The 70,911-nt window shown below is 48.7% G+C and overlaps 1 protein-coding gene across 2 annotated transcripts; it reads right to left on the bottom strand.

The window, feature by feature from the left end:
• Positions 1 to 11,348: 11,348 nt before the first annotated feature.
• Positions 11,349 to 52,312, bottom strand: ASCC2 (activating signal cointegrator 1 complex subunit 2). 2 transcript variants are annotated; one of them, XM_012644136.1, is made up of 20 exons: positions 52,178 to 52,302; positions 47,367 to 47,464; positions 42,267 to 42,425; positions 41,734 to 41,904; positions 40,177 to 40,306; positions 34,611 to 34,678; positions 33,575 to 33,685; positions 32,412 to 32,524; positions 28,156 to 28,230; positions 27,412 to 27,519; positions 27,106 to 27,174; positions 26,812 to 26,886; positions 25,302 to 25,494; positions 23,675 to 23,889; positions 22,628 to 22,747; positions 15,981 to 16,074; positions 15,764 to 15,894; positions 14,503 to 14,602; positions 13,188 to 13,267; positions 11,349 to 11,920 (listed from the first exon to the last, which is right to left on the bottom strand). In XM_012644136.1, exons 2-20 carry the CDS (start codon positions 47,445 to 47,447, stop codon positions 11,749 to 11,751), a joined length of 2,265 nt encoding a protein of 754 aa, XP_012499590.1. In that variant the 5' UTR covers positions 47,448 to 47,464; positions 52,178 to 52,302; the 3' UTR covers positions 11,349 to 11,748. The 2 variants fall into 2 exon arrangements, with proteins under 2 accessions (XP_012499590.1, XP_012499591.1); XM_012644137.1 differs by lacking the exon at positions 42,267 to 42,425 and having other exon boundaries at positions 52,178 to 52,312.
• Between the last annotated feature and the right edge of the window lie 18,599 nt (positions 52,313 to 70,911).

The raw sequence follows: 70,911 nt of genomic DNA, 5'->3' as shown, positions 1-70,911 counted from the left end.
AATATTTGTATAAGGTGGGGTAAATAAATTAAAATGGGGAGCCGGGCATGGTGGCGTGTGCCTGTAGTCCCAGCTACTCGGGAGGATGAGGTGGGAAGATTGCTTAAGGCCAGGAGTTCAAGACCAGTCTGGGCAACTTAGTGAAACTCTGTCTCATAAATGAATGAATGAATGAGTGAATGAATACAGGGGCTGCCCTAGGAGAGAGTGAACACAAAGAGCCTCTAGCCCTGGCTCCAGGCCTGGAAGCTGGCTGCTGCTTGGTGGCCCCGGGCTCTTCCTGAGATCCCAAGGACTTGTCCTTGGGTGGCACTGCCAATGAGCACTGGGTGTGCCCTGCAGGTGGGGAAAGTGAGGATTAGCACTCTCCCTCCTCAGACTGGCACCAAGAAGCTGTTTATTACTAGAAAAAAGGTCTCCTCCCTCTCAAGCTTCGCCTAAGGCATTTCCTGGAGTCGAGAGCCAGGACAATCTTCAGAGTTAGAAAGCCCCTAAGGACTTCCCACCTGCTCTCCTAGCACAGGTGTCAGGAAAAGCTAAATGCTTGGGCACCTCATAAAGCGGGTTCCAGAAGGTCTCTGCAATCCTCTCCTGAGAAACTGGCATCTGGTATATGTCTGAGCAAGCAGGATCAGTCTCTTGGCTAAAATTATTTGAGCTAATGTCTTATTCCCCTGGCTTCTATCCTGTGTTCAAAAATACCTCTCCAAATTTGTATAAACTATTCATCCATCCATCCATCTATCCATCCATCCATTGAACCAATATATCTTTGTTGAGTCCCTACTCTGCCCGGCCCTATAGTAGACCCTGAGCACACTGTGGTGAGCAGGAAAGATCCCTGCCTTTTTGGAGCTTACATTCTACTAGGGGAGACAGACAGTAAATGGGAAAATAAATCAGAACTTCAGCTTATGCTAGGGCTATGAAGAAAATAAAATGAAGTAATTTATAGGGAGTGACTCAGTTTGAAGAGCAACGTTAGATGCTCAAGCAGGTAGTCAGAAAAGACGTGAATTAAAAATAAAATCCTAAACCCTCTGCTAACTGAATGAACCCCTCTTGGCCAAGAGGACCCCAGAAACACCTTAAAACTGAGTTCCCAGCTGTGACGGGATGGGAGAGATAAAACACAATTACATGAGTATGATTTCCTTCCAGAAATATTCCTGACTCCTCCTGTAGCTTGTTGAATCTGTCTATCTGGCCACCCTGCTCAGTATAAAATCCTGTTCCCTTTTGTCTCTTCTTGGAAGCACGTGTGCCCGGCCACCTATGGGAATGGCCGCCCAGCAGGTTGCGCTCTTTTTCCAAAGTATAAACCTCGTTAATTTTTTTTTTTTAGTTAACAACTCCATGGAAATGACGTTTGAGCTGAGGTCTGAATGGAAATCTCAGCCAGGTAAAGTGAGAGCATGCTGGGCAAAGAGAAAAGCACGTGCAAAGGCCCTGGAGGTGGGAACTGAAGGAAACGAGAGAGTGTCAGAGAAGGTCGGATACAGTGTGTCTTGTAGACCATGTTAAAAGAGCTTGGATTTCCGCTTACTACGAACCAGGCATTGTACTAAGCGCTTTGCACTTGTGGGTCATTTAATTTGAACAATAATTCATGAGGCCATATTATTAGTCCCATTGAATAGCTCTAGTGAAGTGTAAAGAGCTTTAGACTTCAAGCCCCACCACTCACTGGCTGTGTAAACTCAGGCAAGTTATTTACCCTCTCTGAGCCAGTTTCCTTATCTGTAAAATAACCCTTGTGATATTGCACAATGGCCGATATGATTCTTTTGTTAGTTCTGGAGATATTGTCATCTGGGAGCGGTGTCAAGGGGAGTAAGTAAACTCCCCTATGGTAAATCTCCACCCAGCTGATGGCTTAAATAACCCAGCCAGAGGCTACCCTGGAAGCTTCTGGCACTCCAAGGCTGCCTGCCAAGTCTCAAACCATTTCAGCCCTGGGTTGTCCTGGCAGCTCAAAGAAAGAAGGGAGGCCCAGCTGTCAGAACACTCCAGGCTTGTACAGCCAGCACACTTTGAGCTTGTCCTAGGGGGACACAGGATGGGTTTCTCAGGAAGTGGACTCTGGGCTGGAGGTTAGTGTGCAGGAGGTTTATCAAGGATGCCCTCGGCTGGGCATGGCGGCTCATGTCTGTAATCCCAGCACTTTGGGAGGCCAATGCAAGAGGATCCCTTGAGGTCAGGAGTTTGAGACCAGCCTGCGTAAGAGCGAGACCCCCCCCCCCCCCGTCTCTACTAAAAATAGAAAAATTAGCCGGACATGGTGGCGCATACCTGTAGTCCCAGCTACTCAGGAGGCTGAGCAGGAGGATCACTTGAGCCTAGGAGTTTTTGAGGCTACAGTGAGCTATGACCGCACCACTGCACTTCAGCCTTGGCAGGGTGAGATCCTGTCTCTAAAAAAAAAAAAAGAGGGAATGCCCTTGGGGTGAATACCTGAAACCGAGCAAGTAAGGAAACAGGACCAGACAGGACGGCAGAAGGAGAAATCAGGCTAAATGCAAATGCAATCTCAGCAAAGACCTCTGCTGACCCTGGGCAGTTCTGACAATAGGATGCTTTCAGAGCTGTCTTGAGCTGGGGGAGCAGTCAGTCCTTTATAGCCCCTGTTGATCACTCTCTGGAGGCTGTAGCTTAGGAAGGGGGTGAAGGGGCAGATGGGGAGGGGCCAATCCCCTACAGAACTGACAGCTGCAGCTGGTCTGCCACCAGCCCCTCCAGCACCCTGAAGGGACTCTGGGCACCCCCCACACCGCCTCACCACCTCTGTATCTTTCTCAGGCCCATTTTCTACCTGCATTCGCTGCTCGAGGCTCTGCAAGAATGGATTTGCAAAACAAAATAACTGAGATATGTTTTTACTTCTTAAACTCACAAAGTTTTCATTATTATTATTATAATACCTAATGCAAGCAAGATATGGGAAATGATTGTCTCAAATCCTGCTGGTGGGAAGACCCATTCAACAACGTCAGTGAAAAAATTTAACCTAGCAATTCTATTTCTACAATTTTATCCTGAGAAAATAATCATGGGTGTGGACTAATATGTAGCCAGGAGGGTCTTCGTTGTGGTTTAATAGCAAATAATTAGAAACAACCTAAATGTACAACAACAGGGAATTGCCTGACGAAAGCCTGGTACAATAGAATACAAATAAGCCATTAACTATGCTGTGGATGAGAAATGGAAAATTGTTCACAATGTCTTATTAACTGAATAAACAGTCATAATAGCATGTGTGGTGTGATCCCATTTTTTTTTGTAGAAAACCATTGTGTATATTCCTTCTTCTAAAAAAAAAATGCTGGAAAGATAAGAACTAAAATCCTAACGGTGATTATTTCTGCACAGTGGGATTATCGCTGGTTTTTCTTTGCTTATTTGTCTGAACCATACAGAGCATGTCACTGCTTTTGTAAGTTATTAAAAAGAAATAGATTCCATCCTGGTATCTCAGTCAGGGCTTCGAAAAACAAGGAACAAGGACTGTCCTATAAATGAGTTTGAAGTCTTCCGAGGAAAGGACAGAAATCAATGAATTTAAAATGTCTGAGCAATGTGCAAAGTTGGAGGGAATACAAATTTCTTGGGCAAGACGGAGGCTGTGGCAGCTGCTTGACTGATAGCGAAGGACAAACACTGTGTCCCAGGGCAGGCCACCAGCACACGCAGATCACACATTCAGAAATAGCTGCCTTCTCCGGGCATCCACCCAGGGCCCGGACCAGGCCAGGTGCTGCAAATGCGCTCTGTCACTGGTTCCTCATTCGGAGGTGGGCAATGCTCTCTACTTCTTTTTACAGGTGGAAAATGAGGCTCAGAGAGGTTAAATGTCTTGCCCAGGGTAACACAGCTAGTGAGAGTGGAACAGAGATCCATGTGCAAGACAGTTGGCTATGATCACGTCTATTGCTCCACACTATGTAAAAATCATTTTTCTTTTTCTTTGGGGCCTTGGCCGGATATGCTTGGATTTATATATAAATCGAATGGCAAGGGCAGACTCCAGCCAGTACCAAGGACAAGGCAATGATGGAATGCAGAGAAAGTGTTGGCTGGGAGCTGCTCAGTCTACAGTCTTCGTGTACAGAGGTGCTGACCGCCTTCCTGCTGCTCCTGGCCCATCCCCACCCCTTGAAACTCCTGCACAGAACCTTCCCCAACTGCTCTGGACCCTTCTTTTCCATTGAACCCTTGTAAGGCTGCCAGACTAAGTCCCCTGCTCAAACACCTTCAATGGTTCCCCACTGCCTACAAGATCAAGTTCAAATTCCTTAGCCTGACATGTAAGGCCTGGGCTACTTCAAGCCTCACTCTGCAAACCTGCCAGATAGGATCCTTGCTGTGCTTTCTTTTGCTCGGTCATCTTGCGCCTAGGCATGGATTATGGAAACAGTGCAATCCTCAGTTTGAATCCTAGCTCTGCTAATCTCTGGCTGGGGAACCTTGAGCAGGTTGCTTACCCTCTCTGAACCTCAGTTTCCTCAGATGAAAAACGGAATAATGATAATAATACCTCACAGGGTGGTTGGGAGGATACGTGAGAGAGTGCTTGTGATGTGATTATTACAAGTCTATTAGGGGCGATTTTGTTACATTGTTACAGCGGGTAAATTAATGGGGCTCCCTGTACAGTCTTCCGGGACCAGGGTCTACTTAGCATATTTGATCCACAAAATGCAGGCTGAGAGCTTTGGCGATGACTGTGCAGCCGAACCAGCCAAGTGCCTCCCCCTCATTGTCCCGGCCGCTGTAAGACTGTGTTCCCGACATCCTTCCTGTTCCTCTGAGGCCTGATCGTGTTCTCATGTTCTCCTTTGTGTCCCTTGGCAATCTTGTTTTTCCATGTCTCTAACACTATTTTAAACCCCAGCAACCTTGTGTCTCCCTCGTGCAGCCCTTATCTCTTCCCCACACCTTTCGCCAAGAGCGGAGTCCCCCCTCTCAGCTTCCCTCTGTCCCTGATGTCCGAGCAGACTTGTCTCCCTCCTGTACAGGCCTCCAGCAGCGAGGGCCACCTCCTGCCCTGGGGCTGCGATGCCACGTGATGCCTTCCTAATGCAACCCCTCCTTCCAACTGGGCCCTCCAAGGCACATCCTTCCCCTCCAGGCAGGAGAGGCGACAGCAGGGCAGATTGGGGAAATGTGTCCTCCCTGCTTCCTACTCTCTTCTCTTTCCCCTGCCCCTCTGTCAATGCAATGACTTAAATTATGTTGTATCAGCAGAAGTATGGTATTTAGAACAAAGGAGGCGATAGGCCCTCTTTTCCGTGCTGAGCTAACTACATGTGGAGTATTGTGGTACCTGGTTCAAGTGCCAAAGCCATAAGGACGGACAGCCGGGGGCTAAGAGCACACCTTCGGAGGCTGGCAGACCTGAGTTTGAATTCTGCCACTTTGCAGCCGCGAACAAGTGCCTGAACTTCTAAATGAGGCTTATAATCACACCTACCACGTGGCTTTGCTTTAAGGATTCAGTGGGGTCATTTCCAGTCCCACGAGCCTGGGCGGGACACCTCCTCTGGGCTCCCAGGGCACTCACTGCACACTTACCAGGTCGGGCCGTGCCTGTCGTCTTCTCTGTCCAGCTCGTGTGCTCCAGGACATCTAGAGCCTGAAGGCTTCTGGGAGGACGGCCCTGGAGGTGTCAGGGCAGCTACACCAAGAGAGTGAGAGGTGGGATGCTTGGAGGGCCAGCTGGAGCTTTGGCGGGAGGCACCTGCCATCCCTCTTCCAGCCGGGTCCCTGTGAGCAAGGCCTTGCAAATCCACTAGCTTGTCACACGGCAGGCCGGAACTGTACACACTGTGTCCCAGCCACCCTGCCAACCTCTCCAGTTCACAGAGAAGACAGATGTGGCTCAGAGAGATGAGCCACATCTCAAAGTAACAGAACTCAGGAGTGGCTGAACCTAGCCCTTGCTCTGAATGGCAAAAAAAAAAAACAGGCCGCCAGCAATTCAGATGACCCAGGTCCCCCAAGGAAAAGGTCTGGTCCAGCCACCGCTTCTAACTCTGAGTTAACACCCTGTGGAGGAGAGAGGGCCACCTCCTGCCCGGGGGCTGCAATTCCATGCCTTTCTGTGCAGGCCCCTCCTGAGCAGGGGAGTGTGATTTTCCAGGGGTGACAGGCCACCTCTCCTTTGACAGATCATCAAGTTGGTTCTCATCTCATGCTGGGCCATTGGCTCTGTTGTGTGGCATCTGGGGAGACTGGCACAGGGATGGCGGCAGCCTCACTGGCTTCTCAACAAACTCCTATCCAAAGGGGTCTCAGCTAGACAGTCCTAGGCTACCGTAGAGGCAGGGACCTGGGGAGAGGCAGAGCTTGCCCATGGAGGCAAAAACCTGAGTTCAAGCTGTCCCGATTCTGTCCTGTCAGAACTACCAGCCAAAACGCAGGCGGAGGCAGTTCTAAACTGTTCATGTCCCTGGGACCCCAGAATTCCATGTTCGTAGACTGTACCCCATGGAAATGGAGGGGACTTGTGCAAAGAGGTTTCCGGCAGGGTTAAAGAGGGGAGAGGTGGAAACTGCTCCAAATGCAGAGTAGGCAGGGCTGCCAAGCACAGGAGTCTCCATCTGTCCCATTTGAGGGCTCACTGCTTTCAGAGCGCCCCCCACCCCCAGCCGTGATCGTGTGTGACCCTCACAATTACCCACGCCCATGAGGCAAGAGGGCAGGGGACAATGATCATCCCTATTTCTCAAAAGAAGAAACTGAGGTTGTCCAGAGAGGTCGAGTGACTGGCCCAAGGTCACACAGCTTGTTGACGTCTAAGGCCTCCTGACTTTTAATCCAGTGCTCTTTTTTCTACCCAGGCCACCTTTGTCAACAAATTAACAACGGAAAGGCCGGGCATGTTGAGGCCTGGAGTCTGTGTGTGACAGAACACTGAGTAAGCAGAGCAGACTACCAGATGGGAGATGAGGGAGGAGCCTGCGTGAAATCTGCAAAGAAAATTCCTAAATTTACAGGAATAATTGGTGCTTGTCCCACTGGGGACCCCCTTTTCTGCCTGGCTCTTCAGGGGAAAAGCACTTTAAAGAGGAGAAAACCATAATTACCTCCTTGGGATGGCAGAGCACTTCAGGGACATGCCAGAGTGCTGAGGCTGGGCCCCTGTGGCTAGAAAAAGCATAGTCAGTGTCATAATTTTGTATTTGGAAAACTAGAATTAAGTACCCGTCATTTTTGTATTTAGACCACAGCAAGCAAAGCCGGAGGAAACCTCTCTGGCTGGGAGGGACCCACAGAAGGCCAGTGAATTCTTAAGCAGGACGAAGCTCCCCACCCCCAGGGGAGGAGGGGGTATTTGAAATTCCAAAGCCTAAGACTGGGGCTGCTTGGGAGCATGTTGAGAAAATCTGCTCTAAATGCCCTTTAAAGTTCTCTGAATCCTGCCAGTGTGTGTAAAATTCTCTTGTTGATTATTGATCGCTGGAAGAGAATTTTCAGTATGATGTGAAGTGGGAATTTCATGCTCGTAAGGATCCCCCAGGCCCACCCCATACACACACAGGGCTAGGGATGGTAACCTTTAGACAGAACCAATTTTTTTTACCTTGGTTCAGGCTACAGAATTGCAACAGCAGCCTCTGGCCACGGGCGAGGCCCTTGCCTTTCTGCCTCACTACCCAGAGATCTAGATAAGACCAGATGCCAGGCTGACCTGGGGGCATCCACGTCCCTCCCCCCCCCACTGGGGACTGGCCCTTCCCCTGGTGGGTCCCCTGGCACCTCCCGGGCTATTTCTAGGCATCCCATAAACACCCCTCCTCATCTCTGAGCCCCATCTTCTTCCCCTTCAATGCCAACTTCTTTCCAAGAAGGACCCACTGTCCTGCCTTCTCCTCCTGCCGGCTGCCCCCCACTTCCTGGTATAGCCCAGGGAGCCCGTTGCCTGGCCTGGCTGACCGATGTCTGCTGCTGCCTGATGCTGCCACCTCCCTCTGCTTCAGGGAAGTCTCTTTGCTCTGGCCCCTTCCTGTTGATTTTGCCTATTTTCCTTCCTATTCATTTCTTCGCTTATTTATTAGGACGCAGCGCAATTATTCAACATTTTCCCAAAATGTCTTACTTAATATCCATATGGCCCTTGCACTGTCCCTCCAGGAGGGCAAGGCTGGGCCTTTCTCACATGTGCCTGACACCCGGCAGGTCTTTGGCAGAGTATGTGCTGAATAGATGCACTTGTCCTCCCCTTCCTGGGCCCCCGCAGCCGGGCTGACCGCCCATGCCCTGAGCCCCAAGAACAGGCAGCAAACAGTTGCTCTGGACCAATGACTACGCCATGGCCTGGTCTGCCCTGGTGGCCCTAACTCTGGGGCTCACTGCTCTCTTCTGCCCACTTTGTCCCCTCCCAGGCCTTTGTAGCTCTCCTCAGGTCTGCGGTCACCATCTGAGCCGAGAATGCCCTAACTCTCTCCCCTTTCCCCTGGAGAGGGGCTGAACACAAAAGTGAAGTGCGTGGGATGGCTCAGCAGACCGGACACGCAGAGAGAGGGAGAAATGAATATGAAAACAGAAAGAAGTGGAAAAAATGGAACAGAGCATCATCTGAGGTCTGTGGGACAATATCGAACGGTCCAATATACATGTAATCAGGGTCCCATCGGCCTGGCACGATGCAGTGGGGTTTCCCATCCTCTTGCACTGTAACTGTTTTACTTGTATTTTCTTCTTTCGTTGTGAGAACAGCGACACGGATGTGGGAATGGGGGAGAGAAAGGAATGGCAGGTAGTGGGCTTAGGGGTTAAGAGCAAGGCTTTAGGAGACAGTCCCAGGACTGAATCGCGCCCCCCAAACCCCGTGCTAACTGTGTGATCTCAAGCAAGTCACCTATCTTCCTGTACAGTGGTTTTCTCATCTGTACCTACCTTGTGAGGATTAAACAAGGGAATGCAAGGAAAGAGCCCAGCAGAAACTCTGGCCATGGTAAATGCTCAGTACGTGCTTTTATTCTCATTACAAACCGTTGTGGTCTCATGAGCATGATCACCCAATACTCTAGCATTTTCATTTATGCGCGTTCCCTTCCAAACCCGGTCTGTGTGCAAAAAATTTTTTAAAACATTTCACAATCATGGTGCACTACACTATCATGTATTCTTGCTTTTAAATGTATTCTCTTTAAAAAAAAATATTCTTGAATATTTAGTTTCCCACGTGGCTACCCAGTCTTTGTTGACATCTTTTTAGAGGGCTACACAATACTCCCCTGTGTTTGTGTGTTGGATTTTATTTGTTTTTGGTTTCCCTCCCTGTATTATTAATATTTACCCAAGCTCCTGGTGTGGCAGGACATGCAGGTTCTTGGCAATCATTCACTCTTCCAGACTGCACCTGGCTCTTTAAGGGGGCAACTCAGAGAGGATGTGCCTCCAGGCTCCGCTGCTAACTTGCCAGGGGCTTTGGGCAAGTTACTTGCCTGTCCCCACCACAGGCTCCTCCTCCCTTTTAATAAACAATGTTAGGCTCTGCCCCCACCTCTCAGAGGCACTGTTCAAACACACATGTCTGCCAGCATTGCCACCCACGGACTAGGAACAAAGACATTGAAGTTTTAAGTCCACTCAGAGACACAGGTCTTCAAAGCTTCCTGGGAAACGTCAGCGACAGTCGTGTTCTCTGTCCGGGCCCAGAGAAGGTACTTAGAAAATACCTGGGTAGGAGCAGCAGTCGGGGTGGTGGGACCCAGTGATGAGCAGGCAGGGGGTCAGAGCCCCCACCCCACTTCGCTTCTAACACTGCTGCAGCTGCCAATCTTAAACCTTGGGGACTCCTCCGATTTAATTGGCACCAAGTAGAAGCATTTCATCTGGTCCAATGGGCTCCTTCACAGATGGGAAAACTGAGGCCCTGAGAGGTGAAGGGGTGTGCCTATGAGCCCCTTGATGGCCCCTGAACTGTTTTTAAAGCACCCCCGAAAGAGTGCCCTCAAGATCCGAAAAGAGAAAGTAGTAGTTCCTCAAGGGAGACTGAGTTCGACCTGGCGCTACATTCTGAAAAATCTGAAAAACCGCCTGGCTTCTCAAACCCTTTAAAAGAGGATGTTCATGTGAAGCCTGAAGCCCTAATCCAGGTGGTTGGAGGCACAGATCACAAGTGAAGGCGAGGGGGGCTTTACGAACAGTAACAGGTAGGACCAGTGAAGCCTGACAGCTCCCTGATCCACCTCCACTTGCTCCATGGACCAGCGCTGGGTCTGAGGAGCTCAGGGAGGGATGAAAGAAAAGGCCCTGCCACCGAGCTGTCACTGGCGACTGCTTGCAAGAGGAAACAGTCTTCCTGCTGCCTGTCAGGACGGCTAACTCCAGGCCTGAGCTCAGCTAATCTGGCACTGAGAGCCAGGGACACCAGCCCCCTATCTGCGCTGCATCTCGAATGCACCAGAAGAACCGGCGAGGCAGAGGGATTGCCATTGATTTTCACTTGTGCGGGCTGACCCGTCAAGTGCCTGTCTGCCTCTGCTTCAGACGCACGTCCTGAGCACGTGCAAATAAACTGCACTAGCGTCCACGGTGATCTGTCAAGGTCCAGCCAGGCTGGACAGACTCTAGGCCAGGATGGACTAGGGTCACAGCCCTGCCAACGCCCCACCACTGATCTGCCACCAACTGGCAACATTCCGGGAGGCACAGGCATAGGGAGGCCTGGCAGCTGCTGCCACGATAGCAGGGAGGGGGCTTTGAGGAACCAGGCCCAAGTCCCACTCTCTTCAACAGGGCTTGGCAGTGATATCCTCACTTGTTTCTTAAGGTTTCCGTCCAACTCTTGATTTGGGGGGATTTAACAAGAGTGTATGTGCAACCCGGAGGTGCTGTGTTCTAGTACTGGCTCTGCCACAGGCCAAATGTCCTCGGGCCAGCTGTGAGGAGAGGGGACCACCCCCCAAGAGTCTAGGACCCTATAAAGGCCAGAGGTCAGATTGAATGTCCAACCCTGCTCTGTCACTTCCCAGCTGTGGCCTGGGTAGGCACCTTCAGCCCTCAGTGCCTCACTTTACCCATCTGTACTATGGGGCTGAAAACAGTACCTACCTCCTAGGTGGAGCCGTCGGAACTGGCTGAGAGCACAGAAAGGACCACAGGCCTCACGCCCTCCAGCCCTTCATTCCACGGGCAGGGACTGGAGGCTCGGAGAAGGGGGCAATGTTCTCAGGGTCCCACAGCCAGGCAAGCAACACTGGGAGGGGTTACACTGAGAGCCAAGTGCGATGAAAAGGGCACAGTGACCATTCTGCCCTCTTGTCCTCCAGCTGGCAGCTGTCCCTGAAGAATGAGACACAGGGGGAGTGGGTGATGGGCATATCATGGGTCACTGCTTGAAAGGGTCAAAAACTTTATTCGCAGGCCTTTTTTTGTGTTTGAATAGACAGGTTTCCTGCCGTCCAGGGAGAAAGGGAAGTGGTGTCTTGCTGCACGAGGTTTGGGGGCTTACCCTGGGCTCTGTCCCCATCCCCTCCCCGCCAGAGCAGTGGGGGAGGGTGCCTGCTCGCTGGCCCCACGGATTGCTCTGCTGTGGGATAAGGCACTGTGTGTTCTCCAGGAAGGCGCTCGTGGCTGGCTGGTGGACGACAAGGCGGCCTTCTCAGGGGCTGCAAAGCTGAGGCTGTTGAGGGGTTGAGTTGAACTTGGGGCCCCGGCAGGAGGCCACCTAGTGAGGAGGCCCCAGGCTGTGGGAAGGCAGCGCGGCTCCTCCCTGCCGGCCCTGGTGCAGCGGCCTCAGGACGGGATCATGCCTTTGCTTCTCTTGCGGTCGGCCATGGTTCTCCGGTTGTGGTTGGCTCTCGTTGCCTTGCTGGCTTCCTTCTTCCTGCGTTCCTGCGTTGTCTCGCGGCTCTGCCCGTGGCCCCGGGGGCTGCCGGCCACTGCTGTCGAGCTGTCATGCCGGTAACTGAGGGAGCAACAACCCATCCCCAGGAGATTCTGTCACTGGAAGAGGCTCTGATGGGAAGAACCCACAGCCTGCCTCGGTGGTCACTGGGAGAGGACACACAACTTGGGCCAGGTCACCTGTGTCCCAACTTCAGATGGGAGGAAAAACGGAGCCAGGCGGAGGCAGGGCTCTGGCCAGCCCCGAGCCTGGTGTTTTCTCTTCTCTGAACCTTGGTTCCCAAGGGGTCCATCACTATGTTGTGGGGCAGGAGCAGCTAGTGGGCTGACTGCAGCCCACAGGAGGGGAACAGAGCTTGGGTGGGTGCCCTCCCTTCTCCATCCAGGGCCACATGCTACAAATGAGACATTACTCCTGTCCTACACCCCAGGGCCTGGCTTGGCGGTCTCCAAAGACCAAGTGCACTCACAGACATGACCTAGGACCTTTCCAGACCATCTCAACTGCTGGGATTTGCCCAAAGCTCTGTGCTTGGGGGGTTGGGATGGATGGAAAGTCAGAGTTGCTCTGCTCCCTGCTTAGCAACATTCTGTGGCTCCTTATTGCTTTCAGAATGAACTCTAAATGCCTTCCCTTGTAGTGAAGCTTTGTGCACCAGTAGATAGTGCACCTTGAATGAGCCCAGGGCCAGGAAGGCAGAATGGCCTTCTACCCTTGGCTTGGCCCTAACTGGAGGCCGATCCTGGGCCCCTCTAGACTGTTTCCTCACTGGGAAGATGAGGGGCTGGATTAGAGGAGTCTCTGGCTACCCACTTCCAGCTCCCTTCCGAAGACCCCTCTCCCTGACCACACCTGCACTTTCTTGCCTTTCTGTCCCTGCATCACAAACTCCTCTGCGCCTTTTCTGCCCAAGTCAAGTGCTCCTGTCCCTATCATGCCTCTCTCAGCCACGAAGAACGTGTGTCTATCTGTCTGGGACGTCTCGCATTTTACACTCTGCCTGACACCAGCTAGCCCTGGACATGCTGGGCTCCCACACTGGGCGATGAACCCCTTGCTATGTTCGTCAAGTAACGGTTACGAGTGTGGACCCAGAGCTGAACCATCTGGGCTCAATTTTTGCTCCACCGCCTACCAGCTGTGTGACCTTAGGCAGGTTACTTAACATCTCTGGGCTTGTATTTTTTCATCTGCAAAATGAGGTTTTAATGATAGCTAAATTAATACACATCAGGCACTTAGAGTTTATGTATGGGCTTCCCCAGGGCTTGGCTGGACCATCCCCACGTGGGTCCCCTCCTACCAGAAACAGCCCTTGAATGCTCACCCTTTCCTGGCAAGAAAGGCCACGCGCCTGGCTTCTGCCTTCTCCCTCAGCACTGCAGGGTCCTGCACGAAATGGTCGGGCTGTGGAGGGGAGAGGAGACAAAAGCTGGAATTGCTGCAGTGAGGCCCTGCCCAAACGAATCTCGTTCGCGACTCCAGCAGGGGGACGTTGCAGCAGCGCACAGTGACGTCCGGAACGGAGTGGGCTTCCTGTGGTCTGAGGTTTCCACGGGGAGCCCCCCACTCACCTCTTCCTTGAGGAGGAGGCGGCGGCTGGAGGGCCTGGGGCTTCTAGGGTGGATGGACTGTGGCTGGAGCGTGACAGTGACATGGGAGGGGGGAGGGGCAGGATGGCCACTGCGAGAGGCCAGGCAGGGCCCTGAAAGCCAAGAGAGCCTTGGAGGCCAACTTGTCCTGGGAGCTGGAGGCCTCGGCCTCACTCTGGTGCCACTAGCCCCACGCTGAGGGAGCACCCGCTCTCGAGGACAGCCTTCTGTGCCAAGAGTGCAAGAAGGCTGGACCAGTGCAGGGGAACACTGCAACCTAAGGACCACAGGCAGGCTTTGGTGGTCAGCGGTTTTATAAAAAAAAAACCCAAACCCAAACAAAGCAAGCGGAATTAGTAACATGTGCAAACTGGTAGATTTTACGTAAAAGTCTGGGCTGACCCTTTGCCTGGGAAGGGAAATCTGTGGAAACTTCAGGCCCAGGCTCGCACCGGGGAGCCCCTCAGGTAGGGTGCGTGCTTCCCACCACTCGGCGCAGTCCCCACCAGGCCCCGCTACTCATGGTGACCAGGGTCTGGAAACATCTTAATTTGTCACCCTGGTGGGAGGGCACGAGAGGCTCAAGGGGTCCCAGGCTACTGCCCCGGTCACCAGAGCAGTACCGCTTTCAACTGTTTTATATGTTGAGGTTTTGGTTAAGATTTCATTTAGAGAAAAAGTTCAGCTGCTAAAAAATGGAATTTTCAAACCTACTCGTCCAGATGACCTCCCAGATTCCTTGGGCGCTAACTGCTCTCTGAATTTAAGAATTGCCATCCTGGGCATGGCAGTCGACCGCTGCCCTTCCCCAGCCCCCAGGCTCCTGGGCCTAATGAACCTGGAGGCTCAAAGACCCGGCCTCTAATCTGTCCCCTGGCAGCAGAGGCAAGTTCTAAGCCAGCAGCTCTCCAAGCAGACATCATGGGCTTGAAGGGACCCCTCCTATCCCTGGCAGTGATGACTGATGGCCGGATGCGTGGAGGGGTGGTGCTCCTCATTCATCCTTCAGGACCACACCCTCCCCTTCATCTGCCCCTGCCAAGGAGGTACCTTGGGGGCCTCATCTTCAGCCTCCTCCTCCTCATCGTCATCCTCCTCCTGCCCTTCTCCGGGCACTTTGGTTCTCAGCACCTGAGGGATGGTGAAGGGCCTGAGGGTTTGGAGAGAAAGTGAGATCAAAGATTAGGTTCCGCCTGGACAGAGAACTTCAAGGAGGAGGAACTCAGCGGGTTGCAAGGCGGCTGCCAGGATGGGGACAGGCCTGGGAGGCTGGGAAACACCAAAGTGCTTTTCAGGCCAGCTTTGCTTCTTTGAGGGTACCAGGGTTACACGTGGGGCCAAAGGAGAGGCTGAGCTGGGGACTTGGGGGTCACCGGTCCTCCATTAGTCATGGCAGCTCTGCTTTTTTGTTTGTTTGTGTTATAGAATGGGGTCTCTCTGTCCCACTGGAGTATACTGGTGCAATCATAGCTCACTGCAGCCTCCTGGGCTCAAGGGCTCCTCCTGCTTCAGCCTCCCAAGTAGCTGGGACTACGGGAGTGTAATGTGCCCTGCTAACTTTATTTTTTGTAGAGAGGGGGTCTTGCTATGTTGCCCAGGCTGGTCTTGAACTCTTGGCCTCAAGAGATCCTCCTGCCTCAGCCTCCCAAGTCACTGGCGTGAGCCACAGTGCCCAGCAGCTCTGCTTTGATCTGTGCTGGGGAATCTCCATAAGATCCCACCAGGAAAAGTTTTCTGCAATTAAAAAGAAAAATGTAGGCTGGGTGTGGTGGCTCACACCTGTAATCCTAGCACTCTGGGAGGCTGAGGTGGGAGGACTGGTTGAGGTCAGGAGTTCGAAACCAGCCTGAGAAAGAGTGAGACCCCATCTCTACTAAAAATAGAAAAAAAAATTAGCCAAGCAACTAAAAATAGAACTGAAAAATTAGCTGGGCGTGGTGGTGCACACCTGTAGTCCCAGCTACTCGGGAGGCTGAGGCAGGAGGATCGCTTGAGCCCACGAGTTTGAGGTTGCTGTGAGCTAGGCTGATGCCACCGCACTCTAGCCTGGGCACAGAGAGAGAATCTATCTCCCCCCGCCCTCAAAAATGTAAAACTACTGCATGCAAATAAATGTCCACTCAGGGTGGGCTGAGGTGGAGGACTGCTAGCGTGGGAGTCAGGAGGCCTGGGTTTGGGCCCTGTTTCTGTCACTGACTTGCTCATGTGATCAGGCCCGTGGCTTCCTCATCTGTATAAACAAGAGGCTGCAGGAGGCCCGTGGGCCTGGGAGCTGCTCTGCCTTGGAATGTTCCCCATCCTACGGCCTCACCTGCGGCTGATGAGCTCATCATCGGAGTCTGCATCATTGGCGCCCACCTGGTTGCCGTCGTAGGTGTCGTCATACTCATCCTCGTAGTCGTCACCGTGGTAGGGCAGGCTCTCGCCTGGCTGCAGCGGCACCTGCAACGGCAGAACCGTGGGTGAGAGGGGCTCAGAGGCCGGCCCGGTCTCCCCGCCCAGCAGAGGCCGGGCCTTGGGTGGCCTACCTCCTCCACCACCACGCTGTACTGCTCGTAGCGCTGCCGCTGCGCCGCCACCGCTCGCTTGTCGTTCAGCAGACTCCGCGTGTTCTCTTCCTTTCTGGTGCCAAGGGGCAATGGCAGGGAGAGAGGAGGGAAAACCATCAGGCTTGGACGGCTGCAGAGTGCAAAGGGCTCTCGCTTTTCCACCTCCCGGACTGGCACAAACTGAGACGAGTGAAATCAAGCATGGGTGAGGGCGTGGGAGGGTGGGACTCGCCTCACCGCTGATGCCCACGGGGACAGGTCCAGCCACTTCAGAGGACATCCCAAGAGCTGCCAGGTTTTTTTGTTTGTTTTTTTTGAGACAGAGTCTCCCTTTGTCGCCCCAGGTAGAGTGCAGTGGCGTCATCGTAGCTCACTGCAACCTCAAACTCCTGGGCTCAGGAGATCCTCCTTCCTCAGCCTCCCAAGTAGCTGGGACTACAGGCCCAGCTAATTTTTCTATTTTTAGTAAAGACAGGGTCTCGCTCTTGCTGAGGCTGGTCTTGACCTCCTGGGCTCAAGCAGTCCTCTCGCCTCGGCTTCCCAGGGTGCTAGGATTACAAGTGTCAGCCACCGCACCTGGCTGAGAGCTGCTGTTAAAATGCAAAACGTACACACTTTTTGACCGGAAAATTTCCTTTCAAGGCATCTACCCTGGAGAAACGCTGGCTGTGTGCACAAAGAGGCCTGGTCAAGGATTTTCTTTTCAGCGTTGTTTGTAACAGTGGAAAATGGAAAGCAACTAACGTCCGTCATGACTGAAATGGTCAAATGAACCGTGCCACACCTGTATTGCCAATCATTGTGCGGTAGTTCTCAAGAACAACATTGATCTATTTGTGCTGACATGGAAAGAATTCTAAGACTTCTTCCCAAGGAAAAAAGCAAGCTAGAGAAAAATGCACATAGTATGATCCCAAAAGCAAACAAGACCGACTGTTTCTATGGGCCCATATCCATGTACGTAAATGCACCGAGACAGGGCTAATAAGCCCCCCATACCAAATGACAATGGTTATTCCTAGCAGGGACCTGGGGTTTGAATCTTCTAAAACAAACAAAAATTTAAGAAAGAACAAGACTACATGTGGCTTTCCTACTGAGCTCAAGGGAGCCCAAGGGACCTCTGGAGCATGAGGCGTGGAGGGGCCCTGGCCTCTTCCTCTCACCCCTGCTTCACCACAGCAGCCTTCTATCTGTTCCACGGTTCAAGCTTCCTTGTAAGATTTCACTGGAACAAAAAGTCTGAAAATCCAACTCCTGTCACGTCACAGGTGAGGAAACTTGGGTACAGTGGAGTCAGGGGGAAGGGACATGCTTGGGGTCACAGTGAACTGCAGCACAGTCTGGGCAGGCACTCAGGCCTCTTGACTTATGGCTTTGTAAACCTGTAAAAAAAAAAACAACCTGGCTTGTCAGACACATATACGGGCCTGTGGAATGCAGCTTCTAGCCCTGCAGGGGAAAATCAATATGAGATGCCAGGCAGGAAAATCCAGCTAAGCTGTGAAATCGGGTCTCTGGAATGTATCAAGGGTATGGCAAAAAAAAAAAAAAAAGAGACACAAAGCCGGACATGGCTTCCGTAAAAATCTTCTATTAAGTGGCTTTGGGGCCGGCCAGGAGGGGCAGGCGTCTGAGTCTGTCTGAGTCTGTGGGGCTGCCTGCCTGGGAGCCTGGAGCAGGTCGGGGCTGCCGCCTCCAGCCTGGCGGGCTAGGATCTGCCTTCCTTCAAGCGCCTCATTAAGGGCCTACTATGTGCCATGCAGGGTGGAAGGCCGAGCTGGGGAGAGACTCATAAACAAGTAAAATATGAATCTGCCCCCACGAACTCACAAGTGCAGTTGGGGTGACAGACAAGCAAATGACAGCTACCGTGAAATGTGCCGAATGGAGGCACGGCTGCCCGGGAAACGAAGGAGGAATGCACTCTGGCTGGGGGGGGCGTCCAGCGGAGGCCTGGAGGAAGGGGCAATGGAGTCTCCATGCTGGGGGGGTATTTGATCAGACCAGGAGCCCCAGGGTGTGGCAGAGAGGATGGCGCATTTGATTTGGCGTAGGGAGAAATCTCAGTCCACAGGAATCTTTCACATCCACCAGGGAAAGGGGCCCGTGACTGTGGCCTTGGCCCTGTACCTGGCTTTCTTCACCAAATCACGAAAGAGATGGAAAGGAAGTGAAAGGGAACCAAGCTAGTCCAGGTGGTTGGTGCCATGGCAAGAGCACAGCCATGCATTCGACACACATTTCCGAGGGCCTACGAGGTGCCAGGATCTGTGCTGGGCCAGGGGACTGAGGACGAATGAGAGGTGTCACCATCCTTTCTTCCATACCTTCGGCTCCTGCCCTATCCCACTGGACGTGCTGTGTGGCCTCTGATTTAAGTGGCTTACTGGCAGGGCCAGACAGAGAAGCCTGGCAAACTCCACCTGCCCTAGCTGTGTGCCCTGGCAGAGGACACAGGTAGGGACAGTGAAGCCTGGCACCTTGGGCAGCCTGTTCAGGGAGTTGCAGGTCTGGCCCTACAACCTCATTTGGAGCCAGGAAGGAAAAGAAAAATCAGGAAAAATCTTCTCCAACCGGGAGAAGATCTGTCAGAGGGCCAGAACTTCAGTCAAGTCTGGAGACACAGGCAACAGTGGCTTCAGAGACTGTCTTTGGAGCAGATAGCTTCCTCAGCCTCCCGCAAGATGGCAGCAAGCCCAGGGAACACACAGGCTCCCCTGAAACCTGGCCACCTTGCCCTTCCTCATCTCCTCACGCCTGTCCTTCAAGGCCCAACACAAACTGGTTCTGAGGGATGTGACTCCTGCCTTTGAACCTCTAAAGGGCCTGCAGAGGCAATAAATCCCTCCTTTTCCAAGTGAAGATCAGGGGATCCAGAGAGGGAGAGCAACCTTCGCAAGGTCACACAGCTTCTAACAGTAGAGCTAGGGCCAAACGCAGGTCTCCTGACTCGAGTCTGCTCTGCCACTTCCTGGGTTGTGTGACCACAGCCAAGTCCTTTACCCTCACCAAGTCTCAGTTCCTTCTCCCAGCACCTGTTTCCCAGGCTGATGTGAGAAAGAAATATGACATGATGTGTAGAAGTGGACCCAGCACCTGCTAGGCTCAACAGAATGAATCCTGTTTCTTTTATTGCACGACTTGTCAGAGCCTTTAATTTGCCAATGTGCTCTGTGACTCCCCAAAAAGCAGACAGAATGCACGGACATTTTGGGGGATAGAACCTTTTTTTGAGAGAGAATACTTTTTATCTTCTGGGGCACCATAGAACAGTCCAAAGGCATTAGGGGACCCCACCTTATACATACTGCCTCCCTCACGGGCTACGATACACCTCTAGCACATGTGCTGGGTGTCTGCCTGACAGCCGTGCTCTGGCTCAGCGACACACTCAACAGAGCCTCATCTTGCTCAGGTGTTTCCACCTCTCCACTCCGCATTGGAGCTGCAGGCCTCGGCCCTGTGATGTGCTTCTCCTGATGAGATACAAGGGGAATCTGGAAACTTCTGGAAAAGGTTTTCTACTCTCTAGCAGAGATACAGGAAGACCTCATCTGGACTTTCGCCTGCACTGTTGTTTCTGGAAGCCATTGTTTCAGCTATGACCACCGCGCAAGGGCCCAAGAGACAGAAAAGATGCATCCTGGATGACGTTGCTGCACCACAGGTTAATTAAGCCTAGACTGCCCTACCTTATAGCTCCTTGTCATGCAAGGGAATGGGTCTTCTTTTTTTTTTTTTTTTTTGAGACAGAGTCTCACTCTACTGCCCTGAGTAGAGCGCCGTGGTGTCAGCCTAGCTCACAGCAACCTCAAACTCCTGGGCTCAAGCAATCCTACTGCCTCAGCCTCCTGGGTAGCTGGGACTACACGCATGCGCCACCATGCCCGACTAATTTTTTCTATATATTTTTAGCTGTCCAATTAATTTCTTTCTATTTTTAGTAGAGACAGGGTCTCACTCTTGCTCAGGCTGGTCTCGAACTCCTGAGCTCAAACGATCCGCCCGCCTTGGCCTCCCAGAGTGCTAGGATTACAGGCGTGAGCCACTGCGCCCGGCCTCGGAATGGGTCTTCTTACTATTTAAGTCACTGAGTGTACCCTATCTGATTCAACAACACACACACACTTTAACTCAGGTATAATCTGCCTTGTGCTACTTAATTTCTCATGTGCTCCCCGAGGGCAGGGCTCTGAGCCTCTCCACCCTGCCTACATTAGGACAGGTGTCCCTGCACCCCTGCACCTTCCCACTCTGTCACTACCTGTTTAATGGTCTCTTTCCCACGGTCTCTGTGCCATTTGAGGCAAGGCCTGGGCACCTGGCTCACCTTGTTTCCCTGGTGTCTAGCATAGGATCTGGCTCTAGTAAATTGCTTAATAAATATTTGCTGAATGAATAAATAAATAATGAACACATGAATGGAGGCTTTGCCTCTTTGCAATCCCCAGTCCCTGAGCTACTTAGCACAGTGAGTCTCTCTGACTGGCAGCCTGCACGGCCCAGGAGCGGGGGACACAGCCCTCCAGAAACCTGGTCGCCTCAGTGCCAACCCCTCTGCTGACCCTGACAGCTGAGACTAGCCCATTGGCAAATGTTTGTGGATGCCCTATGACCCAGGTAGGGTGAGACCGGACCTTACAATACAATGAGCCCTGGGAAAACCCACAAATCAAGGTCAAGGGGAAAGGCCATGTCCAGAGACGCCTAAGCTATGTGGGGGACCTGCCAATCAGGTTCCCGGGTGGGAGCAGGGGGCAGTCTTATACCCCTTGTCTGCTCCTTTTCCATAGCTGGAGCTGCAGGGAGTCATGCTGGCTTGGAATAGCGGCCATCAATCAATACAGGGTAACATCTCTGGCCTGGGATCTGGGGATGTCACAGTGTTGCAGGATAACATCTCTAGTCTGGGATCTGGGGATGTCGCAATGTGTATGACTAAGCAGTTTGCAAGTGCTTCCTGTCCAGCCAGATGGCTTCATAGCCGCCCTGCGCCCACTCCCGAAGCCCTTGGCCAGACAAGCTTCCAGCTCTGGACAGCCCTAGGGAGGGGGAACAGCATGGGGCCCTAACTGAAGCAGCAGCCGGCACTTCTGCCACCAGGACTCCTACCGCAAGAACGACGCTGGTCTCCTTCCTCTCTGAACCTCACCACCCCCATCCATATGACAGGGGAAAGGGCAGGCTGTACTTGTCCAGAGGTCCCCTGACTTCTGGATTCCACAAACCAACAGCACTAAAGAACTTTGGGGAACTAGCGTGGTGTTGCCAACGTCTTATTTTGCAGTTCTCTACTTGGATGTCATCCTCTCTACCATCACCTCTGACTCTTGGTCCTCTGATGGGTCAACCCAAAGCTGGATGATCTTTTCAAAACATAAAATGTATCAGCTCATGGGACCCTTGCCATGCTCACTTTGTCCTCGGGGCCACTGTTCCTCTTGTTCACTCTGCTTGGAAAGCTTTTCCTTCCCTGCTTTGCAGAAATGACCCCTTCTCACCCTTCAGCTCTTGGTCCCACATCATTTTCTCAGTGGAGCCTTCCTGCCTGGGGTGAAGCCCCTCCCAAAGGCTCGGAAGTCTGTGTATCTCCACCTCGTCGTACTTGTTTTTTTTTTTTTTTTTTTTTTGACAGGGTCTCACTGTGTTGCCTGGGCTAGAGTGCCGTGGCGTCATCTTAGCTCACGGCAACCTCAAACTCCTGGGCTCAAGCGATCCTCCTGCCTCAGCCTCCCGAGTAGCTGGGACTACAGGCATGCGCCACCATGCCCGGCTAGTTTTTTCTATATATTTTTAGTTGTCCGATTAATTTCTTTCTATTTTTAGTAGAGACGGGGTCTCGCTCTTGCTCAGGCTGGTCTCGAACTCCTGAGCTCAAACAATCCGCCCGCCTCGGCCTCCCAGAGAGCTAGGATTACAGGGTGAGCCACCGTGCCCGGCCCGTCGTACTTGTTATATCTGCAATTTGACATTGCTTGTTTGATGAGCTGATTAATGCAAACTCCTCGTGGGCAGGGGCCGTGTCTGTTTCACTCCCTGCTACATCCCCAGAACCTAATTAATCCAGGCCCTAGAATGCTGTAAGAACCGGACAAATATTTGTTGAATGAATAAATAAATCACAAATGGACTTTTCAATGCCAAAATAGTAGAAAGGACATAAACTAAAAATAAATAGAAAGGCCTTAAAATGGAATACGGTCACCTTCTGAAAAGCTCACTCAGTGAAAGTCCTTAATTTTCTCATTTTGTCCCAGCCTGTGGAAAATCAGGTCAAAGAGTGGCTTTTGGGAAGCACCGTCCAGCTCTACCACCCAGAGATCTGATGGTCAACACATGGAAAGATGTAGGAAGGGAAGAGGGGGACCGTTTTGGCTCTTCTAGCACTTTGCTATCAACAAGGAGGACTTACCAACCTCCCTGCACAGAGTTGGGGCCTGAAACATCATCATTAAAGAACCTGCTCCCACCTGCTGGGAGCGCACAGGTCCAGGGCTTCGAAGGGATCCCTGGGCTGAAACTCCGTGGCCAGTTCTGTAAACAGGGAGCCCTTGGTTACTCTCACTTTCTCTCTGCACTTCCAGAGTTGGGGTACCTGGAACCCCGTAGCCCGCTGCACTCACCTCCTGCCCTTGTGCACCCGGCTCAGGTCCACTGAGTCCCTGCTGAACACATCAAACTCGTCATTCTGGAAGATGTTGTGACGAGATGTCAGCAGGGGCGTTGGGTCTGGTTTCACCTGTCTGGGTAGAAGTGGAGACACTGAGATCAACTTGAGGGGGCCCTGCCAGCTGCTGCCCACCTGCACCCACTTTCCCCTGCCATGTTGTATCCATCAGATTTTTCACTCCACTTCAACAGCAAGACTAGGACACAACCTAAAAAACTTTTAAGGGGGAGACAAGGCCCTTCCCTAGCCAGTCCCTGCCTGGGTATGCAGTCATACCTGAATCGAAACTCCCTTCATTCTGAGTGCCGTTCAGACAGGTTTTCTCTCCATTTCTTAAAAGCTCTACCCCTCATTTAATGTTCACAAAAGCCCTATGAGGCAGGCAGTCATAGATCACTCAACTCCATTGTGCCTCAGTGCCCTCATCTGTAAAGTGGGACACAAAGAGGCTGAGGAGATTATCCAAAGACACAGAGCTAACTTCACGCATTCATTTGGTAAACATCATTTGTTCATGGACAAAACACCAGCTATGCACCGGTTCCTGCTGTCCCATGGGCCTTCAGGGCAGCAGTGGGCCAAACTCAGAAAGGGCAGGTGTGAAGTGAGCAGCTTTGGTTGTCCTCTCTCAGGAATCCACTGGGAAGGTGGTAATGACAAGAGCAGGTCAGGAACTCAGGACCTCTGAAGGGCTCAGCAACCCTTTGTCATATCCCGAGTCTCTAATCGGTTTTCCCACAAAGTGTAGCAGGGATGTCCAGTTGTGTACACTCCCTGCCCTGCACGGGGCAGGTGAGACCCTCCTGGAGGACCTAAGGTTTTTATTAATACGTTTCTCCAAAGAGGGCACTCGTTTAAATGGCTGGGAAACACCACGGTGGGAAAGAGAGAGCAAGCTGAGTCCCGGACTATGAGGGAAGGCAGAGTGGGAGGCAGAGGAAGGGCCCCCCACCCCGAGGCAGCCTGGGCACTCGGAGCCTCCTCCTGCTGTCTCTCCCACCTGTCTAGGCTGCGGTCCAGCTGGCAGAGGGGCGGGGCCAGCCGCTCCTCCAGGATGTTGTTGATCACCTGCTCCGGGTCGTAGTGGTAGTGCTCCAGGCAGGCCAGGATGAAGCCCTCGCCAAGGTCTGGCAGCAGGTCTTTCACTTGCGAGATGAGCGAGTCCAGCTCCACGCCGCACACGGAGGGGCTTGGGGCAGCGGCTGCTCCCATGCACTGTCACAAGAGCCAGAGTGAAGGAGGGGACAGCTAAGCCAGGCAAGTGATAGGGCAACAGGCCTCAAACAGCACTGGACTCGATGTGAGGGGACCTGGTTTGAGTCCTGGCCCTGCCCCTCCTGACTGTGTGACCTTAGCCAAGTGACTCAGGTCTCTCTGAACCTCCGTTTCCTCCGTTAAAAAGGGGGCGGGGGAGGGGTCTATGACTTACCAGCTGAGCTGCTTCTGGCTGTGTGACTTTGGGCAGGGTGCTTCCCCTCTCTGAACCTCAGTTTCCTCCTTACAAAATGGGCACACTACCACCCACCTCATGGCGTTGTTTCAAATGATTCAAAGAAAAGCTGTACATAGAGCAGTGAGCATGGGACCTGGCCCGGACTGGGCACTCCATAAATGGCTGCGCTTTCTACGAATCAAGGACTTTTCCTTCCTTGTAAAGTTCGTTTGTTTATAAAAAAAAATAAAAAGAACTTTCCCAACTCCAACAATTGACTGATGCTGGAGTGGAACAGCATCTGTGAGACCTGGACTAGGTGGAGGTGTTCCCTTTTAATTATATTCTTTCCAGTAAGGGAGACTCATTTTATATATTGCTCAATGTGGCTTAATTTGGTTAGCCTTTTAATTTAAGGAAACTTACAAATCACAGCAATAAAAACCTCCATGACTCAGATCAGCATTTGTTAATGGAGCAGGAAGAGCCAGCCAGGCTTAGAGTGTTCCATGCAGCTGCCCTGGGAACCCTGACAACCTCATACAGGTGGGTACTACATCTATTCCCGCCTTACAGGAGTGATGTGCCTAAGGCCATACAGCCAGCAACTGGCAGGCCCAGGCTACACTGGTGAGCTGCCAGACCTGAGTGCGTGTGGCCTCAATCCCCAGACCACACTGCCTCCCGACATGCAGGGAAGCGTCCTGGGCTCAGTGGCTAATGCACGCAGCTATAGACTCGGCCTTGGAAAAGCTTGGAGAGAAGGCACCAGATCCGAGGTTTCCAAATTTGCTCAGTGGAGCCCTGCAGGCCCGTGGAGGGGCTTCCAGGGAGGTCAAGAGGAGGTCCTGGCACTGCTCCCAGCCTCAATCAAAGGAGCTCCACTTTTATCTGCACAGAGGAGAGGTCCAGGAAGGATTCACAGGGGAAAAGCTTTGCCTCCATTTTATAGAGGGGAAACTGATGCCTCGATAGCTTCAGCAACTTGCTGTCTCCTCACACCCAGTCCAGCATGCCCTCAGCTTGGGACCCTGTAAAGGCAGCACAGAGCTGGCCAGTGGCTCCAGGCTGTCAATTTCCAAAGAAACCTTTTCTCCTGAGCCTAAAAACAAAGAAGGGAGATTTCCTGCTGCCCCAACCTCTCAGACGGGGCCAGGAGGGGCCGAGGAAGCAGGAGAAACCACCAGACACACACCTCCTCTTCCTCCGAGTTCTCCAGATGTGATGACGTTTGACTGACTGGCTCTGCTGTCACCATGACCCCATTAGGTTTCCCACTGGGCTCCTCAGCCACTGAGGGGTCTTTAGCCTCCACAGCTTTCCGTCTGTCCACCCCTTCCCACGCACTCTCCACTGCCTGGAGGATGTAGGCAGTCCGCGTCTCGTCCCTGTGAGGACACGTTAAGGGGTCTCTCTCGGGTCGTACGGCCTTCTCTGCCTCCCTGGCTCTGCGGCATTGTAATTTCTCAGTCCCTCCCCAGCATCTGACCGCACAGCTTCTGCCAGGGGCCTTCTGGCCTGTGCCCAGAGGGCGTTATGGGCACCTGGGCTGCATGGGGAAATGGCCCAGACCACAGCACACTGCCCTGCGCCCCAGCACATGCCACTCAGCAGAGAGCGGCTCTGAGTAAAGACAGGGCCAGGGATGCCAGCACAATGTCCCGGGACATGGGTTTGGATAAACCAGCAGCTCCTCTTCTGTACTGACCACCAGGAGGAGGGCCTGACAGGGCCACAACCGCTGGGCCTCTGGTCCCACCAGCTGAGGGCACTCTGCAGAGGCTGGGGACCCACAGGCCTGCTCCTTCCTGCCCCACCCTCTCTGCCACCCTGGGTGCTGTCAAGACAGAAATCTGAGAGTGGCCTTAGACTCCCTCACTCCACTTCTAGTCCAAACCTGCATCATCCATGCCTGGATGCCAGCAACAGCCTCTGCCTGGCCTCACAGTGGGCCCAGCCCAGTCCATTCTCCTCCCTGTACCACATGGAGCTTTTCCAAAGTATAGAACTGCCCATGTCACCTCCTGTCTCACAGCCTTCCATGCTCCCCAGTGCTTGCAGGACAGAGCCCAAACTTCTTAGTGATGGTCACCTCACGGCTGTGCGGGTCACCTGCCATGGCCCAACAACCCCTTTTGGGAGACCCCTCCCCTATGGCCACACCCTACATTCTACCCATGACATCTGTGGGCTCCTCAAAGGAGCCTGTTCACTCCTTCCTCCATCCACTGGGAATGCTCTTGTCATTGTCATTAGTGCTTGGCTTGGCCTTCTCCTATTCCTCCCGCTGTTCTTGGGTTAGACATCACTTCCATCTGACACCCCCACCCCGAGCTCTGTTGCGTGAGGCGCCTCCTCTGGTTTCCTGCCCTCTGAATCCCTCCCAGACAACACTCTAACTGCCAGCTAACTCATCTGCCTCCTCTCCTGCAGTGAGGTCTACGAGGGCAGGGCTGAGTCCATCTTGGTCACATAGGCCCAGACACTCCAGAAAGACCTAGAGAAAGCAAGACTGCACCTCCCCTGCCCCGAGCATCAGAGCAGTCATCTCCTCTAGAAAGAGGGGGGCTAGGGTCTGGGTGGGCCTCTTCAGACACCTGGCTGACCCTCAGCTCCAGAAACCTCTCTCCACTCTGCTGAGTCCCAGCAGCCTGTCTCTGACCTAGTCAGGCCGGGCCCTGTCCCCGTGGGCTGTGGTAGGATACAAGACTGACGAGGCCTGCTGCAGCAAGCTGATGTCTTCGGCCACAGGGAAGAGTGCGTCATAGTCCCGGAGGAACCTGCAGGGTAGAGAGCAGACGAGAAGGACAGGGTTAGGACCACAGGGACACTGTTCTGCTGCAGGGCACTCCCTGTGCCTGCTGCCCCAACCTTAGAGTGCCAGCACCTTAGAGCCGGGGTGAGCCTGTGGCGGGGGCTCTATCATGTGAGGCCGCGTGGGTTCTGGTGGGAGGACTACGAGCCTGTCCCACCGCTGGTCCCAGCTCAGCCGTACTCACCTCTTCTCCTGCAGCAAGGAACTGAAGATCTGCAGGAACTCTTCAATGAAGCCCTGAACATTGTCACAGCTGCAACAGGACACCAGGGAAGATGAGCCCACATAATGCAACAGGATCGCAGCTCCCTCCATGCCCGCCCTGCCCCTCTTCAAGGCTGTGGCCCGTTAGCAGAAAAAGACGTTTTTCTCAGTTTCCCATCTGTTCAGCCAACCCCGGAGCAAAGGAGGAGGCCAAGATGAAGTGATGGTAACTCTCTGGGCTTGGGGAGGAGGGTCTTTCAACGGGAGGCAGTTCTAGAAGGCTTACCTGCTTTCTAGGATGGGGACAAGGCAGATCTGGTTCAGGATTATGTGAAAAATCTCCATTAGCTTCTTCCTGGAATGAGAGAGCCTCTGCCATAGGTCACCTAGCAGCCTTTGAAGGCCAGAGAGAAAAAAGAAAGAGATTTAGGAGACAAAAAGGCACCGAGGGAGCTCCTCCCTTGGAGTTGCAGGTGCCTTTCCAGGGCAGAGAAGGCCTCAAAGTTTAGTGCTGAGAGTAGGTGGCAAAAGGCCGTAGGCCTGGAGTGGCCAGCTCGATCCAGAGCCGCTTCTCAGTTCAAACAGCGGGTCAGGAACCAGCAGGCTGGTTACCAAAGAGCTTGGAACAACAGCTGAGGGAAGGACTTAAATGCAGGGCCTAGTCATCATATTAACTGTATTTTGGGGGTGTAGGGTTAATGGACTCAATTGCCTAGGTACAACCAGGACTTTGAGACAAATCTCCTTCATGCTGTTTGGTAACAGATAACCTTCTACTTGTCACAATCTTTCTCCTTAGGTCCTCACACAATTCCTTAGAGAGTACTATTTTTTTAAAATCTTAAGAACTAAAAAAAAAGTTGCAGAGGCCGGGAGTCAGCCAGGTAGGGACACGTGAGTCTGATGCTGCACAGTCCTGGGTCCTACCCCCTTGTCTTAGCCATGGGGGTGCTGAAGTCTGGGGAAGGCAGAGCCCGTGCTCAGGCCTCTCTTTCCCAAAACAACGTTCTTAGTTTAGTCCCCGCCTCACTTGCTGTCTTCAAGCCTCCTCTTCTTAATTGCAGACTCCATTTCAGGAATTGCCACTTCGTAAAAGGCAGCCAGCCTGCGGAGGCACACGTGGGTAAGACGCGGGATTAGTTCAGCAATGCCACACTTTGTGAGAAAGTCAAAACAAACCCAAGCGAGCAGGAAGGTCCGTTTCCTGTTTCCACGGGCTCCCCTGGCTCCTCCCCGAACCCACCCCCAGATTGACCACTGTGGCTGGTCCCAGGAACAGCCTCATGGGAAGTGACCTGTAGCTGTGTCCCTCGTTCAGATGGGAAACCAAGGCCCAGATAGGCTCATTCTAACATAGTAACCAGATGGCCACCCAGGACTCTGAGGTTTGAGAAACAGGCACAAGGTTACTCCTTTTTCTTACTCAAAAGCTGCCAGCTTTATGTGCACTGAAATGTACATGTGTATATTAACCTTTCTTAGATTAGTTACGTGACAGAAAAACTTTAGCTTTGGCAACAAAAACAGTTTGGGCATGATTTGGAATCTTTAAAAATTGTTTTAATGTGAAAATGTCAACACAATATTTGTATTTGTCCGAAACAGGCTAAATGTTCTTTTTTTACATTGGTTTATGAGTTAAGCCAGTTAGCACTGTGTCTATAACCTTTTAATTAATTAATTAATTTTTTGGAGATGAGGTCTGGCTATGTTGCCCAGGCTGGTCTTGAACTCCTGGGCTCAAGTGATCCTCCCACCTCGGCCTCTCGAGTAGCTGGGATTACAGGTACCCAGCTTATAAGATTTATAAAATTCAAAATGATATACATAGTAAGATCATTTTCAAATAAATATAATTGTATTTATTGAAAAAAAAAAAAGAAGAAAACAACTGCTAGCAGCTCCCTAGCTCCTACAACAGCAAACCGTAATCCTTCTCTTTGGTACATCTATACCTGGCACAGCGTAGCCAACCTTATGTCTAACCTCGGTGACGTCACATGTACCAGCTTCCCAACTCAAATTCTACTCTCCATCCCAGGCACACAGCCCCTCACCATCCTCCCAAAGATCAGCATTCCCATAGCCCTCTGGCTTCCTCTCAGGCTAACCCCACCATGGCTCTTCTCATCTTTCTCCTCCTCCTCCATGCAGCACTCCAGGCCTACCTCCTCCCTGTGCACTTCCTGATCCTGCTCACCTTCCTCCTTCCCAGAACTAGAGGCACTGCACCTGGAATATGTTGCCCTGACAACTGAAAATGCAGCTGCCTCTATTGTGTAGTGTCATTCTTCTTTCAAACATCTTACACTTCCCAAAGCCAGAACTGCAGCTTAAGCGCCTAGGACAGTGCTGAATTTGTAGCAGTTGCTCTATAAATAATTGTCTGTCCATTGGCTGGTTTCTGGCAACATCTATCCTAACTGTACCAGAAGGTAACTAGGCCAAAAGAGGCAGGCCCCACTAGGCCCACAGCATGGCACTAGAAGCAGACAGAGAGGGCAGTTTGGCCCAAACAGGTTCAGTTGTTGCCAGGATACATTGCTGGTGGGAGGGTAAATTGGAACAACCCCTATGGAGGGTGATTTGGCAAGATTTATGAAAATTAAAAATGCACATACCATCTGTCCCTGTAATTTTACTTCTAGGAATTATTCCTCAGATATACTTGCAAAGGTACAAAATGATGTGTGTGCAAAGTTAATCTTTGTAGTATTTTTTTGTAATAGCAAAAAACTGAAAAAAAAACCTAAAGGACCATCTATGGCATCTGGTACCCCATCTGATAGAACTGTACCCAGCCATATCAAAGATGGAGGGTGCTTTATGGACTGATACAGCATCGCCATTAAGTGAAAAAGTAAAATGCACACAGTGCATATAATACCCACGATATGCCAGCATTAAATTTTTTAAAAGAGGGCAGATATATAATGTGTATATTTGCTCATATATGTCTATGTTTATATCTATGGAAAATTCCACAAAAGAACTAATGACAATGGTTGTGTGTGAGGAACAGAACTGAAAAGAGGAGACTTCCCACTGTATATTTTATACTTTTTGAGTTTGGAACTGTGTGAATGTATTATTCATTCACAAAATTAAAGGACAGAAAGAGATACACTCAGATATCCTTGGGTAGACGTGAGAGGAAGGAGGAAGAAGGTTGTTATGACAGTGATCAGCAACAGAGCTGTTTGGGCCACTGGAACCCCTCTCCGAGAGTTCTCAGGAAAGGAGGCGGCTGCCTTTGCTCAGAGGGCGTGTTCTTCGCCTGCCTCCAGCACGGTTTGAATAGGCTGGGTCAGCTCCAGGCTGTTTGTAGGTCAAAGGCAATGTCGCCTTTAGTTAAATGTGCTTCCCTTTCTTCCTCTTCATCCCTGCCTCTGTTGTTCCTCGCAGGAAAGTCAGCTCTTCCAAAACTTATACCCCCTTCCATCTCCAAAGACCCTCGCAAAAGCAGTTTGTGCCACATTTGGGGAGACGCTTTAACAAAATGGGAAAATGCTTATGATATGTGAAAACGACCAGAGCACAAAATTCTAAAACTGGTGTGATCACTCAGTGATTTGAATTTCCTGCTTTTCTGTATTTTCCAAATTTCCAACAAGCATGTGCCACTTTTATCATGAGAAAAGATACCTTTTTTTAAAAAGTGGACAGCTACCTACAGTCCAGGGAAGATGCTGATCGGCACTTTATTCTAACACTCTCTGGAAGGCTGAGTGATCCTAATGTCTGATTGTCATAGGCTGAGGAGACCAGGGAGGGGTCACGGCACCAGCTGCCATCTCTGGCACAGGTAAGCGCTAGATAAGTGTTTTGTTGAATGGGAAAGTAAATGACAGAATGGACGGATGGCTGGATGGTGGGGTTGAGCAGCTCCCAGAAACTGCTGCGAATGGGAGGGAGAGACGTCTGGCTAGAGTGATGATCAGAGGCCACTGAGAACTGGCCCAAGCTCATGTTGCCAGGCAACACGCAGGTTGCCAGCCCCTTCACCATGGCCTGGGAACGCCCGTGCCCATGCACCCGTCTTACTGCACGAGGAACAGATGCTCACGGCACTAAGATGGCAAAGTGCTGTCTCCCTCCCTGTCCCATATTCTCCTCCATGTCTGTCTTCATCCCAGCAGGATCTTTCTGTGAGTCCACTGGATAAAAGCCTCCCTACTGCCTAAGGAATAAAGGCCCTGCCAGCACATACAAGGCTCCTCACAGTCTGACTTCTACTGACTTACCCAAAGTCAGCTCTTGTTACTGGCTCGTTTTCCTGCTGTCCTGGTGTCCCCACTCCCTGCCTCCTGGTGCACCCTCTTCCCTGGCTGTCCCCAGAACATACTCCGGGCCTTTGCATCTTCACTTCACCCACCTAGAATGCCCTTCCTGGCACTGCAACTTTTCTTTCTTTTTTTTTTTTTCTGGACTGAAAGACAGACAGATGCAACTTTTCTTTGTCTGGAAGATTTTCGTTCATTCTGCAAGACCTGTTTGTTTGTTTGTTTGTTTATTTATTTATTAATTTTTTAAGAGAAAGGGTCTCTCTCTGGCACCTAGGCTGGAGGGCAGTGACGTGATCATAGCTCACTGCAGCCTCGAACTCCTGGGCTCGAGTGATCCTCCTGCCTCAGCCTCCATGTAGCTGGGGCTACAGGTGTGCATCATCATGCCTGGCTAATTTTTTAAATTTTTTGTAGATATGGGGTCTTGCTATGTTGTTCAAGCTGGTCTCAAACTCCTGGCCTCAAGCAATCCTCCCGCCTCAGCTTCCCAATGTACTGAGATTACAGGTGTGAGCCACCCTGCCTGGCCTTCAAGACCACTCTTAAGGGTCACTTCCTGGCCCCACCCTTGTTGTTTCCTTGTATGTGTTCTACCCTGGACTAGAGGCTGAAATCCTCAGACCATTTGTTTCTTTTTTTTTTTTCCATTCACTCATTTATTCATTCATTCATTTATTTATTCCTCAGCTCTCGCCCCTCTAGACCATTTCTTATTGACTCCCTGTGCCTGCCCACGATAGGGGCTTTGAAACAAAATGAAGCAGAACTGAAACTACCCTTTTCTTGGTTGTGTTGTTGGTTTTTTCCCTCCTGTTCTTAGCCAAAAATGGGAGTGCTTCTAAAAGGCTGGCTCCACATGAGCAGGCGCCTTATCTGTCTTCTTCACTGCTGTGTCCCCAGGCTGGAGGAAGGACTGACATACGCTAAGCACCCAGTAAGCATTTCTTAAATCAGTATGTGAACCAGAACCTCTACTCCAACAGCCAGAACTACTGCGTACCTGTAACAAAAGTCGTGCTTCTGGAAGGTCTGGCAAGCCAGAGGGAAGATATCCAGAAAGGCCCAAAGTGTAGTGCAGGTATCACAAAGGTAGAGAACAATGTCCTTTAAGTCCTGTTGCCAAAAGAAAACAACGCATTGTTCTTCTCTGCCCCCACATACAGATCTGCAGCGGGTCTGAGACAAAGTTGACAAAGTTGGGGTCTCCAACAGGCAGGATGTGGGGCGGGAGGAAGAGAACACTGGAGGTCCTAGGCAAAGCCTGGCTCTGTGTCCAGGAGCAAAATCTGGGCAAGTCACCTAACCTCTCTAAGCCTCTAAGCCTCACTGTAGCTCTACGGCCTTCTACCCCGTGCTCTCTAGGGTTACTTCTAGTTTTAAGATAATAGGAGTTTCTCTTCTAAGAAAAAGGAAAACCAAGCCCCAAATCTGAAGACAACATCTCTGGTCCTGTGCAGGGAAGGAACATCCCAGTGAGTGTAAGAATACCAAGCCCACACTTTTCTCCCATTTGGAGAGGATATACAGAATATGGGGTGCTTTCTCAGACACTTTGCTGATTCTCTTGATGCCTCTGAAAAGTAGACTGGGCAGCTGTTAGGATCTCCATTTTATAGATGAGGAAATCGAGGTTCAGAGGGGTAAAACGATTTGCTCCTGCAGCACCTGGCATGTGCCCTGCTGAAACAAGATCGCAAGCTCCAGGAGGGCAGCTCATGCTGCCTCGTTCCTGCTCTACCTCCAGTGCTTAGTGCAGCACCTGACACACGTCCAGGCTCCTTAAATGTCTGCCTTCTGTCTGTCGTCCCCATAGACTCTAAGTTCCATGAGAGTAGGACCGTGTCTGCTTCTGTTCACTGCTTTACCCCCAAGGCCTAGCATAGGGCCTGCCACATGCTGGGGCTCCTCGGTATAACTCTACTAAGGAAGTGACAAGCTCAATGAATAATGCACGAATGGGCCTGCTGAGTGAAGTGAGTGAGTTCTAGACCCCCGTCCTCTGAATTCCAGTTCTCTATTCTTCCCACTACTCCATCAATGAAGCTCCCAGAGAGAATTGCAAACCTGCTTGAAAGTGCTCTAAGCCTGAGTGATGGGAATACACAGCCACTCACTGAGCTGGGCCAAGGGGCTGCAAGAGGCTGGGCTGAAGGGCAACCTCACCAGGAGAGGCATGTCGCTGGGGGTCAACCGGCCCCTCTCCTCGAGCTTCTGGGGTGTGGCGCTGGCCCCGTCCCCTTGCAAACCACAGTGCTGGAGGATATTGCTGAAGACCTGTGAAAGGCAAAAAGGACTCTCACATCCTAATAAACCAGGGCTGGGACCCCCGCCTGCAGCCAGGACTGGGTACTACGAAAACTGTCTTGGAGTCTTCGGAACTGGTACCTATGTCCCTGGGATACCAGCTGAGACAATGACCTTCTCAGAGAGTGGGGTCAGAGTAAACTGTGTAAGATGAAGATTATGGGAGCATCCTTCTTACACGATTGCAGAGACAGCTGAAAAGACATGTATGTAAATCTCCCAGAATCCGCCAGATATTTTCTGACTGGATGGGCTGACCAAGTATCTGATAATAAACATTTAAGATATACTTTTAGCAATATATAAGAGATTTTTGGAACCTCTATAGATGGCTATTTGTGGGAACTATATTGAAATAAAAGACAAATGAACAGTGAGGGGAAACAGAGCCCGCTGTAAAATGGCGAAGTATTGAATGGAGAGTGCTGTCTTTAGGCTAGCATGTAACTATTCCAAAAGTCACTGTGAACAGTGGATATCTCTTGGAGGTGGGATTATGGGGGAAGAGTAATATTCCTCTGTTTTTAAATATTTTTCAAATTTTCCACAATGAACATTATTTCATAAAATGATTTTGTAAAACTTTCAAGCTCTTATTTGAGAAACACAGGTCTCGTAGAGGAATATCCTCAGAGGCATATGGCTGCTGGCAAGTGACACAAAATATAGGCCAAACTCTTTTTGCGTGAGTACCAGGGAGCCCTTAGATTTCATTCCTGTTCAAGAGGGGGAAAGGGTAAATGTGAAGGGGCATGGTCTGGGGAGATGGGCCTCGAGAGGCAGGTGAGGAATAAACATGTCCCCTAGCTCTTCTGGAAGTCAAGAAACACCATCACGTTGAGGAAGGGGTCTGCCTCCCAAGTCACCCTCCCCTGGGCAGGGCGAAAGCTGGTACCTGAAGGATGGTGGGCATGGTTTCATCCAGGTCATTATAGTAACTTGGCTGCTGAGTAAAGATGTTTCCTAAAAAGAGAAAAGAAGAGTAGGAATTGGGAAAAGGTGGAAGTTGGGGGTGGGGAGGTGGTGAAAAGGACACACTGCAAACAGTTGCCAGCATGTTCTGTGACCTTTCTCCCTTTTTCTAAGCCTGCCTGTGGCTAGGACCTAGGACTAGTCCTGGCCTCAGGCCCTGCTGGCACCGAGCTTTGGCCCAGCCTAGAAACTTCCCCAGGGTGGGGGAGGGACCTTGCTCAGTACAGTTTAACCTTTTAAGCACCTCTGCCTATGAATTACTAGAAGACTTGCCCTGGTCAAACTGGCTCGCCCTGACATCCCCAGGGATTGATCACACTTGGGCACTGTGCCTCCTATGACAGTTTTGGCTTTGGAAGCGGGAATTAGTCATCCAGGAAAATTAGGAGATACGATCTCTTTGCTCAAGAAACCTGGATGCAATATTCCAGGACCCCTGCCAGGCCACATCTCCAAAAATGTGAGGAGACTCCAGGGAGAAATTTCTCTGGAAATTCTCGTACTCTTCCCTTTTGAATATGCTAGCCATCCTAACCCATCCTACTCCAAGGTGAGAGGCCTGAGAGGGAGCCGCAGATAGATTTACCACACGTTTGCAGTTGTTCCTATAAGACGAAGCCTGTCTCCAAGTGTTTACTATTCCCCAAGTGCTGCTGCTGGAAGTGCGTAGGGTAGAGCATATGGTAACTGGAACAGAGACCAAGTGTTCCGGCTGCCCAAATGGCAAGGAAGAGGGGAGGGAAGGGGGAGAATCGCAGCTAGCTGGGGGACATGGCCACGTGAAATGCCAATGCCCATAAGAGGCCAGGGCCCTTCATCCCACTGTAACCCCAGCATCTAAGGCGAGCTGGTGTTAGGATGTTCTGAATTCTAGGTGTCCTCTGCCTTTGGTCAGGTCTGCCCTTGGTTTCCTTACTGATGACCCTGCGGCCCTCACCAGACCCCAAAGGATTTGAAAAATGAATTGACATCAAAAGCCAGATGGAGCTTGGTGAGTAAGCAAGTCACTTAGGTGGCTGGACTTTCTATAGACACTTTCCTGGAGTCCACTTCATTCCTTGATTCCAGAAAGTTCAGTTTTACCAGCACGGCTTGCTCAGCACCTCCCACCTCCAGATGGGTGCTGATCCCACAACCTGTGAAGGTGGGATCAGTACCCAGACCATCTGCACCCACCTCCTACTCCTGACAAGCAAGGAATGACTGAGCTATCTCCCTACCACCCTCTGCTCTTCCTTGTAAAACCCTCCTATACTTATACTCAAGGTCAAGTCCAAACTCCTGGCCATGGCATGAAAGGTCCTTGAGATCTAACCCCTGCTGGCATCCCAGGCCACCCTCTCCCTGTTCCCCATATTGCATTCCTCCCTCAAACTATCCTCAACCTCAGACAATGAGCCCTGTCCCCTCCTTCTGCCTGGAGTACCCTCCCAGAGCTAACTCTATTATAAGGCAGGTGTCACCTCCTCCAGGGAGAAGTCTCCCACAACTCCCAGGGCCACACTGTGTTCCCCATGTCATCCCGACCACCTAGCACTGGGGAGGCATGCCCTCGTGATCCTTCCAGTGCTAAAGCCTAAGTAACAGCAGTGTTTTACAAGCATCAATATAGATCAAATTTCACAATTTATCCTTGCTGTCTTCCAAATCCCTTTCCTCTCCTTTATCTGATTCTAATGACAGTGAAGATCTTTCTAACTTTTGATGTCCTAAAGAAATAATAAAAAGGTAAGGAACAGCAATGGCATCTTCCAAAATGTCCCTTCTCAGATGAATGCAGTTCAGAAACCCATGGCAAATAGCAGCTATTGCCAAATGGGTCACTGCAGTCCATGGTCGGGCCAAGGCCCAATCTACTCCTGGTTTGCAAAGCAGCTCCAAGAAAGTCTAACTGAAAGGCTTTGCTTTCAAAATTACACTTGCTGATTCACAATTCCAGCCTTGAAGGTTTTAAAAAAAAAGAGCAGGGTAAAGACTGGGCTTCTGCCCACAGGAGAGTCAACCAGTTCCCTTTCTCCCACCTTCTCTCCCTTGTCAATCCTCTTACAGGTGATCGCTTTGCCCAGAAGTTTCCGTGGTGTAGAAATTGGAGGCTGCCCCTTGTTGTGCCTTTTGCTCAAGAGTTGGAAACAGAGCTCTGTGTGTGTGTGTGCGGCCACTTCTCCATACCACTCCTCCCGCCACTCCCAACACACACACACACACACACACACACACACGCCCGTGCAGTGAAGGGCTCCTAAAGCCTGGTCCTGGTCTGTTTTGTGTTAACCACCCTCTAAGAACCAAATAAGAGCTCTCCTCAATAAGCCAATTTAGGGTTCTCAAACTGGGGGGTTTGCAAACACTATAAAAACACCTCAGAATCTATAAGGGGGTACATTTTTTCTGGAGAGAAGCTTTCATCTGATTCTCAAAGGAGTCGGTGACTCAAACGATTAGGAACCCGGGCAGCAGGCAGAGCTTTCTTGCTCCACCCTTGCCACGTGAACTGCCCCTGGATCGGCACAGCCATCTTACACCCAACAGCTCGAACACTGGCCTCGTCTCTACTCACACCCCCTCCCCCTGCCTCTCAAAGGCCCTTTTTCTGCAAGCAACACCAGTTTTCTCCAGAACTGTTAAGATCTCTCTTTCCAGCTGAGCTCACCAAGCCCTGCTTCTGCCTCCTAGATGACCCTTCCCCTCCAGCAGCCCAACCAGGCTCTTACCTTAACACCCATGCTGACGCCCCCACCTCCTCCATGGCCTCCTGTTTCCACCCTTCCCACCTGCATGCTGCCAGATTAACCTTACCAGGTGGCTCCTCGCCCTGCTCCAAGCTCCTAGAGGCTCCATGTCCTTGTCCCAATAAGAGCTCATGATTACCAAGTGCTTGTAACATGCCAGGCACTCTGCTGTGTGCTCTACTCACACCACCTCTTTTTTTTTTTGGAGACAAGAGTCTCACTCTGTTGCCCCAGGTAGAGTGCAGTGGTGCCATCATAGCTCACTGCAGCCTTGAACTCTTGAGCTCAAGTGATCGTCCTGCCTCAGCCTCCTAAGTACCTGGGACTACAGGTGCATGCCATGACGCCCGGCTAATTTTTCTATTTTTGGTAGAGACAGGTCTCACTCTTGCTCAGGCTGGTCTTGAACTCCTGACCTCAAGCGATCCTCCCACTTCACCCTCCCAGAGTGCTAGGATTACAGGTGTGAGCCACCGCGTCTAGCCACACCCCCTCATATTTAATCCCCATAACCACTCTATAAGGCAGATATCTTTTTTATTTTTATTTATTTATTTATTTTTATTTTTATTTTGTTTTTTAGAGACAGAGTCTTACTCTGTCTGTCAACCAGGCTGGACAGGAGTGCAGTGGTGCCATTCATAGCTCACTGCAGCCTTGAACTCCTGGGCTCAAGTAATCCTCCTGCCTCAGCCTCCCAAGCAGCTAGGACTATAGGCATGTGCCACCACACCTTGCTGATTTTTTAATTTTTTGCAGAGATGGGGTCTCACTATGTTGCACCAGGCTGGTCTTGAACTCCTGGCTTCAAGCGATCCTCCCGCCCCAGCTTCCCAAAGTGCTGGGATTATAGGCATAAGCCACTGCGCCCGGCCTCTATGAGGCAGGTATCTTATTTGTCTTCTCTTTCTGCAGATGAGAAAACTGAGGCTTAAGGCAGTTAATTCACTTGACTAAGGTGACGCAGTCAGGAATAGAGCTGGGGTGTAAACTGGGCAGTTCAACTCCAGAGCCTGCTTTCTTAGCCACCAAGCAATACTACTCCCTAGGAGCTAAAGGCTGGCACAGAGTCCTGCCTGGTATAGCTCCAACTTCCCCCCCTCCCCCGTCTCCTCCTGTTGCCCTCTTGGAATGCTCTACTCTAACCAAACTGGCCTAATAATTGTCTAACTAACCATGCCTTCTGTTGCTCACTCACCCCATCCTCTCTGTCTATAGTAAAATTATTAAGGGTCTTTCCCTGGAAAAATAAAAAAAGATTAATGATGATCAGGCAATAATCAGATTTGAATGAGAAACCAGAGACTGTTCTAATAAAAACAGGCTGGATGCAAAATTTCATATATATTACAAATATTTAAAAAAAAATACACAAAGACAGGAAGGAAAAAATAACCAAATGGTTGTCTCTTGTTAGAAATTTAGTAATTGCCTTCCTGCTTCTTTATAATTTATATCCTTCCAAAATTTTCTAAATTAACATATGTTGCCTTATTATCATTATTAGGAAAAAAAAGAATGGAAGGATGGGAAAAAGGAATGAAGGAATAAGAGGACCATTACAAAGGATAACTCAGCTTTTTAACTAGAAGATTTTGTGCTATGATCTTAGGGTGAGGGAGGCTGGCAGGTGCCCAGGGCAAATACCACTCTGTGCCAGGCTCAACTCCACGAGCTACAATTCGAAGAAGAATCCACTGGACCACTCCCTCTATAGCACTAGAACGAGGCTATCATTTCTGATAGAACTTTCCAGCCCACTGCCTCCTGAGAATCCAACCGCTGACATCCGTTCTTTTCGCAACCTAAGAAAGTCCTCTCTGAACTCTGTCCCCAACTGCTCTCCGCAACAATGCAAATCATGACATGTTTGAAGCAGCCCCATCATCCCCGAAGCAGGGAATGGCAAGGAGGCAGAGCTTGAGAGTCAGGTCTACATGGACATATGTCCCAGCTGGACCACTTATTAGTCATGTCCTCTCGGGCAGGCCCCTTACATTCTAACCTCGGTCTCCTTATCTATAATGGGGACGATGACAGCACTTATCTCATAGGGCTGCTGTGAGGACGCAATTGAGATAATGTATGTGGAGTGCTCGGCAGAGTGCCAGGGCCCCGAAACACACTCGAATGAAGGTTAGCTATCACTGCTGCTCTGACTCTCATCACCAAAGGAAACTTCCCCACTTCCTTAATTATTTGACACACAGCCTAATACTACGACTCTCAGGTCTTTGAGGAACCATTTGGTACACATTTTTCTTTTTTGGGGTGGGGAATAAGGTCTTGTTCTTTCACTAGGTGAGAATGCAGTGGTGTCATCATAGCTCACAGCAACTGCAAACTCCTGGGCTCAAGTGATCCCCCTGCCTCAGCCTCCCAGATAGCTAGGACTACAGAAGCGTGCCAACACGCCCAGCTAATTTTTTAATTTTTTGTAGAGATGGGGTCTCACTGTGTTGCTCAGGCTGGTCTCAAACTCCTGGGCTCAAGAGATCCTCCTGCCTCGGCCTCCCAAAGTGCTGGGATTACAGGTCTGAGCCACTGTGCCCAGCCCCTGGTACACATTTTTGTCTTCGCTTTCCCATTGCACCTAATCACTTGAGTTGACACTCATGTATCCGCTAAGTAATTTCCCAGCACTACCTACCCCTACCGTGCTGAATCCCTCTGTACTATCTAAGCGCTGGCCTTTGCCACCTCTTGTTCAGCACGTGGAGGCTGTCTCTGTGCATCCTCCCGGCCCCGGATCTTACACACCTATCATCTTCTGGAGCAGCGGCGAGTTTCCTTTTCCAAAGAGCACGCAGAGGTCCAGGATCTTTGGGATGTCGAAGAGGAAATTATTGTAGAGGATTTCTCCAAATGCAGAGGGGGAAATGAAGTGATCCTAAGGAAAAGTGCAGAGAGAAAGGACAGAGACTTTCTGAATGTCCATACATTGTAAAGTAATAGCAAACTCATGAGAAACAACCTTTGGGGATCAGCTAATCAATGATGGTCCGTGCACACCATGGACATATCTGAGCCTCACGCACAGACTTGGAGCAATAGCCATCCTCCATTTTAATGTAGAAAGAAGCAAAAAAGCACACTATAAAACAGTCCCCTGGGAACTTATTCTGAAATATTTACAGGTAAATTAGCATGATGTCTGGGATTGCTTGAAAATACTCCAGGAAAAAAGAAAACTCAGGTACATGGGATTCTTTGTACTTTGTATATGAAAATTTTATATATGTGTATATTTGGAAGTTTCATACTAAAAAAATTTTTTAAAAAGGCAAGATCCTTAGTCCCAGCTACTTGGGAGGCTGAGGCAGGAGGAATGCTTGAGCCCAGGAGTTTGAGGCAGCAGTGAGCTACAATGACACCACTGCACTCTACCCAGGGCAATAGAGCAAGACTCTGTCTCAAAAAAAAAAAAAAGCAAGATCCTATTTTTTAAATACGCATGCATATTCAAAGGCAAAAAAAATTCCCTGAAGGAGCATGTGGTGGTTATTCCCTGAAGGAGCATAACAGTGGTTATTCTGGGGGGAGGGGATTTTGTGGGTGACATTCACTATCTGTATAATATTTCTGTAATGTTTAAGTTATTCAGAGACAGGGTTATTATTTTTAAAGTCAGGGAAAAAACAGTAAAGCATTTTAAAAAGAGCACACAAGTTCTTTTTTTTTTTTTTTTTTTTGAGACAGAGTCTTACTGTGTTGCCCGGGCTAGAGTGAGTGCTGTGGCGTCAGCCTAGCTCATAGCAACCTCAAACTCCTGGGCTCAGGCGATCCTCCTGCCTCAGCCTCCCGAGTAGCTGGGACTACAGGCATGCGCCACCATGCCCAGCTAATTTTTTTTTCTATATATTTTTAGTTGTCCAATTAATTTCTTTCTAATTTTAGTAGAGACGGGGTCTCGCTCTTGCTCAGGCTGGTTTCGAACTCCTGAGCTCAAACAATCTGCCCGCCTCGGCCTCCCAGAGAGCTAGGATTACAGGCCTGAGCCACCACGCCCGGCCCACAAGTTCTTTTAAAAAGTCAGAATCAATGCTTTTCCCCTCTGACGCACAAGTAAAGGCAGAGTCACGCGTCAGCTGGCAAGGGCCCTTCCATTGATAAAACACTGAGTGTGATGCAGACCGAACTGGTGAATTAGAGGATAAGGGAGGTGGCACAGATTTCATTCCCAATGGTGGGAATAAAGGTGGAGGGAAGACAAAGAGGAAACCCAATGCTTCCAGAGCCTTCCTTCCCAGGGGTGGAGAGCCTGGCACAGAGGTGTTAGGTGTCAGGTGGCAGCCTGTCACAGGATCAGGGGCTTACTTTGGATTCCTTGTGCGTGGACATGCGGAGGAAGATAAGAAAAATACTTTGATGGAGGCGCTTCTGCATATCAACAACCTCAGGGGCCGGGGCCACCCACTCGTCAAACTTGCGGGGGACATAGCGCAGGTAGGAGTCCAGGCACTTCTGTAGGGTCTCATCGAAGATAACCTAAGCCAGGCGACAGAGGAGAAGGAGGATTTATCGCTGAGGCCCTAGGGCTTTTGTGTGGACTGTGCAGGGGCTCACTGCCCATCAGCCTGGGCCTATTGCAAACACTCCAACCCCAGGGACCAAGGAGGTATGAATGAGCCGAGGGCTAAACACAAGTTTCTAAAAATGGCACTCTGGAAGGTGAGTAAACATCATTAAGATTGTGATACAAGACAGAGCAATCCAGACCACAATTTGCCGTTAAGGATCCAGTCTAAGAAGTAGACAAAAAAGCACCTCCTGGAGGAAGAGAAACAACAGCAACCAACCAACAGCATTTCATGTGCTTTGTCTTAGTGTGAATTTTGATAGAATGTTACCTGGCACCAGAATTTATCGTGAGGCAAGGCCAGGAGCCAGTCGAGGTCATTGGCTACGAAGGTGGCGCGTTCCAGGTACTCCTCCACTAGGGCGGGAATGTTGTCTTTAGGGGGTGGTTTGTATAACACAAAATACCGGTCTGCCTTCTGCTCAGGGTGCTACGGATCCAAAAACCACGTGTTAACGTGGCAGAGGTTAGTCAGCGAGGGCCCCTTTGCCAACCCACAGCAATGACAACACTTGGCTGTTCCAACCGGTGACCCTCCAAAGAGCTTTCAAGCATAAAGAACCAAGTGTATCTAACAAAGGGGGCATGGTTGTATCCAGGGAACACGAGGCGGCCATTTAAAACCATGCTTTTGGAGAGTATTTAATGACATGGGGAAAGATTTAGGGAAGTGAAATCAGGATACAAAACTCTATTTAATATAATCAGGTTTTTTTGGTTTTTTTTGTTTTTTTAAAAATATATATACATTCACACATTGACACAAATTAAAAAAAAAAGAAGAAGTTGGAGGGACAACACCCCAGAGCTAACAGTGGTTATCTCTAGTGTTGGGAGGGGTGGTTGTAGGTTGAATATATTTTCCAATTTTTAAAAAATGAACAGGTATTCCTTTTAAAATTTATTTTTAATTATACATGTGAGACATGAGCATCTTTTCTTTCAAAACCTTACAATGCTATAGAGAAGATGAGTCACCTGGGACCACACTTCCAGTCCCAGTGTCCCCCCCCACCCCTCAGAGGTAACCACTCACCATCTGGTAGGGGTCCTCACAGACTATTTCTACGCATTTACATTAAAATATATCCACATAAAACATTTGTCTGGGTTTGTTTTCTTCCTTACACAAATGGTATCATACTGTACATATCACTGTGCTGTATCCTTTTTATAACCGGAAAAAAAAAAAACCTCAGTAATTTTTTTTTAAAGAAAAGATTCTAATCAAGTAACTGCAGGTCTCAGCTTAGAATCACAAGCTCTCTCATCTAGCCCTTACCCTGCCATGAACAAACCTTACTTTGTTCACCATGAAGCAGAGAAGATGGGCTCAGTTTGCCCCTCTGACTACATAAGGGTTGCTTTCTCTGGGAGAAGTGGAAGCAGGAGGACAGCCAGGCAACATCTCAGCTGTCACCAAGCAGAACCCACGCACTTCCAGGTCTGCTGGTCCAGGGGGTATGGGAAAATTGAGACTGATGTGTCAGCCTCCTTGAGAACCTCCTAGGACTTCCTACTGTTTTATGTAAGTTTTCAAACTGTGCAGTCTTTGGGTTCTGTAAGAATTCTTGGGGCCATTTATCTGCAGGACCCTGGCCCATTTAAATAAAATGTATAGAGTGGAGCTCCAGGCACGAGTCTGTTGAAAAAGGAATTCTGCTCACTGAGCAAAGTTCAAAACAATTGTCTAGAGCCTAAATTCATCCCCTTGGTTTTCAAGCTTCCTCCTTCCTCTATCTGTTGACACTTTACCTCTTTGACTCACCCCTCAGGCCAGGCTACTCATTCCCCTAACAGACAGACAGACAGACAGACAAACAGACAGACACATACACACACACACACACACACACATCCACACACATCCAAGATTCTAATTTCCCTGCAATCCTAATGGGGGAAGAAGCACATCTAAGCCGCCAAGTGAGCACATAACAGAGGAAGTGACAGCTCAAACCTGGCAGAGGGACCGTGGGAGTGCAGAAGGGAATTAACAGAGCCTGGAGGACAAGAGACGGCTTCCTGGAGCAGGCAGCATCTGAGCTGAGCCTTGGAGGATGGGAAGGATTTTTAGACGGGAGAAACAGCATTTTTATAGAGTCATAAACATGGGCCATAAAAAAAGGGCACAGATTGCACCGGGCAGTGGGAGATGGATCTGGAGAATGCTGTAATGATGACAATGAAAGCCACCGCTTATTGAGGACCTGCCCTGTGCCAGCTGCTCAGTAGGCATGTTCCATAGCCTATTTCTTTTTTATCTACAACAACAATTTAAAAGGGAGATAGTATTCACCCATTTTACAGAGGAGGAAACAAAGACTCAGTGAGGTTCAAGAACTTTCCCAAGGTCATGGGGTTAAGGAGACAACTGAGGCTGGATTTGAACCAAAGCTTACACTGCAGACCTACTCAATGACCTACAGTATCCACGTGCCACCCTGGTCTGGTTGCTTGTCCTTCAGACCTGGCTCTGTCTTCACCTCCTCCAGGAAGCCTCCCTGACTCCCACTGCAACTGGATTAGGAGCTCACCTGAGCTCTCCCCTAGCACCTGCACTCTATGCTTACCTGACTGTATCAATTGAACAGCATCGAAAGTGCTTTCAGATCAGTGGTTGCTGGGGACAGGAAGCGAGGAAGGGATGGATCAAAGAGAGGAAATGTCTGGGGGTGGTGGAAATGTTTATTGTCTTGATTATGGTGATGGTTTCGTGGGTGTATACAGATGTCAAAATCAATCAAACTGTATACTTTATGTGCAGTTTATTGTCCTTCGGTGATGCCTCAATAAAGTTACACAAAAGGGGAAGACCTGCCCTCTCAACTGTCTCCCTCGCTAGCCTGTAGGTCTCCGGAGCTAGTCTGAGCTTTGCTCGCAACAGTATTCCCAGTCCCTAGAATAGCGCCTGCACCAAGCAAACTCTCCACACACATTTGCTGGCTGGACAAAAAAATGAATGGAATTAACGAATGACCAGATCCTATCAAGGTCTTTGAAGGACCCTGAGTGCCCAACTGAAGAGTGGGGACTTTATTGGGAAGGGAATGAGGGGCCATGGAAGATTTCATGGCTCCAGCTGTGTCCTTTCTCCCACCCAAGTCCACCCCACCATTCAGTAGGCCTAGTTTCGGTCCTATGTGCTCTGTGAAGCTATCAGAACATTCTCTGTCCATTACATTTCTGTTTTTCTTGATAGGAAATCATTTTGCACTCTTCTCCAAATGTTGTATCAGTCTTGTCTTCCTCAAGAGCCCACTCACCCATTCCAGCCCAAGACTACTTCTTTTGGGTCTTCAAGTAGAGCCATTTGAACAGTAGCTATTCAACCAACGTTGGTTCTACCTATTACCCTGCAAAGGCAGTGTAGTGACTGCCCCTTGGCTAGAGATCTTCTTGCCCCAAGTTGAGACTAAAGTGAAGAATACAGGGTGCGTATCTTAGGACAATCTTTCAGGAGCTTCCATATCCTGCCTAGCAATGCTCTTCAGTATGGTCAAGAAGACCCCTCCTTGATCAGGCAGCTGTCTCCCTCAGCTCGTCCCTCTTCTCACCCTACCCCCATTCAATGCTGCTGTCACTGTCACTGTTGTCATCACCATCACAACTATAATTTATTGAGTGCTTACTATGTCCTGAGCATCGTGCTAATTCACAGACATCTCATTTAATCCTTACAACTCCCCCCCAACTCCACAAAGCTGGGCCTATTATTACCCTTTTTGGATCCTGAGGCTTAGAGAGGTTAAGTAACTTGCCCAAAGGCACACAGCCAAATATGAGTGAGATTAACACAGAGCCTGTGCTTGGTAACTCTGCTATACTGCTAGCTATCACCTCAAGTAACTGTAGGTGGTGTAAGAATGAGACTCACTCAAGGCTCCAGGACTGACTGCATACTCCAGTCCACCCTCCTCCTGTTGCTCTGCCTGATTTCAATACCCAGTTAGGAATCCCCCTCCTCCAGGAAGCCTTCCCTGGTTGAGTGTGCCTTCCCACAATCTAACAGCCCCAGTGTTCATTCAATATACAGGGGGAGGGATGAGACGGAAAGTCAGACTCAACCACCCAAGGAGCCAGTCTCCACCAATGCTGTCCACCAGAACTTTCTGTGATGATGGAACTGCTCTATATTGGCACTGGCACTCACCACGTGGAGCTATTTTAATTTAAATAAATTAAAATTTAACAAAAAAATCCAGTTCCTCAGTTCACATTTCAAGCACTATCCACATTATAAATGCTCAACAGCTACAGGTGACAAACAAATGGCCACCTATTGGGTGGCTACCATACTGAATAGAACAGTTCTAGATTTTCCAATAAATATCCTCTATACATAAAAAAACAAATTATGAAAAGGAAAGGAGAGGCTTTATAGCAGAAAAGTTAAGGGTATGGGTTCTAGTGTCAGCCTGGCTGGGTTCTCATCCTGGCTGCTCTAATTTCCTAGTTCTGTGACCTTGAATTCTCAGTTTCCTCATCTGTAAAATGGAGACAATCAAAATACCTATTCATAGGGCTATGATGCGGCTTAAGTGAGATAATGCAGGTGAAGTGTTTAGAATGGTTTGGCACTGGGCGAGTATTCCATAAATGTTAGGTACTATTATTAGAGAGTATTTAGGAAGTAATAAGAAGCCATCCAAAAGGCAGGAAATAGAATACCAAACTCCTGTTTCCCACGACTTTGCTCAAGCCCCTAGAAAACACTTCCCCCCACCTTATTCAAGTAAACTCATATTCTTGGGAAAACGAGTGGGTATGGGGACTCCAGTCCCTGCGTCTGTCTCCTTCAGCAGCCTGGCACCTCTCCCCGGCTCTAATCTCTCTCTGCAGCTGGTAATCAGCATGTTCACAGCCTCCTTATTTTTCAGTCTCACAAGCCCTGCCGGAGTCTGTGTATGTGGTGCTTCTTATCCCAGCTGAGATAAAAGACAGCCCGACCTCTGAAATCGGCATTCCCACCGAAGTATGGATAGCAGCTTAGACAGCTTGGAAAAAGTCCCCCTACCTGAAACCTGAATACCCTCCACAGGGTCAAATCCCCAAACCCGGCTTTGGGCTGGGTCCATTTCCAGCCCAACTCAGGCTGAGTCAGAACTGCCAACAGACTGATTCAAAATTAAATGCTTTGGGGGGAAGGTGTGGGGTGGTGACATGGAAAATACTGCTCAAATTCAAGCTGCTTCTTGGAAGGAAACTTCTACCCTGGACCTGGAAGGGCCCAGTAGTGTCTCAGCTACTGAATCACTGACCATGGCCCTTGGGTCATTCTTGCAGCAGATAAAGAAGGAATTTACTTTTTGCTTCTGAAATTGCAAGATTGAAAATATCAGGCTGAACGGCCTCAAGGCAACCGGCTCACCAGCGCGGGTGAAGTCCTCGGCTTTCCTGTCTTCGGGTCCTTGTGGGTGATCTGGAGTTGGTCCAGGGGCAGAGCTGGCATTGTGCTGCGTGACCCTCCTGAAAGGAATATGGATGGGAAGAACAGAGCAGACACACAGACTCCTGGGGGCAGGGCCTGCTCTGGGGCTGATCCCAGAGCTGGAAGAGAAGCTTCAACTTCTGGCCTTAGAAGGCTCCCATTGTGGGCCTCCAACGCACCTACTAATCCAGATAAGGTGACTTTTAAAGCAGTAGTTCTCAACTGTGGAGGAAAATACTTCCCAGGTGACTCCTGATATATTCCGACCTGCTTTGAGAAGTAACTAGATCATCCTCATTACGGCTCCAGCTCTGTGTGCTCAGTAGCCTGTGGGCTCTGTGAAGACAGTGCCCAGGGCCCTCCCTCTCTTGCTACCTTTCCCGTGACCAGCACAAGCCTGGTATAGAAGCCTGATCGAATATTTGATGAACGACTGAATACAAGTTCACTCTTCGTAAGACTCTAACCAGATTTTAAGTCTTTTGAGGGTTGGAGCCATGGGCCTTTCCTCACTTGTAGAGGGTGTTAAGATTTTACAACCTCTTTAGGCTTCAGGGAAGAAGGACATGGATAAACAGAGGACCAGGCAGGAAGAGAGAATTCAGAGAAAACTGCCAGTGCAAGCTCTTTCCTACAGGGACCCAAACTGGCATCAGAGCCAGTGAATGACAGTCCCCAGGTCTCCTGTCTTCCTGTCCAATATTCTTTTCACAATATCACTTGGCCTAACCCACAAGAAGGACACGTGTGTTGGCTGAATCATGGAACAGAAGTGAATTAGGCCCCTAACAAGACATGCCATAAAAGGCTGGCACAGTCTTAATGACAATGTGAAGACAGACTGAGACCAGGACGAGAAAACTGTCACTTCCTGAGCCCTCACAGACAAGTTGCAGGGTATGGTGAGCCATGAGCTATCAAGTGTCCTGTGTCTTAGACCTCGGGCCAGGCCTAATGATATGAAGACAGACTGCAAAGGCAGGGTCTCTGCCCTGGAGGAGCTCACAGTCCAGTGATAACAATAATGACAATGACAGTGGCCCCAACATGCTTATTAGATGCTGGAGTGCTCTTCTACGTGCTGTTCTCAGCATTAACTTAACTTTGTCCATGTTAACTTGCTTTATATGTATTAATGCTCACCACATCTCTAAGGTTAGTTCTATTATTATCTTCATTTTATCAACGAGGATATAGAGGCTCATAGAAGATAAGAAACTTGCCCAAGGTCTCACAATTAGTAGGTGGTGAAGCATGTTGGCGCTTAACCACTCACTATACTGTGTCTTGTCTAGTCAAACTTAGGGGTAGGAGGGTGGAGTGGTTTTCAAAGCGTATCTAGAGGAGAGTTCAAAGAATCAGGAGGAGCTGAGTAGTCTTGATAGTGGAGACTGGCCAGGGAAGAACGGTGCTCCAGGCAGAGGAAACAGCTTGGTACACAAGGAACCTTGGTTCTGGCCTGTTTTAAAGACTTTAAAGATCCCCACCCTAGAGGGATATAATGAAAGAGGACCGGTCTGCCTAGTCCTTGAGGCCTGTTCCAGCTCTAGGATCCCAGTGGATCAGACACATGGTTTCTTTACACATGTGGGGGCCTAGAAAAAAATCACAAGGCAAAGTAATAAAGCGCTGGGGGGAGTTTTCAACTTTCAGCTTTGCAAAGCATAGATAATATCCTCTGCTGTGTGTTTGTTATTTCTAATCGAGTTACTATCTTACTAGTCTCTCACAAGCCAGTTAAGGACAACAAGGATTATTATTTTTATATGTCCAAAGAATAACCCTGATCCAGTCAAGGCAAATACATTAGTGGCCAAATTGAAACTGAAGCCCAGCTCTTTTGCTTTGGGTTCTTGTGCTGAGCGTGTTAAAAAATAATTTTCTCCTAACCATCCAGCGATGCTGGAAGGGCAGTTGGAAACACCAGTGATCTGCACGCCAATGCAGAAATCTAAATAACTTGCAGGCCCAGTTCTCTCCAGGCGCACCCACCAAAGACAGCAGTGGGAACACAGGGCAGAGAAAAAGTCATAAGGAAGAGGCAGGTCTCCACCCTTTAAACTGTAGGTCCCAGAGTCCAGGTCTAGACAGGTAGAGACAGCACCTGTTTTCCAGAAGAAATTCACTCCTACAAGCTGGTGCCTGTAAAAGTTCAGGACCAGCCTGGCTTGGTGGTTAAAGAGAGCTCTACAGTCCTACACCCTGGGTTCAAATCCTGGCTCCACCTTTTTTACCCATTTTGAGACCTGGAACAGTTCTTTAACTTCTCTAATCCTTCATTTCCTCATCTGTGATACTGGAATTGTAATAGTATGTAATTTCTCTAGGTTGCTGTGAGAAGTAATTCATGCTGAGTGTTCAGTACAATACCTGGCACATAATAGGCATTCGATAAGGTTTGGTTGTTGCTATTCCAATACCAACCATGGGCAGGGCATTTTGAGAGTCTTCATTTATTCAGCAAACACTGACTGAATACATGCTGGGTTCTGGGCATGTAAATGACTATCATTCGGTGTTAAAGCTATAACAGGAAAGTTCCAAAACTGGAGCGCACCAGAGAAAGGAGGATGTAACAGAGAAGGTGACCTATAACCTGGATGCTGAAGGACAGGAGGAAAAGGTAGGCATTCCAAGCAGACAGTAGTCATGAGCAAAGACTCAGAGCCTTAAAAGTGTGGCTTTGAAGAAGAAGAGACATTTGGTGTTGCTGAAAACATAAGGTAAGAAAGAGGATGACAGATGTGAGGAGAAAAGAGGCTGGATATGAAAGATAGAGCCAGTTTAAAAAGAGCCTCAAATGCTACACTAAAAATGTTGGCCTTTCATCTAAAGGCAGTGAGGAGTCATTTAAGTGTGGGGGGGCATGATTAGAAAGAGGTGATGATAAACTGATGGCAGAAGAGACCTCTTATGAGTCACCAGAGAGGCAAACACTGTGTTAATCATCCAATTCTGCAGTCCCCAACCCCAGGCCGCAGACCCAGGCCACACAGCAGGAGGTTGAGCTGTGGGTAGGTGGGAGAACCTTCATCTGTATTTACAGCTGCTCCCCATCACTGGAATCACCACATAAGCTCCGCCTCCTGTCAGATCAGCAGTGGCATTAGATTCTCATAGGAGCGCAAACCCTACTGTAAACTGCTGTAAACTGCACATGCGAAGGCTGGGCGCTGTGGCTCAAATCTGTAATCCTAGCACTCTGGGAGGCTGAGGTGGGAGGATCGCTTGAGGTCAAGAGTTTGAGACCAGGCTGAGCAAGTGCAAGGCCCCCATTTCTACTAAAAATAGAAAAAATTAGCTGGGCGTGGTGGTGCGCGCCTGGAGTTCCAGCTTCTTGAGAGGCTGAGGCAAGAGGATAGCTTGAGCCCAGGAGTTTGAGGTTGCAGTGAGCTATGATGACACCACTGCACTCTAGCTGGGGCAAGCGACAGACTCTGTTTCAAAAAAACCAAAAAACAAAAACAGTTCATGCGAGGGATCTAGGTTGTGTGCTCCTTATGAGAATTTAATACCTGATGATCTGAGGTGGAGCTGAGGCAGTGATGCTAGTGCTGGGGAGTGGCTGCAAAGACAGATTACCATTAGCAGAGAGGTTTGACTGCACAAGTGTTTGACTGCACAATAAATGTAATGTGCTTGAATCATCCAGAAACCAATCCCCCAGATCCCCAAGTCCATGGAAAAATTGTCTTCCATGAAGCTGGTCCCTGGTGCCAAAAAGGTTGGGGACTGCTGATCTAATTCACTCAAAGATTTCTGAGTACCTACTATGTGGTAGGCACTGAAGCCCAGAGAATTCTAAGGTGGGCAAATAACAGACCTGGTCCTGCCCTTCACAGAGCTTACAGTCTTTATGGGAAAGACAGATGTATCCAATAGCCATACAAACAAAAATCAATACCATAATGTATGCTATGTAGGTAAGGCTTATGAGGCTATGGCAACATTTAACTTAGAGACCTGACTTGAGAAAGGGGGATGTCAGGGAATATTTGAGTTTTTGTCTAAAGTATAGGCAGAAATTAACTAGGCAAAGTCTGAACATGAAGTTTCAAAAGTACAAGGACAATAACCATGACTATGTCTGTGCCCACCACTGTATTCCCCTACCTGGCAGGGCAGCAGAAGTCAAAAGCTAGGAAAGGTCTTTCTTTAGGAGGGGATCTCCGTACAAGCTCTAATTACGATATGGACTGGTAGCATCCCCAGGGCTACTGCTCCCTCCGTTTCGCTGTCATCACTCTTCTGGTCTCAGTTCAATATTACTCTCCTCAGAGACCTTCTGATAGCTCTGCCTAAAGTATTCACTCTCTCATAGCTATAATGATAACATCTTGTGCATTTACTTGTCGTTGACTGTCTCCTCCCACTAGACTGTATTCTCCAAGAGTGCAGGACCTTGTCTGTCTTGCTTTGTATCCTCAGTGCCTGGCAGGTAGGATGCGCTCCACCAGGCGCTTGACCAGTATCTGTTGAACGAATAAATGAACCCTGAGAAAACTGAAGTCCCGAGTGGGGGTGGGGAGTCTGTGGCTCGTCCACAGCCACTCTGGGGACAAGCGTCGAACCCGGGGCTCCTGGCTCTGGCGGCCTAGTCTCGGGGGCCGACTCACGGCCCCTAGGGCAGCGTAAGCCTCGGCCCCGCCGTGGAGACCAGCGGGTGGGGGAGCCGAGGCTGCCCAAGGCACAGCCGCGGCTCCTCCCGGGTCCCGTGCTCCGTATCCGGCAGGGCCTAGCCACGCACTCACCTCGGCGGCTCCACCACCCGCGATGTGCCGCCGCCGCCGCCGCCGCCGCCGCCGCCGCCGTTCACTGTGACAGCTCTCGGAGCTCCCGCACTTCCGGGGTCAAACGGCGATTCCGCCGGCACGGACAGGAAGCCTTGGCCCAGCCCCGCCCCCGGCGGCATCTGCCTGAGGGATGCTGGCCTAGGGCCACGCCCCCTTAAGACTCCGCCCCCGGAAGGAGTCCGAGCAGTTGTGACCACGCCCCCTTCCCCATCTACTTCCCTTCCTGCTTCAGCAGAGAGAATAGGTCTGCCGAAGCCGGGTCCTGTGAGTCCCTCTCTTGGAAAATCCAAGCGTGGTACCCGAGATGGCTTCTCAGAATCTCAGGTTTCAACTTCCTTCCCAACCTCAGTCATCGTTTTACAAATTTAATCCAGAAGAGAAACTTCAACAAGTCAAAAGCATAAGTATGATGTTGAGCAAAAGAAGACAGAGGAACAGACTGCGATTTCATTTATAGAAAGTTCTAGAGCAGGCAAAACTAATGAGTGGTGATGGTGTTAAGACGATGGTTACTTCTGGGTCCGGTGGACCGGAAGGGGCCAGGCAACTGAGGCTGGGGTCCTCCCCTGCCTTCATCTTGGTGGTGGCTATGTAGATGTGTTCACTCAGGAAAATTCATCAAATTGTATACTTAAGATTTGTGCACTTTTCTGTATGTATGCAGTACAATTTTTTTTTTTTTTTTTTTTTTTAATCAGGAAGGCCGAGTATAACTATCTTAAGAGCAGGATGCGATTTTTCCACAGAATGTTTCAGGTGGTATAGGGTAAGTGATTCCCAAACCTGGCTGTGGATAGAATCATCACAGAAAGCTTTTAATAGTTAAGAATACAAATGTCTGGCTTCATATCAGTATTTTGCACACAGTAAGGGTTCAAAAACAACCACCATCATTATTAGGATGTTACAGAAGCCCCTAATGTAGCACACAACCCACCCCTGGGGATTGTGAAATATTACCCAGCACCCTCTTAGTGCCAACTATCTGCACTGGAGCTACAAGAACTACTTGGTCTGGTGCCTGTGCTTAAGGAGCTTACAAGGTGGGGATGCAAGAAAACCAAGAACTATGAGGCAATGTGATAAATGCAGGATGCTAAGGAAATAGGGGAGATGGGTTCTAAACCAAAAATGGGACTAGAGGGATTGGGTACTATATTAGTTACGTATTGCTGTGTAACAAATTATCACTGATTTTGCTGCTTATAACACTACACATGTTTTATCTCACATTTTCTGTGGGTCAGGAATCTGGGCATAGCTTAACTGGCTCCTCTGCAGCAGAGTCTCCCATGAGGCTGCAATCAAGGTATCAGCTAGGGCTGGAGTCTCATCTGAAGGCTCAACTCAAAAAGGATCTGCTTCTGAGTTCACATGGCTGTTGGCCAAATTCACGTCCTTGAAAGTTGTTGCACTGAGGGCCTCGGTTCTTAGCTGGATTTTGGTCAGAGCTGCCCCGGTTCCTTGTCACGTGGACTTCGTCAGTGCGGCAGCCTGCTTCATCAAAGTATGCAAGCTGAGAAGGCAATAAGAAGAGTCTGCTAGCAAGACAGAAGTCACAATCTTTAAAAAAAATTTTTTTAGAGATGGGGTCTTGCTCTGTCGCCCAAGCTAAAGTGCAGTGGTGAAATCATAGCTCACCGTATCCGCAAACTCCTGGGCTCAGGCAATCCTCCCACCTCAGCCTCCTGAGTAGGTAGGACTACAGGCATGTGCCACCATGCCCAGGTAATTTTTTTTACATTTAATTTTTCACAGGGGGGGGGCGTCTTACTATGTTGCCCAGGCTGGTCTTGAACTCCTGCACTCAAGAGATCCTCCTGCTTCAGCCTCCCAGAGCACTGGGATTACAGGCTTTGATGACCCACTGCATCTGGCCAGAAATTGCAATCTTATGTAATATAAATCATGAAAGTGACATCACCTTTGCCATTTTCTATTGGTTAGAAACAAGTCACAGGTCCTGCTCACAGGGGATTATACAAGGACATGAATACCAAAAAGTGGGGATCAGTTGGGGCCATCTCAGAGTCTGCCTGCCATAGATATTTAAAAGACACATATCAACCCCAGGTCTGCAGCAGAGAAAGTGGAGGTACACAGAGGTAAAGGCAATTGTGACAGTAATGACCACATTTGTCACACCTTTACTTCACCCTAGGCATTGGGACAAGCAGTTTACATATATTATCTCCTTAACTCTTTAAAAGAATTGTAAGAGATAGACACTATTATTATCTCATTTTATAGAGAGGTTTAGAGACTAGACCAGAGTCACAGAGCTGACAAATGGGTAGAATGGGGATTTGAACCCAGCCCTGTCTGGGTCCAGAGCCTGTCCTCATAATCTCCCTACCAAGAGCCTTCCCAAGCTCCATCATGCAAGTTTGGAGAGTCTCAAGTGCCACAAGCTCTGTCAGATCAGTGGTTGTTTCCCTTTGTCGCTGTCATTTTTTAGACAAACTTTTACTGACATGGAAGGAAGGGACAGAAAAAAGTGCCAGAAACTTTGTGCGTGCATGTGTGTGTGTGTGTGTGTGTGTGTGTGTGTGTGTGTGTTTTCTCTGTCATCACACAGATTGGGCATATGGAAAATGCAATCTGTATCTTGGCGATTGGCTGGAAGGAATAACATGTAGCAGCCTTTGGTACAAGAAAAACTTAAAATAGGACTTCTGGAACAATGTATGTGTTGGTTCCATCTTTCCCTGTGGGTACAAAGATATTCATGTCACTGAGGTTTTGGAGCTAGATAACATGACTGTAAAAAGAGAAAAACATATAATAAAATACCTAACTTCTCCAAACATATCTCAGTTTCCTCATCTGTTAAAAGGGGTTATTAATATAACCTCATCATCATTAGAAGACTTAGATGAGATAATATAGACAATAGCAAGCACATAGTAGGTGCTCAAGAAGTTTTAGTAAAGAAGTAAGGAGGGAGGGAGGAAGGAAGATAGGAAGGCTCTTTATTAGTTGGAGTGTTAACCCTTACACTTCTTTCATCTTTCTCCTTTGCCTGAAGAGCATAATGAGAAATGTGAGCTTCCAAAGGACACATTCGTGCCTTGCTAACACGTGTCCAACTGAAATTAAATTAAAAATTCAGTTTAACAGGAGAAGCCTCAAACCATGCATAAGTCATTTGCAAACATGCAAATACAGACGGATTTCTTGGCCTGTATTATCTTCTAGATTAAAAGCAAAATAACTAATTTACTTTAAGAGCAAATATTTAGGATGGCAAAGGAGGGGAGTCCCCATGGTGCTTATAACTAACCAAGTCTAGGGATGACAAGGGAGAAATCTGTCAATAGCTGGAGCTAGGAAAGAGACGTAGGAATATCTGGACCTGAGTCTTGCCTGGCCCAGACACTCTGAGTCACCTCAGAGGAATCAGCGTGGCCTTCCTGTGCACTGCCATCCTCTAGCAAGCATGTGTTTGCAGAGCACCCGTTGTTGAGGTTAGCTGTTCTTTGGCCCATCCTGTGTTTATTTCCCACCAACAGCAACTTAATTTTTCCCTCCTGCTTCAGTCTGCACCAAGTGGTGTTGAATCCTTACCCAGGGTTTAGGGGTTCAAAACTGTATGTCATCTAGTACTGTACAAGAAATCATCCCCAAATGCGGTGGCTTTAAAACAGCAATAATAACTTATTATCTCACATGGTGTGTGTGGGTTAGGAATTCCAAAGTGGCTTGGCTGTGTGGTTCTGGCTCAGGGGAATTCAGGAAGATGCAATCAGATGTCAACTGGGACTGCAGTCATCTGAAGGCTTGCTTAGAGCTGAAGGATTCACTTCCAATGTGAATCGCTCACTCACAGGGCTGGCAAGTTAGTACTGGGTGTTGGCAAGAGGCTTCAGTTCCTCTCTACAGGGCTGCTTGAATGTCCTCACAACATGGCCCCTGGCTTCCCTCAAAGAGAACAATCTAAGAGATCAAAGCAGAAGCAGCAATGCCTTTACCACCCAGCCTTGGAAATCACACACCATCACTTCAGCCATATTTCTGTTGGTTACATAGGCCGGGATGAGTCATACATATTATGAAACAAATAATAAGAAGAGAAAACTAGGCCAGGTGTGGTAGCTCACACCTGTAATCCCAGCATTTTGAGAGGCTGAGACAGGAGGATCACTTGAGTCCAGGAGTTTGAGAATAGCCTGGGCAATATAGGGAGACCCTGTCTCTACAGAAAAATAGAAAAATCAGCCAAGTGTGGTGGAGTGTGCCTGTAGTCCCAGATACTCAGGAGGCTAAGGTGGGTGGATTGCTTGAGCCCACGAGTTTGAGGCTGCAGTGAGCTGTGATGACACCACTGCACTCTAGCCTGGGAAACAGAGCAAGATCCTGTCTCAAAAAAAAAAAGAAAAAAAAAGCAAGCCAGCCTTGGTTCAGTGTGGGAGGGACTATACAAGGGCATGAATATCAGAAGGTGAGATCATTGGGGGCCATCTTGGAAGATGGCTGCCACATCAGTCTAACATGAGCATGGACAATTGGTATATTCTAAACCTTCAGCCACAGTGATTGGCTCAAGAATAGATACATGATCCAAATCTATCCAGTGATACCCAATTCTGGGATCTTTATTTGGAGCCCAAGGGAAAGAGAAGCTCTCTTCCCAATGAGCTAGCTAGCAGCAAGAATGAACTAAGCCTATAGCAGCCAGAGGCTACTACCCAGAACCTAAGACTAAAGCCAACACAAAGCAAAGAGGAACCAAGAAAAGGAATGACAAGCGGGGAGAATGAGAGATAGAGATGACACCATCTGAGCCCTGGATCCTGAATTCAGATACTCCTAGACTTTTCTCATTCCTGTTTTGCTTAAGCCATTTTGAATTGGGCTTCTGTCCTAACACAACTTCTAGATGCTCAGTCCTTCTCATGTGTAGTTGACTGGCCTTTTCTAAAGATTATGACTGGCACCCACTGGGGAAGGAAGGATGAGACTGCTAACTGTTCAAGCTCATGACCAGAGGAGTTGCTGGCATTACAAGTCACTACATAGAAATGGGGAGATGTTAGCTTATTAATTGACATTGGGCACCCACCAATTGGTATTCTTTAACTAGACCTAGGGTGTTCAGAAAAGGTACATGGTGAAAAGTTAGGAAATTGATTGGTTGTGGAGTCTGATGGTCTGGGTGTTAATCCCAGTTATTATATATCTCTTACTCACTGGGCAAACTTGGACAAGTTACTTAGCTTTTCCGAGCCTCCATTTCCTTATATGCATAATGGGAATAGTAGTACTATTCAACCTACTATGGTCACTAAGCAAATATTCGCTGAGCACCTGCTATATGCCAGGTACTGTCAATAAAGCAATAAAAGACTCAATTCTGGCCTTCAAGGTTTTCACAGTCTTGGTAGAAATATGAATAAAACATGAATAAACCATGAATACAACATGGTTTGAGAAGTGCTAAAGATATACACATGGTGTTTTGAGATCATAAGGGTAAAAGTATCTCATATAGTGGGATATACATGGGCTTTCTAGAGGGGATGCTATATAATCTGAGTTTTCAGGCATTCTAGGAACTAACAGGTTGGAAGAACATAATAGGGAAAACACAGCCTGGGAAAAGACCCAGAGGTGTAAAAGAGGTAGATCATTCAGGAAATTGCAAGTAGACGTGTATAGCTTGAATCCCAGGATTTGAGGGTATCTTAAAGAAAGGCCAGGTTATGGAGAGCTTTGTAGATCATGATAATGAGTTGATGGCAGGGAGTGGGGGAAGGCCCTGGAAGGTTTGAATAGAGCTGAGAAATTTCAGAAAAGTATTTTATTAAAAAAAATTTTTTTGGAGACAGAGTCTTTCTGTGTCACCGAGGCTAGAATGCAGTGGCACAGTCATAGCTCACTGTAGCCTTGAACCCCCGGGGCTCAAGAGATCTTCCTGCCTCTGCCTCCTGAGTAGCTGGGATTATAGGCACATGCCAGCATACCTGGCTAATTTTTTAAATTTTTTGTAAAAACAGCATCTTGCTATGTTGCCCAGGCTTGTCTTGAAATTCTGGCCTCAGGTGATCCTCTTGCCTTGGCCTCCCAAAGTGCTGGGATTACAGGCATGATCCACCACACCTGACCAGAAAGGTATTTTAGAAAGGTAACTCTAGTAGCCATTGGAGTGGAGAAGATGGATGATGGCTAGAATGGAGCATAACTTGTGTTGCAGTTACCTGTTGCTGTATAACAAACTACCCCAAAACTTAGTGACTAACAAAGATGTGTGATTTCTCATGATTCTGTGAGTTAGCGGGGCTCAGCTGAAAGGTTCTTCTGCTCCACGTGGTGTCAGCTGGGGTTATCATTTGGTTACCTTCAACTGGGTGCTCAATTGGAGCTGGAACATACAAGATCACTTCACTCATGTCTGTCATCTCAGTTGGGGTGGCTAGAACAGCTGGTAGCTCAGTGGGCCGCTCTCACCACATGATCTCTCATCAGTCCAGTGGTCCTCAAGTGGGGGTGATTTTCCACCACAGGGACCACATGTCAATGTCTGGAGATGTTTTTGGTTATCACAACCAGAGCATCTAGGAAATAGAGGCCAGGGATTCTGCTAAATATCCTACAATGCACAGGATAGCCCACTACCATGGAGAATTATCTGGCCTGAAGTCAACAGTGCTGAGATTGAGAAATCTTGGGTTAGCCTGAGCTTTTACTTGGTGATTTGGACCCCAACAGGGTAAAAGTGGAGGCTGCCATATTTCTTAAGGCCTAGGCTCTGGAACTCACAAAACGTCACTGCCTCCACATTCTTTTTTCTTTTTCTTTTTTAGAGATGGGGTCTTGCTCTGTTATCCAGGCTGAAGTGCAGTGATGTCATCATAACTCACTGCAACCTCAAACTCCTGGGCTCAAGTGATCCCCCTGCCTCAGCCTCCTGAGTAGCTGGGACTATAGGTGTGAGCCACCACACCTAGCTCTGCTTCCTCCACATTCTATTGCTCAAAGCAAGTTGCAAGGCCAGCTGTGACTCAAGGGGAGAGGAATTAGCCTTCCCCCCACTCATCCATGGGCAACCAGTAATCTACTTTCTGTCTGTAGGTTTTGGTGGCCATTTTTACAGATAATTCTATAGCCAGGGAGGCTGCTGAATGAGAGAGATTCATGTGAGGGGTGACAGTGGTTTGAGCTCAGGCATTGGTGAAGTGTCCTCATGGGAAAATGAAATAATTGTAGTTGGAATCTCTTTGCAAAGTGTTACATAAATATACTAATTTCATAATCCGGATCGTCCTCGGCCAGGAATTGCTGTCCCCAGCAGCTTTCAGATAAGCCAGGCTTTCTCTCACTAGGCCTCTGCTCCATGTCTGTCCAATCCCCCTGCCCTCTGTCCAGTTCATCAAAGCTTCTGCTGACTCCAGAAGAATCCAGAGAATGATCACTGCAGTGAAAGTCTCAGATCATCCCCCAGGGCCCCAAATAACAAAACATCTGCTTGTCATTCTCCCCTACCCCTCTGGGTTTTAGTGAGAAAACAGCATTTAAATGATAATAATGGTAAACAACTTAAAAACCAGACCTCCTGGCTTCTAAGAAGGGAAGTTTCATTTGAAGGCAGCTAATTATCCACTGATTATAATTTACAAAGAGGGGTTGTCTTGCCTCCTGTCACTAGTCTGTGAACAACAGTCAGAAAGATGAAAAAAATGTCCGAGTTAACACACTTTAGAAAGCAGAGGGCAGAGAATTCCCAAGTCGAAGAAGACTCTTATCGAACACGTAATTCAAACCCCTCGTTTTATGGGTGAGGAAACTGAGACCTAGAAAGGGAATGGGGCTTGCCCAGGGTCACCTGGTAGCCGGGAGTGTGGCAGAATGAGCATTGGAATTGAAGTCTCCACACTGGCTCTAGCCTAAAGCCCTGCCCAGGAAGATGAAAGGGTAGCGCTGTCTGCCCCATGCAGCCTGGAGACTGCACTCAGACCACCCATCAAAGTGGCAATTGGTGTATCCCAGCCTCTCCATAATCATCGGTGTGGGATGATGGAGACACAGAACCAGGAGGTGGAAACCACTCCTCAAGGACTGGGACATGGTTTAAATTGCAGAGAGGTCTGGGGCAGGGAGATCTTTGCTTCATGTCAAGATTTAACATTTTTAATTTGGTAGCGTTGTGTACTTTTCGTGTAGGTTCTGAGATGAAGGACTTTCAAGACACTTCCAGGCCGGGCGCGGTGGCTCACGCTTGTAATCCTAGCTCTCTGGGAGGCCGAGGCGGGCGGATTGTTTGAGCTCAGGAGTTCGAGACCAGCCTGAGCAAGAGCGAGACCCCGTCTCTACTAAAAATAGAAAGAAATTAATTGGACAACTAAAAATATATAGAAAAATTAGCCAGGCATGGTGGCACATGCCTGTAGTCCCAGCTACTTGGGAGGCTGAGGCAGGAGGATCGCTTGAGCCCAGGAGTTTGAGGTTGCTGTGAGCTAGGATGACGCCACGGCACTCTAGCCTGGGCAACACAGTGAGACTCTGTCTCACAAAAAAAAAAAAAAAAAAAAAGACACTTCCAGGTACCCTGGTGATGGGAAAGGTTGATGATACTTGGTGTTTTTATCCATTAAACCTAGCTTTTCAATCCAGTGGAATATTGCCAGCTCTTTAACCTTTCCTTGAAATGAAAAGAAGTTACTGGAAGATATGCCTTGACCATCATAAAAAGAGGAGAACGCTACTTTCTCTTCTTCTTGGGTGTCTACCCTCTGGGCTTGCACAGTCCCCAGAGGACTCCAGAATATAGCTGCTCTGACATTCTGATTCCTTAAGTGCGACCACCCCTCTCACTTCAGACCACTAGCCCATGCTGCTTCCTCTGCCCAGAATACCCCCCTGCTCTCCTTGTCAAAGTAAAACCGCCTCTTCATCTGGTCTTTCCCCAGGTTATAATCATTCCCCTGATATGCACATTCCTGGCTAGCTTATTCATTTCCCTTGTGTAGTATTGGTCACAGCTTATCATCTTGTTTTTATTGTGCAATTATCTAATCAATGACTGCCTCTCTCATTAGACTATGTGTTCTGATAAATTAGGGACCTCATCTGTTTTATTCACCAACCATATCCCCAATGGTACCTGGCATCTAATAGTGTGCCATAAATATTTACTGAATGAATGATTGAGTCAAAGTGCCTGGATAATCTAGACCAACTCTTCCAATTCCAAGAAAAGCATTTCGAGGAGGTGCATTTCGAGAGACTGAACTGTTTTCCATGCTGTCTTAGTCCATTTGTGCTGCTATAACAGAATACCTGAGACTGGGTAATTTATAAAGAACATACATTTATTTCTCACAGCTCTGGAGGCTGGAAAGTCCAAGATCAAGGTGCTAGCAGGTTGGGTTGTCCAGTGAGGCCCGCTTTCTGCTTCCAAGATGGCGCCTTGATGCTGCTTCCCCTGGAGAGGAGAAATGCTGTGTCCTAACATGGTGGAAGGCAGAAGGGCAAGAGGGTTGAACTTCCTCCATCAAGCCTTTTTTTTTTTTTTGAGACAGAATCTCACTGTGTTGCCCGGGCTAGAGTGCCGTGGCGTCATCCTAGCTCACAGCAACCTCAAACTCCTGGGCTCAAGCGATCCTCCTGCCTCAGCCTCCCAAGTAGCTGGGACTACAGGCATGTGCCACCATGCCTGGCTAATTTTTCTATATATTTTTAGTTGTCCGATTAATTTCTTTCTATTTTTTTAGTAGAGACAGGGTCTCGCTCTTGCTCAGGCTGGTTTCGAACTCCTGAGCTCAAACGATCCACCTGCCTCGGCCTCCCAGAGAGCTAGGATTACAGGCGTGAGCCACCGTGCCCGGCCCATCAAACCCTTTTATGAGGGCACCTAACTAATCCTATTCATGAGGGCCGACCCCCTCGTGACTCAATCACCTCTTATAGGCCCCACCTCTTAATACTATCACCTTGGCCACACCTGAATTTTAGAGGTGACACATTCAAACCATAGCACATGCCCTGGACAATTGTAATTCCTTTTGTTAATAGAAGGCACCCCATGAGGCAGGAATTCTGAGCCCAGGTCCACGAAGGGGGCTTTCAGGACCTATGTACCCCTTGAATTGTGTGCAGATGTGTTGGGGAACATTCTCCAATAGAAAGGGTGCAAAGCTTTCATCTGGTCCTCAAAGGAGCATTCTCAAAATGCTAAGAACCACTCACACCAGCATTCTGCTGAACTTCTTCCCTTCTAGCTAGCAAAGTCATTCTGAGGCTCAAGAATCTCTGGTGACAGCAACATAGCTTATTGTGAGGCTGTGAGGCAAGCAGTGGTCAGAGCAAAGTGTCTAATACATGGGATCAGAGAGAAATGCATTTTCGGCTTCAGTTGGTTTGGGAGTATCAGGGAGAGCTTCCTGGAGTTGGTGCCAATTAAGCCAGGCTGTAATGGACTGAGAAGGTTCGAGAGGCTGGAAGTAAAGTGGGGATGGGAATAGAGTCCAGAATTCTCTTCTGGCAGCCCCAATGTCTTCATCAACTCCCATGTCCAAAAGGAGAGCCTGTTTAAATTGTCCAGCATTGGAGTCATTTTTGTCCAGAGACCAGCCTGGCTCTAGAGTTTCTTTTTCTCTTTCCTTTTAGAAGAAAATATGGGCTGATTTTGTGATGCCAACCACTGCCAGTGGCCCTTCGTCCCCTCTGTTGAATTATTCATCCTGTGAGATGAATTATTAATTTCCAATTTTGTACAGCAAATACCAGGCAAACAGGTAGAAATGGAGTTGGGACTCTGGGCATGGAGCCACAGACCTCCCCAGGTTCCCTGAAGCACAGGCCACCAGGGCCAAGAAATTATGCAGGAATCCACAAGGGCTCACCCTGGAATGCGCTTGACTGAGGGTGAAATTGGCACAAGATCATGGTGCCCCTGTAGTGGCTGGGCTCCATTATCCTCCAGCTCTCGGGCCTCTTACTCTCTGGAGCCTTTGCCGAAGCACCCCTGGCTGGCTCTGGCACGGGCCTGGGGTGCAAATGCAGAGTGGGCTCAAACAGCTTTCAGTAGAGTGACTTGGGTTTGAATCTGAGAGCACAGTGCAAATGACCATTAGTCAAGCAGGGTTTCTCAAGCTTGGCTCTGTTGACATTTTGGCCTAGATCATTCCTTGTTGTGGGGGACTGTTCTGTGCATTGTAGGATGTTGAGGAGCATTTCTGGTTTCTACCCACTAGAAGCCAGTACCACAGCTCCCCTTATCTCAGTTATGACAACCAAAAATGTCTCTAGACATTATCAAGTGTCCCCTGGTCCCAAAATTACTCCTGCTTGAGAACAACTGGGTAAGTGCCTTCACTTCCTTGAGTCTTTTTTTTTCTCATCTGTCAAATGGTCTTAGTATGCTCTCCAGCAGTGGTTGGCACCCTGGGCTTCAGTGGCAAAAAGAACACATCTGTTCCAGCATTCCAAGCCAGAGTCCTGAGAGTCAGCCTGGCTGGGCCGCTTATAGGTCATATGTCCACTGCGATGTTAGTGTGCAAATTCAGTGAAATGTGCTGGTTGGTTTAAGCCTATCAGGTCCCACCTATGGAACTTGGGATGGAACCGCATCCCCCAAGTATATGATGGAATGAAGATTTAAGTACTGATAGGATCCAGTGACCTCTCCTAAACCAGTTATTGCAGCTGGAGGGGAGGAACAGACTATGTTGATTGGCTGGACCTGGGACTTGACTAACACTTGGAGTTGGGGGCATGGGGCGGTGTGGAGGTCAGCCTCACCCAACCACGGGGACTGGAAGTAGGGGAGGGTTGGTTTCCCGATTCCAAAATAGAGATGCTGCTACCAGAAAAGGGGGAATGGATGCTGGGCAGATGTCTTGGTCCATTTTGTGCTGCTATAACGGAATGCTTGAGATGGGTTATTTATTTATTTATGAGACAGAGTCTCACTTGGTTGCCTGAGCTAGAGTGCTGTGGCATCATCCTAGCTCACAGTAACCCCAAACTCCTGGGCTCAAGTGATCCTCCTGCCACAACCTCCCAAGTAGCTGGGATTACAGGCATGCACCACCATGCCTGGCTAACTTTATTTATTTTTAGTTGCCTGGCTAATATCTTTGTATTTTTACTAGAGATGGAGGTCTTACTCTTGCTGACACTGGTCTGAACTCCTGACCTCAAGCAATCCTCCCATCTTGGCCTCCCAGAGTGCTAGGATGACAGGCATGAGTCACTGCACCCAGCCAGGTAATTTATAATAGAAAGAAATTTATTGGCTCACAGTTCTGGAGGCTGGGAAGTCCAAGTTCAAGGGGCTGGCATCTAGTGAGGGCCTTCTTGCTGCGGCATCCCATAGCAGAAGGGCAAAGAGAGGGTGAGAGAGAGCAAGATATTGAACCGGTCAGCTTCAGGCTCTTTTATAATTGGCATTAATTCAATCGTGAGAGTGGAGACCTCCTTACCTAAACATCTCCCATTAGGCCCCACCTCCCAACACTTGCATTGGGGATTAGTTTCCAACACATGCGTTTTGGGGGACACATTCAAACCATAGTAGCAGGCGAGAACAAGGCTTTAATAATCCTTGTCCTCTTGCATGGGGACAAGAGAGGACCACTGGGGAGAGGAGCATGTTAGTACATCTGTGTAGAATGGATCGGGCATCTCTTGTGCACCACTTAGATCCTTTTACTCCAACTGATGATAGGTGTTCTGAGGGCAACTTGGCAGCACCTCAATTCTCATGCCCTGTGGGTGTGGGGTACCTGCCAGTCTCAGTACTCGCCTACATGCGACAAAGAAGTGCAGGACATTGATGCCCCACAAGGCAACCCTTTACCAATAGGGAAGGGAGCTGATGGATAAGTGCTTCCCCTTTATTCCTCAGAGTGGTAGTTTCCAGGATATATTTCCTACAGCATCTCAGGAAGTCTTGAGGGATTGAGCTACGAGTCACTCCTATCAGGGCCACTCGTGGCCCGTCCTTATCCTGGCTCTTGCTCCTTGCCTGTCCTTCACTGCTGCTCCCTGGGGCCACTTCCTGCATAAACTATTCACACAGAAGCCTTTATCTCAGATTCTACTTTTGGGTGAACCCAAGATAAGTCAAAGATTTTAGCTAGTTTGAGACTTGGATTTGTCTTTCTACTTTTTAGCCATGTGAAAAACAAATAAAAGTAGGTTTTATGCCTTTAAATTGGCCTCCTGCCTGCTGATTGGGGGCTGTGCTCAGAGGACACTGCATGAAGGGATTGAAAGTCAAGATTCTGGGATCTCAGCAAGGCCCAGGCCTTTCCTGCCAGGAGGCAGCCGCCTGCCAGCTGTTGTGCCTAGGGTGGGCAGGTGGGTGGCAGAAGCGTCCCAAGATGAGCCACTGCCCGGACAGAGCTGTCAGGAGCTGACTGCAGAGACCTTGAGAACTTTATTAAGATGTCACCAGCCAAACAGGGAAGGCTGCCCTGCCTCCAGCGGAGATCCTGTGCTTCTGACTAATGTATCAGGATATCGACATGTTTTCAATGCCACTCCAGCATCGAGTGCTTACTTGGGGTGGCTTGCTGGTGACAAGGCACAAAGCAACCTTTGCAGAGATAATGAGAGGAGCTGGAGAATGGGCTGCCCCTGTCTCTAGCAGCCTTGTCTCTCCCCCACTGACTATAGACACATATCACACTATGTCTCTGCTTCCTGATTCCCTGAGCTCGATTTCCTCTACTCATGCCCACTGACAATCCTTGATAGAGTTCAGGTGAGTGCCTCATTTTCTCAGCCCTCTGGCCCCTGCCCAGCCGCCTTTTCTCAGCCTCCGTGCCCCCCTCCTGATAGAGTCCTTAGCAGCTTCCCCAGGCTCAAACCTTGCTCCCTTCTGATTGCCAACGAGGCCAGCAGGCTCTGTACTTCCTGCCTTTAACAATGCTCTAGCTCCCTAGCAGAAAACCCCAGCAGTGCCATCAGGGCATGAATGTAGTTTATGGGCAGGTATACCTGGGGAATTTGGGACAGAACTGAATGGTTACTGATTAGCCCCAGACTGCTACTTTTCAGTGGCTCCCCATGGCAGTTCAAGGGTCTGTGAGGGGCATTCAAGCCTCTTCAACCTCATCTTGTCTCGTCCCACAACCACCTACCATTGAATCATCTGCGGCTCCATAACCATCCCACGCTCCCTCCAGCTGCCATGCCTATGCCCCAGCTGGACAGGAGGTTCCTATTCCCCTTTACCTGGCATACTTTGAATCATCTTTCAGGTCTCAGCTGAGTGCCACCTCTTCTAGGAAGCTTTTCTTACCTTCCCATACTGAGCAAGTTTCCTCTTATAAGTTCCCAAGTTGCCTAAAATAAACCTTAGCACATTGCCTTGTACTTATCTGTTTATGGGTTTGTCTTCTGCAACAGGTGATAAATTCCTAGACATTCAAGTACTATATCCAGTTCACCCACTGTGTCGTCAGCGCCAAGCCCTGTGTCTGGCACAAAGAAGGTGCTCAGGAAGTATTTATTTATTTATTTATTTTTGAGAGACAAGGTCTTGCTCTGTCTGTCGCCTAGAAAGGACTGGAGTGCAGTAGTGCCATCATAGTTCACTGCAGCCTCGAGTTCCTGGGCTCAAGTGATCCTCCTGCCTCAGCCTCCCAAGCTAGAACTACAGGCATGCACCACCATACCGAGGTAATTAAAAATTTTTTTTGTAAAGACAAGGGTCTCACTATGTTGCCCAGGCTGGTCTCAAACTCCTGGCTTCAAGCAGTCCTCCCACCTTGGCCTTCCAAAGTGCCGGGATTATAAGTGTGAGCCACTATGCCTGGCCTTAGTAAGTATTTGTTGAATAAATATTAGGAGGCTTCACGGTATCTAGTAATTTGACTTGAGGGTATATTCCAAGTAAGTGAGATCTCAGCTTTTATATAATATGGAAAATAGTGGAAAAATAATTAATTCATATGTTAATATTATCAAGTCGTTAATATATCAAATACATATTTCAGCAGTCCCCAACCTTTTTGGCACCAGGGACCATTTTCATGAAAGACAATTTTTTCCACGGACTGGGGAGGGGGGATGGTTTCGGGATGATTCAAGTACATTTATTGTGCACTTTATTTTTATTATTATTATGTTGTAATATATAATGAAATAATTATATAACTCACGATAGGTTGGGGACCCCTGTGCATAGGCAATTTATTTTAAAACTCACATAACCACAAATTTTGAAAATACTGTATTATTAAAAACAGAAAGAAAATAAATATGTACCAATCTAACAACACAAGCATTGTGTATTTTCCTCTAGCCCTTGCCTCTGGGCAACTATATTTTCCTAAGTTCCAGCACGTGCTTTTTCTACCCTTTCACTTAACATTACAACACCAACATTTTTCATGTTGGAACCATGCCCTTTGGAGCTAAAAGGAACTTTAGAAATGATCCCATCCATCTGCTTTATTTTTAGTGATAAAGGCCTAGAGTGGTGACGGGCTCCAAGTCTCCCAACAAAATGACAATTCTAGTTTCTTGACTTTCTGACCTCTGATGTCACTTTCCTGCCCTGTAGCCCTTGGGATTTTCTTAGACACTTTCCCCACTTTTGGTTCTGAACAGAAAAATACTTTGAAATGAGAATTCTGAAGCACAGATGAATTGTAGTTGGCCTTGCATGCAATCATTTGTTAGAGTTTAATGGCATGAAATTTTACACTCCTATGGAACTCTCACATGCTGCTGGCGGGGGGTAAATTAAATTGGTACAACCACTTTGGAAAACGTGAGAGTATCTCCCAAAGCTACACATCTACCCACCCTGAGGCCAGAAAATCCTTTCCTATATATACTCTCACCAGAAATGAGTGAGTAGGTCCAACAAATAATATGTACAAGAATGTTCTTAGTTTCTTTATTCATAACAGCCAAAAATTGGATACAACCCCAATATCTATTCACAGTAGAATGGATAAATAATTATGATCTATTCATATAATAAAATACTAGACAACAATGAAAAACAGTGAACCTCTGCTACATATCAAATCATAAATGAGTTTCATGGACATAATGTTGCATGAAAGAAGCCAGATATAAAGGAGAATATGCTGTATGATTCTATTTATATAAACTTCAAGATAGGACAAACTAATCTACATTGATCAAAGAATAGTGGTTCTGTAGGAGGGCAGGTATTAATTTATGGGGGGCATGAGGGTGCACACTGGAGGCTGATAACACTCCACATTTTGCTAGAGGTGTTGGTTACATGGTGTTTACATGCATAAAACTGCATCAGGCTGTACACTTAAGATTCGTGCACTTTATGTGTGAAATAAAATATTAAACATATTATGCTCCTCAAACTGGTGCAATCTGAGTAAGGTCTGTAGTCTTGTTAATTGTATTCCGTCAATTAATTTTCTGATAATGATCTATAATTACGTAAGATGGTAACACTGGGGGAAGTTGGGTGACAGGTACACAGAACCTATCTATATTATTTTTGCAACTTCTTATGAATCTATAATGATTTCAAAATGCAAAGATAAAAAAAATCTTTTCCTCCCATTTCTTCATTAAAAAGCTGATAGCTGGCCGGGTGCGGTGGCTCACGCCTGTAATCCTAGCACTCTGGGAGGCCGACGCGGAGGATTGCTTGAGCTCAGGAGTTCGAGACCAGCCTGAGCAAGAGCGAGACGCCCGTCTCTACTAAAAATAGAAAGAAATTAGCCAGACAACTAAAAATAGAAAAAATTAGCCGGACCTGGTGGCGCATGCCTGTAGTCCCAGCTACTTGGGAGGCTGAGTCAGTAGGATTGCTTGAGCCCAGGAGTTTGAGGTTGCTGTGAGCTAGGCTGATGCCATGGCACTCACTCTAGCCAGGGCAACAGAGTGAGACTCTGTCTCAAAAAAAAAAAAAAAAAAAAAATCTGATAGTTTAAATATATTAGTCTTTTAATCACAATCATTCCCACCTTCAACCAAATTTATGGATCAAATACACCTACTTTCTTTTCTCCTATCCAAATACTAACCAGGCCCAACCCTGCACAGCTTCCAAGATCAGATGAGATTAGGTACATTCAGGGTGGTATGGCCATAGACACATTTACTTTCTTTTCTAAGTGGTTTCAGGTCCTTCCTTCCTTCCCCATCCTTTCCTTGAGTATCATTGAATCTGGCCTCTTCCTCTTTTCTGTCACCTCTGGATCATCCCACCTCAGTGATTGTTCTAAGAAGCCATCCCCACCTTGCTGCCCATAGATTCTTACTACCCCATATCTTGGTGAATCTGAGAGCTGGGAAGCCTAGAATTCTTAATTCCACTCTCCTCCCTGCTCCAGCCCCTGGTGACCTGTGGGCAGGCCTTTAATTTCTAAGTCTGGGTTTACCTGTTTGGAAAATGGGTTGAATAATAGATGCCTCCCTCACCAGGGTGTTGAACTTTAATTACTGTTTGCAACGTTGCTTAAGATGTGGGAGATGAAAGGTAGTTTGAAAAGTCCTCGTTATTGGCATTAGTAATAAAGCCGAGGAATTTGTTTGTGAGTTTTAAGGTTGTCATAACTGGGAAAGGGGGGAAAAAAAGATAGATTTTATGTGGAAAAACCTTGTCCAAAAAACAGCCACAGATCCAGGTTGGTATAAATAGCAAGAACATGTTGTACCTCAAAGTACTTTGCAAATTTCACATTCTTCCATGCCCCTGAAAAGATAGAACCCACAATTCCAAAATTGAAAATAAGGAGTTTACCTGGGGTTATAAGGCAGGAAATTCAGGGGCCGATGCTTGGCTGAGAGCATTTTCAGTTCTCTTTACAATTTACAAGAAAAAAAATGCAGTTTCAGTACAAGGTTCTTTATTTTTACCATCAATACTCTGTTTTTCTTCTTGTGTTCTGATCACATTTCTACCAATATCACAGCTAACAATAACTTTTAGAAACCTACCATTTTTTGGAACACTTTATAAAGGAGAGGTTAGGATAAAATAAAAGGCTAATACTCAGCCCAAGCCCTCAACGCATTTACCATCAAACCAGAAGATAAATGGGACCGAGTGGCCTATATTTAGAATTTATTTCATGGTGCCCTGCTATTAATAATAACTGCCCCCTTTGGAGTGTCCAAAGCCCTTTGAAATGTATTACTTCATTTGATCCACCGGCAGTGCTGGAATTACAAGCTCTGATTTAAGGGTGAGGAAACTGAAGTTCAGACAGGAGCGACTTTTCTAAGGCCACACAGCCTGCAAGGGATGGCATCAAGACTTAAACTTGGTCTCCAGAATTGGAATGGTCTAGGGGAATCTAGTGGAATGATGTAGTGTTCTTTCCACTGTACCGCCGCGCCTGGTAGTGACTCAAAGGAGAGCCCTGGCTTTTTGTCCCAGGCTTAAGGGTAGCCTAGGCCAAAGACCGATGCCACATGGCATCTAATCAGTGGGGGTGTGGAGCATAGAGGTTAAGGGTATGGGCCTTGGACTCAGAGGCTTTGGTTTCATTCCTGGCTCTTAATGGCTGTAAGGATTGGGGCATATAGCTTTACTTTGCTGAGCTTCAGTTTCCTTATCTGTTAAATGGATATATAATAACAGTGCTTCCAACTTCACTAGGTTCTATTAAAAGAGATAATCTACAGAGAGTACTTAGCCCTGTGCCTAGCAGCCATAGGCTTTGCTAAAGGTTATCAGGTGATCTTAGTAGACAAATGAATAGTCAATGCACCTTAACCCCTGAAAAGAACCA

Source organism: Propithecus coquereli, unplaced genomic scaffold (genome assembly GCF_000956105.1).
Source record: "Propithecus coquereli isolate 6110/MARCELLA unplaced genomic scaffold, Pcoq_1.0 Scaffold206, whole genome shotgun sequence".
Taxonomy (NCBI): Eukaryota; Metazoa; Chordata; class Mammalia; order Primates; family Indriidae; genus Propithecus; species Propithecus coquereli.
Note: the sequence above shows the minus strand (reverse complement) of the source record. Positions and strands in the feature narration are given on the sequence as shown.

Bases quoted from the DNA above. Each gene is read 5' to 3' on its own strand.
- ASCC2 (XM_012644136.1), bottom strand. From the start codon at position 47,447: ATGCCAGCTCTGCCCCTGGACCAACTCCAGATCACCCACAAGGACCCG. The intron at 23,890-25,301 runs GTGTGTGTCTGG...CTCTTGTGACAG, and splicing joins AGAACTCGGAGGAAGAGGAG to TGCATGGGAGCAGCCGCTGC. The intron at 16,075-22,627 runs GTGAGTGCAGCG...CCTTGGCACCAG, and splicing joins CGGGTGCACAAGGGCAGGAG to AAAGGAAGAGAACACGCGGA.